We start from the raw sequence: 71,095 nt of genomic DNA, 5'->3' as shown, positions 1-71,095 counted from the left end.
ACTAACACAACAAAATTAGACTAATGAATTTGCAAGTGTTTGTTTTGTAGTCCAATAGGGTGCAAGATGTGACTTGGACGAAGGTGACGTGATGATCTGATGATCAACACCTCAAGCAAGACCTCAGAAGCACAAGTATAGACCCAAGATATCAAGCAAAGTCCAAGCATGAAGATTGGAACCAAGCCATACGCAAGATCGCGAAGAAACGAGCTCGCAGAGGCGACCGGACGCTGGACCGGACGCTGGAAGCGCGACCGGACGCTGGACCGGTAGCTCGGCAGACAGGCGACCGGACGCAAGGACCGGACGCCGGCGGCAACCGACCGGACGCAGGGCATCAGTGTCCGATCGAGTACAGAGAGGTTCCAGGCGCGCGAAACTGCGACCGGACGCGTCCGGTGGCAGGCGACCGGACGCGTCCGGTGGCAGGCGACCGGACGCTGGCAGCGTCCGATCGGCAGTTCGCGGCTGTAACGGTCGGGACGACCGGACGCGTCCGGTCAGGACGATTCAGCGTCCGGTCAGTAGCAGATTTGCGGGAGTTCGACCCCAACGGCTACTTTCTCAGTGGGGCTTATAAATACAACCCCCAACCGGCCATTTGAGGGGTGTGGAGCTGAGAAAACATACCAAGGGTGTTGATACACCATTTTAGTGATCTCCACATGCATAGTGCTTAGTGTTTTATTAGGTGATTAGCATAAGTGCTTTGCGAAGTGCTTAGGTTGATTAGACCACCGCTTATGCGCTTGCTCTAGGTGTTTGCTTAGTGTTTAGTGAGGTTTGCATACCTCTTGCGACCCCGTGCTTGCGAGCACAAGTGTTGTACATCGGAGGGGCTTGAAGTCTTGCGAGATCACACCAACCGCGTTTGTGGTGTGGCCGCCACCGTGTACCGGAGGGAACAAGGCCCACGGCGTTTCGGCCGAAAACTTGATAGTGAAGACGGCGGGGAGCATCCGGGAGAGGCTTGCCGAGAGGCACATCGGAGACCCACTTGCGCGTTGGGGAAGGCCCGAGGCTATCCATGGAGTTACCCGACTGGGAGCTTGGCCCTTGCGAGGGATTCCTTGCGAGGGGCTCCAACGAGGACTAGGGGGAAGCTTGCGCGCTTCTCGATACCTCGATAAAAATATCGGAGTCGTCGACGGGAGTTTGCATATCTCTACCTTGCTCTTTAGCTTCCGCATTTACATTGATTACTTTACTACATTTGCGGTATAGATAGCAACACACTAGCAAAACCGTAGTTGCACATTTAGATAGTTTATCTTTTGCATAGGTTTTGCTAAGGTTAGAAAAAGAAGCCATAGTTTAGAGTTAGAATTTTTAAGTTGCCTAATTCACCCCCCCCCCTCTTAGGCGTCACGGTCCCTTCAATTGGTATCAGAGCCGGTTGGCTCATATTTGGACCTTTGGCTTAACCGTCGTTGAGTCGACGCCATTGTAGAGTGGTTGGGATGGATACCGCTAGGCCTCCACAATTTGACGGCACTAACTTCCCATACTATAAAGCTAGAATGGCTTGCCACCTTGAGGCGGTTGATTTAGGTGTATGGAGAGTCACTCGTGACGGGATGAAACCCATCAAGAATCCCGAAAAACCCACAAAGAGTGACGAAAAAGAAATGCATTTCAATGCTAGAGCTAAGAATTGTTTGTTTGAATCTTTTAGCATGGATGTGTTTAACCAAGTGTTCACCTTAAATACGGCACATGAAATTTGGTTAAAACTCCAAGAGCTCCATGACGGCACAAGTAATGTCCGTGAGCAAAAACATTGTCTAGCCAAGCAAAATTATGATTCCTTTGCTATGAATGATGACGAGCTTGTTCGTGATATGTATTCTCGATTGAATCTAATCATCAATGAGCTCCATTCAATAGGATTATTAAAGCTAGATGATGCGGACATAGTGAGGAAGATCATCTCCATTTTACCACAAAAGAAATATACAAGCATCATCACCATCCTTCACAACATGGAGAACTTGAGCACCATGACCCCGGGCATTGTCATTGGAAAGCTAGTGGCATTTGAAATGTCACGTAAGATGGGTCAAGGAGAAGCATCTTCATCAAGCAAAGGCAAAGCTCTCGCTTGTAGCGAGAAGAAGAAGATGAAGGGCAAGAAAGTTGAGTCAAGCTCAAGCTCAAGCTCCTCAAGTGAAGAAGAAGATGAGGATGATGATGATGATGATGATGATGATGAAGATTCAAGTGATGATGATCAATCTTCCTCCTCCACCTCCGACCTTGATGAAGAATCAATCAAATTAATCAACAAGGTGGAGAAGATGATCCAAAGGCTCAATGTCAAGGGTGTGCCCATCCAAATTCAAGACCTCGTTTTCACTAATCAAAGAAACGAGCAAAGAAAGAGGGGATGCTATGGATGCGGCGAGTTGGGGCACTTTGTGGAAGTTTGTCCAAACAAGCCCACACCCAAGACAAAGAAGAAGGCATGCAAGAACAAAGCCCTCACAACAATAAGGTCATGGGATGATTCTTCAAGTGAAGAAGAAAACCATCACAAGAGGCGAGGTCACAAGCACTCATCATCAAGCTCTTCTCGTGTGTGCCTTATGGCACGAGGTAACGAAAGCTCATCCTCTAGTGAGAGTGATAGTGATGATGATTTGCCTTCTTACAATACAATTGTGCAACAAAATCTTAAATATGCTAAAGTTTGCACTAGTCAACAAAAGAAGCTCAAAAAATTGAAAGAAGAGCTAGGTGGTTCACAAGAAGCATACAAGAATTTGCTTGAACAATATGAAAACTTTGCAAATCTCAATGTTGAACTATCTACTAAAATTGAGCAACTTGAGGCTAGTGCAACAACAAGTGCATGCACAATTAATGATAAGCAACTTGAAAAGAAAAATGAAAAATTAAAAGAAAAGTTAGCTAGCTCACAAAATGATTATCAAAGTTTGCTTGCTAAAATGGAAATCATGTGCAAACATTGTGATGAGCTAACAAATAAAGTTGCTAATCTTGAGGCCGTCAAAAATACCCCCACCAAGGCATCTAAAAGAAATGACATAATTAAAAAGGATGCATCTACCTCTTGCAATGATTTATGTTTAGACTCACATTTGTGCAACCAAGCTTGTGTTGAGAAAGTGATTGTAGATACATGCACACAAGAGGTTGCAAAAGAGAATGAGCAACTCAAGCAAGAAGTAGCTCGCCTCACCAAGGACTTGACTCAAGTAAAAGGCAAGGCAAAGCAAACCCAACCTCATCAAGATAACACCGTCAAGGGAGTGAAGAAGCTTGATGAAGGACAAACCATGGTTTGCTACGTGTGCCACAAAGAAGGCCACAAGTCCTATGAGTGCAAGGTGAAGAATGGGGGAGGAGCAAAGAAGAAGGAGAAAAAGCAAACAAGCAAGCTCTCCAACACCTACACCAACAAGGTGGACAAGAAGGCCTCCACACCTTATCTCTTGAAGAAGAAGAAAAATGACAAGGTGGTGGCCATCAAGGTGAACAAGCAAGCAAACAATGGGGTCAAACGCTTTTGGGTGCCAAAAAAATCATTTCCAACATGAAGAGCACCAAGAAGGTTTGGATCCCGAAAGGGAAGTAAGAAATCCGTCAGACCTCGGTGAATTTAGAGACTTGGCAAAGTTTGGGTGCATTACATGGGGTGCATCATGATGGAGAAAGTCATTGCCAAGTAGGTTAGTGAATACTATGGACCCAAATTCCTCTTCCCATGTTAGGTAACTAGATGTCATTACTTCCAATTAGCATTTGTTTCAATTGGTATTGTCTTTCAATTGGTATACTCTTAAAGCATCTAGTTATCTTTTATGCCTAATGTTTGCATTTACATGCTTAAATATTTTGTCATGCATTCAATAGGCATATCATATGGTAGGCTTGCTCGGTTTCATTATCAACCCTTGGAGCAAACCTACATGGTTTAAAATTGTTTAGGAGCATGGCACATAGCTTATTTTACAATTAATTATCTAATATGTGCCATAGTCCAAATTGTAGATAATCTCTCCCAAATATCATCTTTCAAGTGGTATTTTGATACTTAAATCAATGTGCACAAATTTTACAAGTATTCAACACTTGTGTGCACAAATTTAGGGGGAGCTTAATCTACAACTTGAATGCTTTGAGACTAACACTTTTTCAAATGATATCAATTTTTCAAACCTATGTGTAGTAGTCTCATTTTGGAGTCCCCGGAGTTAAGCATCATTCTTCAATTGGCATCATCATGTTGATTTCATTTCATATTTATATGCTTTCTCCATGCATTATATAGATTAAACTCTCTTGTGCAATAAATTGCTAATTTTGCATATGCTTTGCTTTCTACCATATGTATGCATACATTTAGGGGGAGCTTAGTCTATATAATGTGAGAGTCAAATTTTGTGATCCATTTCATTCTATACACAAAGGATCATGAAATTTGACCCTCCCTTGTGCTACTAATGTCTTCCTTTCCGGTGTTTGATGCCAAAGGGGGAGAATTTGAAGGACCAAAGGCAAACATTAAGTTGATGTCTACAAGTGGTAATGGTCCAAGAAAGGGAGAAAAGTGGATTATGGATTAGACTAAGTAATGGTAAAATTTGTAGGAATCCATAATGCCACATGGGGACATTTGCAAGGGCAAGTTAGGTCTTCAATTGGTATCATAGTCTTTCAAGTAGTATCTCTTAGCATCATATAACCTTGCTCCTTGCATTGCATCCTAGCAAGTAGATAGTTTTTAAATTCAAAATTTTTATTATTTGCTTGCTTTGGTCGTGTTGTCATCAATCACCAAAAAGGAGGAGATTGTAAGGAAAATGGACCCTTGGCCCATTTACTTTGGATTTTGATGTTTGATGACTAACACAACCAAATTGGACTAATGAATTTGCAAGTGTTTGTTTTGTAATCCAATAGGGTGCAAGATGTGACTTGGACGAAGGCGACGTGATGATCTGATGATCAACACCTCAAGCAAGACCTCAGAAGCACAAGTATAGACCCAAGATATCAAGCAAAGTCCAAGCATGAAGATTGGAACCAAGCCATACGCAAGATCGCGAAGAAACGAGCTCGCAGAGGCGACCGGACGCTGGACCGGTGGCTCGGCAGACAGGCGACCGGACGCTGGCGGCAACCGACCGGACGCAGGGCATCAGTGTCCGATCGAGTACAGAGAGGTTCCAGGCGCGCGAAACTGTGACCGGACGCGTCCGGTGGCAGGCGACCGGACGCTGGCAGCGTCCGATCGGCAGTTCGCGGCTGTAACGGTCGAGACGACCGGACGCGTCCGGTCAGGACGATTCAGCGTCCGGTCAGTAGCAGATTTGCGGGAGTTCGACCCCAACGGCTACTTTCTCAGTGGGGCTTATAAATACAACCCCCAACCGGCCATTTGAGGGGTGTGGAGCTGAGGAAACATACCAAGGGTGTTGATACACCATTTTAGTGATCTCCATATGCATAGTGCTTAGTGTTTTATTAGGTGATTAGCATAAGTGCTTTGCGAAGTGCTTAGGTTGATTAGACCACCGCTTATGCGCTTGCTCTAGGTGTTTGCTTAGTGTTTAGTGAGGTTTGCATACCTCTTGCCACCCCGTGCTTGCGAGCACAAGTGTTGTACATCGGAGGGGCTTGAAGTCTTGCGAGATTACACCAACCGCGTTTGTGGTGTGGCCACCAGCGTGTACCGGAGGGAACAAGGCCCGCGACGTTTCGGCCGGAAGCTTGATAGTGAAGACGGCGGGGAGCATCCGGGAGAGGCTTGCCGAGAGGCACATCGGAGACCCACTTGCGCGTGGGGAAGGCCCGAGGCTATCCACGGAGTTACCTGATCGGGAGCTTGGCCCTTGCGAGGGATTCCTTGCGAGGGGCTCCAACGAGGACTAGGGGGAAGCTTGCGCGCTTCTCGATACCTCGATAAAAATACCGGAGTCGTCGACGGGAGTTTGCATATCTCTACCTTGCTCTTTAGCTTCCGCATTTACATTGATTACTTTACTATATTTGCGGTATAGATAGCAACACACTAGCAAAACCGTAGTTACACATTTAGATAGTTTATCTTTTGTATAGGTTTTGCTAAGGTTAGAAAAAGAAGCCATAGTTTAGAGTTAGAATTTTTAAGTTGCCTAATTCACCCCCCCCCCCCCCTTCCCCCCCTCTTAGGCGTCACAGTCCCTTCATCCCTTCATAGAGATAGTAGGAGGAAGGATTTGTGATGTAACTGAAGACATGGAGACAGGAGGAAGATGAACAGTAACCGTTTGGAAAAAAAATCAGGTGCTAAAACACCCGGTTGATAGACGTTCCCAATATCTTTCTATCAATCGTGTCATGATCGATTTTTTCATGAAACGTAGTTCAGTGGGCACAAGAAGCCATATGCTGTACTGACAATGTTTATAAATATCGAAAAGAATTGTCTATCCTCTAATGTTAGGGCAGGATGGGCGTACTGTACACAGGATCAAAAAAAGAAAATCTTTTCAAACAACTTCAAGCGCAGAATCCTGTATCCATGAAATGTGCTGTACCAAACTGGCAAGTAAAAACTGATGAAAGAATGATACAGATACGTGCAGACCTCATGCCATACGGCCATGCAACACATGAAGGCCTCGGTTCTCTAAAACAAAATGACTCAAGATTTCTTTTCCTAGGTCAAACAATTATCCCTCTATACTAATACTACCACAAAAAGTTTTGAAAAAGAAAAGAACGAAGAAAAAAACAAATGAGTGGAGGGATAGGTTGAAATAATATACTATTGATTATTATACAATGATCTGCCTACAAAAAATACTAGCTTGCAAACTAGGAGCTGCCATGGGATTTGAACGATGACATGGAGTGCGCTGAAACTGAGGCCGTTGGGCTGTTTACTTCCCTGTCACCATTGGCAGCTCTACCCCTTCCACTGATCATGCTGACAACTTCTTGGGAGACATCCATGAACCAATCGTCACCCGGAAGGACACTGCAAAAAAGCAAGAATGTTGGTCTGTTGATAGTAGAAGCAAAAATCTGTGAGAAACTCCCTCATGGCCTCATGGGCGAGAGAAACCCAGCTGTAGATCTATTAGAAACTACCCCAGAGGCACAGCCTCATGTATCAAGAAACATGAGAGGGAATCCTTGCAAGACTTTTCAGAAGTATGACTGGACTAGGGGTAGGTAGGATGCCTTGTTAGTGTTCAAGTACAGCAGCTTAGTGTTTCTAAGGCATCGGATGTGTTTAGTCCCACATCGGTAATCGATGTTGGGGAGCACAACATATAAGGCGGGGGCAGTCCTCACCTATCAGGCTAGTCTTTTGGGTTGAGTTAGGCCTAAGGCCTGGGTATGTTGTGGGCTCCGATGAACCTGGGCCCGAGAGGCACCGGCTCGTGGATATAGCGAGTCGGGCCAGATTCCACTGTGCACTCTAACAGGACGCCTAGGCGATGACGCACTAGCAGGGAGTAAGGCGTCCCATCGCCTAGCCAAAAGTAGTGAGAGATCCAAAGAGACTGGAGGTGAAACAGAGGAAAACGATACATAACCAGCCAGAATGACCATTGAGCCACCTCCCCTCTCACCCCCACCAAATTGGGCGCCGACGGCCAGAGCGCAGCACCGCCTGCATCATCTGCAGCGGCAGCGGCTGATCCAGAAGGGGGACACGACAGAAATCGATCTGAGGGAGCAGCAGCAAGAGAGAGGGAAGGAGCAGAGCCACAAATCAGCAGAGGGCAGACTGCCTCCGCGTGAGTGAGAGCAGCGTGAGGGAGGGAGATGCGGCGGTGCTGCACCTACATGAGAGAGAAGCAGAGAGCCAGGCCCAGGCGGCATGCCGTGGACATGGGAGCGTGCATCCCTGTCTCTGTGACCTGAGAAGGGATATGAATGGAAGGGACCTCGTGGGCAAGCTCAGCCAAACACTTCTCTTTTCATTCGCCCTTTTCCGGTTTTTCTATTTCCTTTTTCTTTCCTCCCTGCTGTTATTTTCCTATTTCCTAGGATGGTAAGGCATCGCCTCACCTCACCTTTATGAAGGCCCCTAGGCGTTATGAGGGGGTATGTCGCCATGCCTCGCCTTACCACCTTAAAAACCATGCAGCAGCTAACAATGAATTCGAAAGGTAGATGACATACTGTGTTTGGTATCAGTTAGCTGAAGCTTAAGAGAAAATGCTTCGTACATTCTTTTTCATTTTCTGAAAACTATTTGAATAATTCAAAGTCTTCTCTAATTGCCATTTTTCTCAAAAGTCAAAACCATCCCAGTAGGGCAATTTGTTAAAGTTACTATTGGCTGCCAGTTGCAATTACTGTAGGTTGCAGGGGGCAGCAGGCTACAGGGACATATAATCCAAGTTATAACTTATTCTTCATCCTCTTACTTGTTTTCTAGAGGGAGGAACATTGGTGTAATCCAAATTATACAAGGCAAAATACAACAAAGTTACATAATGAAAATTAGCAAAAAAAAAAATTGAAGTATGCAAATAAAAGAATCAGCATTTAATTCTGAACCAAAAGAAGTGCAGAATGAGAAGCATTGTACCTATCAGGGTTCATTCCAGTAGCAGAAAATGCAGCCATTGCTCTATCGATGACATCCAAAATGACTTGATGTACATGTCTAGAGAGAAAACGACCTTGCCCAAATATGATGACAAATTGCATGTCCAGATAGAACTGCAAAGAATGGAAAATTTGAAAAATAACAGTTGGCGATGTAAAGAAAATAAAAAAGGAGCAAAGGAGCTTACCTGTTGCAGACCTAGGGGGCCTAAAGGCTTTGCTCCCTGTTCAATCTCTTCCCAAAAGGCCTGGTCCTCTGAGAGCCACAGTATGACCGTCTCAGTGAGGCGCATCATTAGTAAAGTAGCAAATCTTTCTCTACCAACAAACATTTCTGCAGCAATGCTTGCCATCCTGTTTAACTTTGCATACAGTTCCTGCAATAAACAGCAGATGATATTCATCCAAAGACTATAGTATTATCTATGATGCGCTTGCCCCATGGAAAGAAAAACAACTCAATTTGACAAGAATCTTCACCATGAAACCTGCTATCTTGACAAATTACATGCAATATGAAGGATATCAGCAATAGAGAAGGCCTATTTATCAAAGTGGTAAGTTCATATGACCCTTTTTTACCTTCCTTTTTGTGTGTATGTGTGTGATTATGCCAGTCAAATTTTGATAGTGCAACCTTGGGCTATTAAAATTGTGCTAATATGATTTTTATAATATATTCCAGGGCTCAACTAGAAGAATTGTCTAAATTAAGGTGGGTAATATAGGCTTCTCTTTCAGAATTCTACATGAAACCCATCCATTCTAGTGACTTACACACCATGGTTCCCAAAAGCATTAACTTTTGTCCATATGCTCAATTAATTTAGTCCCTAATGTCCTCTTTTAGGTATATGATCATGATAAAATGACTGGTTATAATACATAAAGGATTTGATCCAAGCAATAGAATGAAAAGATGTACAATGGTCTCAAAGTTGGTATCTTATAGACTGAGACATTAGTTTGGAAAGGGAATTAGAAGTACAATAGCATATGTTAATAATCTGAAAATTATCTAAAATCTCAGGTATTTACATGAGGAAGACCCAAACGAGCCATTCCAATAAGTACCTGGAAAATTGGAGATGGAACCCACTCTGGTTCTTCAACAGTATTATCCATGCCGATATACATTTCTGCGCTGAGATGAGTATCACCTTCATCTGTAAATATAAGTTCAAGAGCATGCTGCCTGCAAAAACTATCTCTCAACCTGTCCACCATTCGTTGTAGTTTTCTTTTCCATTCACGTTGCTCAGGCACACGGTTTTGTTTATCTGTTCCTTTTTTACGCAAATCATCCATAGACTGGTTTATTGACGATAACTTCATAGCTGCTCTAGGTAGCAACTCCTCAGCTAGTAAAGATGCATTAGCTAATAAAGCTAACTGCTGCTCTTCAGTCTCTGCCATTCTAACAATCTTATGACCTAAACCATCTAAGTTAGCTTCATCATCCATGGAACCAGGTAAAGCACTTATAAGCAAGTTTACATATGAATTGAAAATTTGTGTGATCCCATCCATTGTTGAACCACCTAATTGCAAGCTAAGTAGTGGTGCAACGTCCTCAAAGAAATCCTGAAATTCAACAAATCAGGCTTAATATAGAGCCAAGATACAAGCTAACCGTCACTTCCAAAGAAGCAGAGCGCAATGGAAGTAGTGTATAGCCAAATATTTCTTGAATGCAAAAGTAAGGACAAGGAAAAATCTGTTTCGAGTTTAAGCAAATTTTTTTGTGGTTCAACTAGCGATTCAAGACAGCTCTGCTGGCATCATCAATCATTCTAGTGATTGCACACCTACTATATCAGTTCAACACACTACAACTAGTCTGAAATACATAAAAAGGACAGAAGACAAAGGCTATCTGAGGATTTTCTGAGAAATTAATGCAACATTTGCTGTAACTGGCATCTTTGATGAGAACATAAGTTCAACAGACAATGCAAGTAAGAACAGGAAACAAAGATGGAGTTGAAAAAAACGCCTGAGGTAGTGGCAAAAGAAATATTACGTCATAGACATGTCGCTATGCCATGCGATTAATATACTACAGCTTTGATGGTACAAGATTTTAAAAGAGATTATTATCATCTGTCTGGAAACAACAAAAAGATAGATTCATTCTTCTAATTTAACCATAAGAGGTAACCATTACCTGGACCATTGAATTGAAACGGTGTGCGCTGCTAGAGAGCTTTGGCTGAAGTGCCAAGTTAGCAGCAGACGATCTAGTTAATGGACGAATACCAGTTGGGGGATATGTGAGTATCCAGTTATCAGCTGCTGCTAGTGCAGCAGTACTCTCCTCTATTCTCCTCAAGTTAGCATCTAACGCTTGCTCAAGACTGGGCTTGAATTGTTTGAGGAGAACAGATGAAACAGACAGACCGCGAGCTTCCAGCAAAGAACAATGGCCAAGTGATATCTGAACACATTCTGCAGCTGCCCTCAAGCCTCCAGCAGCTGCACAAGAGGACAACACATGCCTCATCACCAGGAGCGCAAAGGACATAACCTGCTTGGTAGCCCATGTTACCAGTTCAGATGCATAACATGACTCGTCACCAAACACATCCACAGAGTCACTGAGTGCCTGAGCTATGACTGAAAAAACTTGTTGAGCAAGTGCTGCAGTGTATGCCCCACCGTATGAAGTGCTAGATGGATGTATAGTTTGCATATTGCATTGAAGCCTTTGATTATGTGCACTGAGTAAGAGGCTGTGAGCTCGGGGGCCATCACCAAGTCTTTTGAGGGCAGAAGCCGCAGCTCGAAGCTCAATACCACGAGTGGAAGACTGACAAGCAGCTTCAGCAAGCTGATCTGCCAGCCTCTGACGATTATCAGAGATAGATCTTTTCAAAGCCAAAACTTCAGCTGCAGTGAGAGTCTGTTTTCGTTTTGCATCAACAGCAACCCGTTCTGCTTCATCCAGTGCATCCAGTGCTTCATCCACTCTTCGCTCAGCTAGCAAAACGTCAAGCATGTCAGGGAAATCTGCAGACCATTTCTGTATTTCTGAAGGCTCCTGATCTTCAACATTGGATATGTCGTCTTCTGCAGAACCTTCAGGGCCTGAAGTCAGTGAATCTATCTGAACTCCTTCAGATAGACCGTGAATTAAAGCTGCCTGTGTATTAAGCAGATTTCTAATTGACAGTAGTTCCCCTTCAAGGTCTGATATCTCCTTAGATGTTCTGATGACAAGAAAATCCATACGAAGTAATTATTTGAGCAAAAGATGCCCCACAATGGTACAGTGCAAACTTTGATTTCACATGTCACAAACTAGACACTAAAGAAGAGAAGTTCAGGCCGAATATAAAAAGATAAGATTGTTACAACCCTCAATCAATAAAAACAGGTATGCTAATACTAGATAAGGAAATAATCTTTGGAATTGTCAAAGCATTTGAGAGAAACAAAACCAGATATACATATAAATAAGAGGACAAAGATATTACCAACACAATAATAAAAGTAGGCAAATACCTCTGCATAAGCATTGGTTTAATGGATTAAATGGTTCAACTCATAAAGAAAAAGATTTGCTATAGCACTGAATTACTAAAAAATTAATAGCTGTTTCTGTAGGCAGCATTCAGCATGATGACAGTTAAGAGCACTTATGAGAAAGAAAAATAAGGATTTGATGAAAGTGATAAATGATAATAAAAAGATACTGCACAAATGATAAGGTGACAACCTCACATTAATACACAACATGGGCCACTATGGGCCAAATTCAAACTGGACTGGATGTCACAGATGACAGTTGGATGCGGGTGTGGGTACGCTCATGTTTTGTACTGAATAGTTGTGAGTGTGGGTGCAAAATCCCACCGATGGGTATGGCAGGTCGGCTACATGAAATGAAGCAGGTTGGGGGTGGGTCTGCCACTTGACCCATGGGTGCCCAACATGTAACTGAATACAAGGACAGACTATACACAGCCAGGCCACGAGTACCACATATATGGCCTAGCCCTAGCCCAATTCAAACACTATGGCCCTCAGGCAAGCCCTCCTCTGCCACCTTATCCACTCACCCCCTTCCCTCATGTACCCAGCCGCAACACCAAAATCACCGTGGACAGTCACTGTTTGCCAGCAATGTCGCTACTTGCCTCCCTTCAGCGAAATGGTTGAGGTCCACTCCCAACCTCACCAGTCCACTGCAGGTGATGCCCCCCCCTACCGACCTCACCACCCACTACGGACTGCGCCCCCTCCTGACCTCCCTATTCTGGCCACTGCATAGCCACCATGGCCACAGGCCCATCGCAACCATGGCTGTGGCATTGATGGCGACCACATGAGATGCTGAGGACAGCGAGAGCAGTAATGGCAACCAGTCAGATCCATTATTAGCCAACTCTTTCTGCTTGATGGATGCCCTGTATTTGTTGCTTCGCTGAATGGATTGCTTGAATTTATTGCGTTTGGAGTTTCTCTTGCTGTGGTGAGAGCCATCGGATGACAACTGGGTCTAGGGTGCCTATTAGCTATGGCTGTGGGTGTTGCAGGTGTGCGCTTGGTTTTATGTCCAAAGATTTGTGGCGGAGGGCTGCTTAATGCACCCATACCTAACCCAGCTCGTTGTCATCCCTAAACAGCACAGCACATTTAAGGAAATTTTGCAAAAGAGGTGAATGCCAGACCTGATAAATGCAGCATAATTTGCGTAAACACTTCTACGCATCTCTTCAGCTGAAGCCTTCTTTAGGTCTTGGAGATAAGAACACAAATGTCTTATTTCCTGAAATGAATTTGGTTTTCCTTGTCAGTTATGTCTGGTGCACACTCTAACAATGTACTGATCGCTCAGGTGGAATTCAACACTTCAACAATATCAGCACTCAGCAGCATAGGAAACAACAAATAAGCAGATGACTAGGAGAGTACAAGGGCAGATGTCTTAAGAAACATAACTGTGAAATGCCAAGAGAGTAGAAAGGCCAATGCCAATGTAATCATGCCTCAGAAAATAGCATTAGCTAGTGCATTATAAAGAATCCATAAAAATTCCATGGAAATGCATTACTACATACCTGCATCCCAGATATTGAAAAATGATAGATTTAAAGATATGGAATGTGAGCAATAAACTCAGTCCAAATTATTCTCATGAACCAAATCCACTGTCCAAACATGAATGTCAAACGGAGAGATTTTATTTTGGGGTTAGTGAGAACACATTAGGCATATTACACTGTGGTTATATTAAACCAGTAAAAACTAGGAATTTTGCTGAATGCCAAAACCAAAAAAGATCAGCAGCCTTTCATACAATTCAAACAAGAGGTGTACAATACTCGGACTCCTATGAAGGGATGGCCGTAGATCCAAAAGTTAAAATATTTCTAAACTCACATGGATCTTATTAGGCTGGAGGGAAGTTATCCCAGTTGCCACAAAAAGAAAATATTGAAGTAACACCCTTAGTGAGGAATAGAGAAAACACGTGATACAAAATATGTTGCATTCTCAATGGTTTACTCAAAAGCTACCACAAAACTAAAAACCCTAACTCAATATAGCATGCAAGGGCAAATTCTTTAAATTGAGTAGTTTTTCAAGCTGCAGATGATGCCAAAAGAACAAACACCATTTTTCTATCACCAAACAAGCAATGTATTATTTAGAACACAGAGATGTATTAGCATGGTCGCGGTCCCTTTAATTGTTCTGATCATCATAATTAGGTCTGGACTCAAACCTTCTGTAGCAATAGCCATACCAAACTCAAAATGCACTATTTTCAAAAAGCAATGGCATGAATTCCCCATGTCCACAAGAAAATTGAATATAACAACATTTCATTTCTAAATGGCAGCATAAACATAACCACATTTCATTTCTAAGTAAAACCCGACACATAACCATAATATGACGCAACCTGAAGAGTGGCAGCATATCCAAGTGCAAAAGTGTTTCAAAATCCCTGGCTTGTACTCAATGTCCAGATAAAATCATAAGACAATACTCCTCTTGTTTAGGACATACTCAGTTTTCTAATTTGAACAAACAACGCAATAAACAAAAAATATATATATTTGCCCCCCAGTATAAAAATTCTTCGGTTAGATGAGTGAAGCATCCAAATTCTGATATCATCCCCACAAGTTATGCCAGATTATTTTTTCGCTGCAAAGTACCCATTGCGCTAGGAAGTAAGAACACACAAATTGAGATGTCCATCAAGCACCCTCCTGCAATTTGTCAAAGTGCATTCCCTGAATCACCAATCGTCCAGAGAACAGAATCACCCCTGTGTGCGCAATTCGCCTGGATTCCAACACCACCCACTGCCCCACAGATCACATTCGCCTAGTCCAACAGACACCCCACCACGCAACAACGAAATGAGACCTCTCTACCACCCCCGCGGTCCAACACACCCTGACCTGACAACAGGCGCAGCAGGAGGACAGAAGCCGGCGAGCTGGACCTCGCAACGCGGCCGGATCAGATATGGCAGGCCGGCAGGCAGACAGGGAGGCAGGGCTCACCTTCTCGTTCATGGTCTGGCACTTGGACTGCACGTAGGCGTCGGGATCGAAGTTGTCGGTCTTGAAGATCTTGAGCTTGTCGGCGAGCTGCACCCCGCCATCGCTGCCGCCGCCGCCCCCGCTCCCCACCGCGGCGGCGCTGCCCACGGGGAACACCCCCGAGTGGCCCGCGGGCCGCGACCGCGACGACTTGGCCGAAGCCATCCGAGATCCAGAACGCCTCCTCGCGCGACGACCGCGCCTCCTCCTCCTCCTCGGCAATGGCGAATGGTGGGTTCCTCGAGACGGAGTTGGCGAGGGGGAGATTGCTGCGGTTGCGGGTGGTGGGAGTTGTTGCTCGCCAATCAATCAATCGATCGATCAATCAAACGAGCAAATGCAAGGGAGGAAGGAGGCGAATGATTTGGGGCGACTCGGCTTGCCTTGGCTGGCGTAGGCTGGGTTGGGTTTGGTACTTGGTTTGGTACGCAGAAGAATGCGATTATTTTTTGTATTTTTGCGTCGAAAATAGGCGATGCTGATTTGTGCGTGGGATTACGCGTGCGCCTGAAGTTTAAGGGGGTGTTCGGTACCAACACTAAATTTTAGTCCAGACTAAATATAAGTTAATTATAAAATAAATTACACAGACGGAGACTAATTTACGACATGAATCTATTAAGCCTAATCAATTCATCATTAGCACATGTTTACTGTAGCACCACATTATCAAATTATGGACTAATTAGGCTTAATAGATTCGTCTCGCAAATTAGTCTCAATCTGTGCAGTTGATTTTATAATTAGTCTATATTTAATATTTCAAATTAGTGTTAAACATCTAATGTGACAATGACTAAAATTTAGTCCGTGAAACCAAACACCCCCTAAGTTTCCGCCCAGACCTTTAGTCGTTACTAGATAGCGTGTCGGTGCGTCGCTACCGGACAACTAAACTTTTATACTAAAACACATACATCGCATGATAAGATAATAATATTGTAAGACATTAAACTGACATTTAATCAAAAAAATAAAGTTTATAAAATTAACAGTCACTGAGAGCACGGCACCACACGCTCACAAACTGTACTATATAGACATTTTCTACTATATAGATATTTTCGTGATACAACTAAAATAATATTTTATACCGGCAAGAAGTCTTCGATATCCATTTTTTTATGCGGCTAAGATAATATTTTACCTAGTTAAGTGCCCATGCATTGCTACGAGTATACATAGAATCTCATGACATAGAATTTAACAAAAAAATTATTCTAAAAACATATCATTTAAAATATTTGATCAAAAGTCACAACACCTTAAGAGTAAGTCATCGTAGACCCTAGCCATGCTAAACCCATGCTCATCAAAAACACTATACAACTTGCACAAGATTTACTTATGGTGATAATTGTCACCGTGCCTTGAACTGATCCGTAGTTGTCTATGACATTTGTATTAAACAGCCAAAACCCAAAACTTCTAATTAAAGCATCATCTCAAGTTCTAACACATATAGTCCTGTCAATACATGGGTGTAAACAAACACGAACTCAGAAATATAATCCATTCAGAGAGCATGGTAATAATTTGCTCAGACCCATAAGGCGACACACTTTACTTGATAGTCAACAGTTCATACATGAGTTATGACTTACAATACGCAAATTGAGAAATGTCATCCATCAACCAGGAACAGTACATTTTGCTCTTCATAATCCTAGTGAATCTCAACATTTGGACGAAGACAACACAAATGCACATTACGTCATTTAACCCTTCTGCGTTTAGCGACTAACTGCAATAGACTTTGTGACAGGGACTGGTCGCTGCACATTTCTCAGTTAACACACAGTCTCGGCCTATGCTACAATTATATTGAGGAATCAAGAAATTATGCTCAAATCATAATTAGAAAATAAGAAATAGAGAAAAGGTAGAGACGATCAACATGAGGAATATTAAGTAAAAGATATATAAGAAAAAAATAAATAGGTAAGTATTGTAGCAGGCAAGTCAAAGAAACAATAAAATCAGCTAAGTAGTCCACATAAAAATCAAGCATATGCAGATGAAACCAAAACGCAGCAGTGCTCTACCAATAAAGTCTTAGTGAGACCAAAAAAAACAGTACACTGTAGCTGAATTGAGCCTAACAAAATTCACTGTACAGATGCCAACAAATTTTAAGTTAAGTGTGTAAATCACAATACTTCTTTTCACAAATGTTCTCACTTATAGCATTTGTTATGCGATTTGATAATGCATGGCTTTTTTATGATACTTCTTTTCGCAAATGCTCCCACTTCCAGCATGTCTATTACAACTCAGTGATGCATGTCTTTTTTTTCAAGAATACACAGGATAGATGCTCATGAATGATTATACAACCAGAGATACAACTTAAAACAAGAGAGCTAAAGCTAAGTTCTAACTTAACCAAGTGCTCCATCCTACTGTAATTGCTCTCTATTTATATTTAGTCAGCTTTCAGCTTGGATTTGTGTTAACATTCAATGTGTTTTCCCTGGACTTCCATGTTCTACTGATTACAGGGAATACTAACTTAAGTATTCACCTCTTTGACTAACAAGAGTAAGGACTAATTGTATGTTCGGTATTTGCAAATGATTGAATACGGGTCCGTCAGAGTTTGGCAATGACACGTTTCCACCTCTCAACAATTAAGAAATTAAGAGGATCCAAAAATAGCAAAGATATTATATCATTTCACTACTATACGAAGTACTGACATGTTTCATCCTCACACACACACACACACTTAAGAAGCAGAGATGTTCACGATACTTGCAGGTATTATGGATTCAGCAGGTAGCACTGGCACAGATAATTATATGAAAAATGAGATAGAAAGGTGTACCATTCAGGTCTGGCATCGATGAATTTTGTTGTTCCATCAACAGTGAGAACCTGCAAAAGTGATAGGCACCACTGCATCAGATAAAAACAACTCATGACCTACTGTGACTAAAGCCAGGCAAATATCTATGTTCTTTTTTCTAAAGTTTCCGCAAACCTACCACCAGGCAATATTCAAAATATAATTGAGTTACTTTTGACAAATTTAATGAACATAGAAAAAAGTCTACTGGACTGAGAAAATAAAGTCCAGATACTGAGAACTAAATTATAGTATTTGTGTTCATGTTTATGTGGCTAGATGATTTGTGACTGTCACATCAGATTGTTCAAAAAATAGATAAAGGTCATTCCCACGTGTATTTTGTGGTGCAGAGATAACTTTGTGACCATCTCTTGGTGTTGCATTGCTAATGAGACACATAGGACATGAATTTTTTTAGAAACAAACAAATTTAAGCAAATGAAATTTTGGTCCTGTAGGAACAATATTTACATATATGCTTTGGTGGTAATCTATCTACACAATGGTCATAGGTTCTGCACATGCAGTAATATTTCATAGCAACAAATTGATGGGAGTTGTTCAAGGGAAAAAAGTGAGGAACTCGCCTTCTATTCTTTGTTGAAGCATAACCAAAGTTCTTCGATTGAACCCCTCTGGCAAATAACTTGTGGTGACCCCCCAAAAGCATGTTTAATAGTATCAATGCCATCGCTCAGTGCATATTCTTTACCATTTGAAACCTGAATTCCTCCACTTGACAACATTTTCCACAACCCATTCAATCCAAATTTACGACAGAGAAAGGACAAAGTTCCATGATGGTATTATGATTGTAGACACTACTTTCTCAAAACCATGCTGGTAGAGCGAATGTGATTTAGGCTAGCCAAGACACAATGATTATGGTATAACTATTTGACTAATCTATCAAAGATCCAGGTACTAACTGTAATGTTATACTTGAAGTAGTGGTCAAGGGTAATGGTGAAATAATGTAATTCATCCTGAACCATAGGTTCAGAGCAAGTTCCAGGCTTCTCTAAAAAAATGAAACTCCCTATTAAGGTTATGCAGTCATGCAATTCTCAGAAATGTCTACAGAATCGAAGCACAAGTCTGTATCATAAGGGAAAGAATATTACCCCACTGAAGACTGAAGATGAGCAACAGGCGAATTAAGCAGAAAATGACATCACGAAAGATGACATGCAAAGGTAACAATAAAAATCCCTTGTACAAGATCCATATGTGTTAACCTATTAAAACTAAAGACAACATTATTCACGGCCTAGCAGCAAAAGACAATACGACTTATTAGTCCACTGTGAAAAGAGAAAACAGAATGGTTGCAATCACCGACACAGGATAACTGTGGATTCAAATTTTAAGCCAAAAGCTATGTAGTAGTAACACTTACTCAACTGAAGTTAAGAGCCAAGCCTTCAAATAACTTTCAAAAATCAATTTTATCGTAAGTAAATGCTGGAGGATACACATGTTGGTTTCAATTATATAAAGTTAACCATGACCACTAGATGCATGAACAACTATGGTTCATGTGAGTGCATGGCAAATAAAGCTAGTATAATACCCTCAGACTGAAATAAAAAATGGCTGGTTAACTAACCTTAAGAACACCCTTGCCAAGATAATCAAGTCATCCATCCCTCAACTCCAAGGCCTCGTATATTCCTAAGAGGTCAATTGTTTAATGAAAAAATGTTAAAATTCTGCACATAGATGTCAAACATATGGAATTTGAGGCAACTACAGAAAATCCATTCCAAACAAAATAGTAGATACTGACATCCCAGAGTATACCATATATAATATGAAAAATATTTTTCTTTTCTGTGTTGCTAACATGTCAAAATGATTAAACATGGCATGGTATCACATATAAATATGTTTCATGATTCAATAGATAAGAATACTTCTGGAGAGGTCTAATGGCTTCACTGCATTCTTTCTGTATTATTCAAAAACAAAATCATGCTTATACTCAATGATTGAAGCAAGGTTTAGAGAAGTCTAACTAAAATTAAATAGATAAATAAATCACATTATCTAAAAAAACATTCTAATTAATAGTAGACAGTATAATAGAAGTTGAAAAGTCGACAAAGGCTCTCTTCTGCTTCATTAACATATCCACATGGTAAGCAATTTTTAGATCAGCTAACCTTGTCGTGCTGGTGATGATTCTGCTGACATGTTTCTAAACACCTTTGAGACGAAGTTGATTCTAGAGATCCCGAGCGTAAAAATTTCACATAAAAGTACTTCGATTCGCACAACAAAAAAAAGAGTAGAAATTTTCACATGAAGTACTTCAATTCGTGCAGTAAAAAATAGAAGGGCGCCGTCCATTGAGGTGGAGAATAGACTCAACAATATACGCATCAATCAAATCTAGCAAAAAAAAAATCAACCACGCACACATCCAGTCCTAGAAATTTCAACATCACGTGGGTGACTATTAATATCCACAACCAACAAACCTACAGTATATATGTCCCTGAGCCACACAGCATGGGCTAATCTCACCGCTGAAATTCTTCGACACGCCCAGATCAAGCAAGCCAAGCAGTGGCTGAGGAACAGAGCAACACAAAAGCACTTGAAAATCACAGGGCAAATGGAGAGGAGATAGGCACACGTACCTCGCCTCTCCCTCGGCGATGGGTTGCGATGGCCTCTCGTCAGTGGCCGTGAAGAGGATGGCATGCGCTGGGCGAGGATAAGATCCTCGTCGTCTCTCCCTCAGCGGCGGCAGGTACGGGTCGTTCTCCTTCTCGGTGGACCAGTAGAGATGGCGATGATCGTCGATCTGTTCCGCAGACTGCTGGGCGAGGGCGAGGGATGGTGGCACGCGACGTCCTATACGAGGACGCCATATGGTGGCGGCGGTCGCAGGCAATTCACGATGGTGGTGACAGGGCTGAGGGATCCGGAAGGAAGGCCAAATCACTGCGTGAGTACAAGGGGGAAGGCAGACCGTCGGAGATTGCGGTGACTGCGGTGATTGCGGGGCGAGCATCAGGGGATCGCGATCGCAGGGGATGTCGCACTGTGAGGCAGAGGGACGATCGCATGGGGGAGGGCAGGAAGGTGAGGCAAAGTTTTTGTCGCACCAAAACGGTGTCTCCTCTTTAGTCTTTTTAGCTGTGAGAGATTATTCTAGAGTGGAGTACATGACAATGAACTTGGAAATGGTCCATCAGGTTTGTTTCTGTTCGCCCGAACACCGAGTCAAACTGTTTTAATTTAATAAAGTAAATTTATTTTTTATATAAAAATGCCAATACTTTTTATATTAAAAAAATGTCATTAGATTCACTGTTTTTTATATTTTTATGTATACCTATTTAGTGTCATGAATATTGATGACATTTTCTATAAATTTGATCGATTTTATTGAATGAAGGTACAACTAGGATATTATTTTTTTCAAACAGAGAAAATACGTGCTACATGTTATTCCCAACATTTTAATAGTTTTTTGTGTTTCATTTGTTGGTCTTCTAGGGTTTCTTCGTCTCTTCCATGCTCCGATAGCTAGGACTTCGGGGGTGTTTGATCTAGGGTTAGTCCTTGTCATATCAGATGATCAGATGCTAATTAGGGAGACTAAACATGAGCTAATTATAAAACCAATTGCAAAAGTCATGGCTAATTAGCGAGACAAATCTATTAAGCCTAATTAATCTGTACACATGTTTATTGTAGCACCACATTGTCAAATCATGGACTAATTAGGCTTAATAGATTCGTCTCACAAATTAGTCTTAATCTGTGCAATTAGTTTTGTAACTAGTCTATATTAATTTAACACTCTAAATTAATATCAAACATCCGATGAGACAGAGACTAAAGTTTAGTCCGTGAATATTACTCCCTCCATTTCAATATAAATTTGTGCAGAACGACTTAAAATTTAGAATGGACATAGTGATAATCATTTGGAGTACTAAAAATGAAGTGAGCTCAGTGGTGCCATACAGGTCAAATTCACCCCTAGTTTCTTCGAACAACAAAACTATATCTCATGTTACCATAGGCAGCAATTATGGGATGTATTGCGCTTAGAAGATCTAGAGTACGCCCAGAGGCACAGATTTACAGTAGTTTATAGGCAGAAGGTGTCCTACGTCCTGTGTATGACGGTGTTTGTATTGGGCCTGTTCGTTGGTTGGGGTTGGTGCTGGTTTAGGCTGGCTGATGCTGGTTTTTTATGAGAGGAAAACACTGTTGGCTGGTTGGTTTGGGCAGGCTGAAACCAACAAGCGAACATGCTGATTGCTTGTGCTCGTATACTGAGGAGCACTAGAGATGTTTATTAGGTAAGACCAGGGGTCTGTACCCTTCTTTATATATAATCTAGAGGTGTATGGTTAATATAGAGCTCCGATCTAATCGGTTTATACATATTAGTTTCCTAGTCGATCATAACAAGTTAAAAAACCCAGACATCAAGGTATGCCTAATACAACACATTGGTGAGATACCACGTGTAGGTATAGGAGTCTAAATTGGCGGCCCTGACCCACCATGTTATTTCACATTCTTGAACTCAACACATGTGACAGTTTAAAGGATTACCTAGACTTAAAAGACTTATCTTTATAATACACCTTATTGCATTTTCCATATGCAGAACTTACAGGATTACAAAGTATCCAGAAAAAAAATATAGTAGAGGGGGCTATACCGACTACCACCATATGTATTTAAAGCAGTTTCCATGGAGAAACAAAGTGTTTTCCCAAAAAAAAAGAAAAAAAGGGAAAATGAAGTGGAATGATACAAAATACATCACGAGGAACTAATGAAAGACAAATACATTGAGTATACCAAATCAATAGATAATGCACTTTAGGTCTTGTTTTGATATAGTCGGATTCACATAAATCCACATGTATTGGGATGGAGTGGAGTGGAACTTGAATTAAATTCCACCTCAATCCACCCAAACACATGTGGATTGATGTGAATCCAACAACATCCAAACAAAAGACCTTATGGGAGCAATCTATACACACAATACAATAGTTTAGCGTCAACCGGTAATAATGCATGACTTCGTCTGTACCCTTGTAGACTCTGTTAAAATTTTAATACAAAGTCACGCTGTGGGGATCTCCCTCACAGTTTTAGCGTAAAAAATAATAATGCATGACTTCAACATAATTCCCAGCATTAGAGAAGAATTTGGCTTAATAAAGGTAGCATATAGTACATTGCTAAGAGGATGAAATATTGATTCAGACAACTATTCAAAATTACAAACATTGCGCCTTATTATTATTTGCTTTCTGGCTTGCCGCAATACTGCTAGCAGTTTCGACCACTTCATCATCCAGGCTTACGTGATGTGCACCATGGCAGATTTCAGATTAGAAAATAGATTGACTAGGGAATAAGGGAAGGAAATTAGGAAAGAGCCAAAGTTGTTCGGCTTGTGTTGTGTGAAGCCGAATTTGTTTGTTTTTTTAGAAAAAAAAATCCATTTTACCTCCCTCAACTATTATCGAAGTTTAGTTTTCCTCCCTGAACTCGAAAACTGGGTAAACCACCTCCCTCAACTTTTAAAACGATTCATTTTACCTCCCTGATCCGGTTATAGGTGGTTTCAAAGCCGGTTTTGTCTTTTTCTTTTTATTTATTTTGGCTGAATATTTAAAAAATCATAGTAAATCACAGAAAAATCATAAAATGAAAAGGTCAATTTTGTTGGACTTCACATGAGTAGATCTATACAGTAAACATATAATATGGTATGCTTTAATACAAAGTTTTTGCTGTATCTTTAGATCTATGCTTTTCTGTAATTAATTCATAGCTACAGTTTCTATGGTCCAATTGTGGTAAAATTTTTATGATGGTCTAATTATTGTATGTTTTAACTGTAGTAAAAATTTCATACTTGTTCCTATTTTTATACACTTTTAACTATTTTAAAACTATTTAACAAGCATAAAACTAAATAAATGTATAACTCGGTTCAATCATACAATAATTAACTCGCTATAAAAATTTCACCACAATTGAACCATAAAAACTATAGCTTTGAATTAATTACAAAAAATCATAGATCTAAAGCTACAACAAAAAAATTTATATACTGTGTAGTTCTACTCATGTGGAGTCCAACAAAATTGGTTTTTCTATTTTATAATTTTTCTGTGATTTACTATGATTTTTCAAAGATTCAACCAAAATAAATAAAAAAGAAAATGACAAAACGGTCTTCGAAAACCACCCATAACCGGGTCAGGAAGGTAAAATGAACGGTTTTAAAAGTTGAGGGGGTGGTTTACCCAGTTTTCAAGTTCAGAGAGGAAAAATAGACTTTCGCAAAAGTTGATGAGGTAATGTGGACTTTTTTCTCTCTTTTTTTCACACTCTCGCGGTTGAAGCCCAATAGCTATCTGCACTTTCCTGCTAGCCCAAATGCTCATTCCCTTTTAGCCTTCTAGTCCATGTCGCCGCTTATCCCCTTCCTGCAGCCAACTTCCCTTCCACGGTGGTGCTACATGGGCTCTCTAAATAACAAACGGCAGTTTTCTCATAGATTTTTGCACATAAGCAAAATTATAATAAGCTACCAGAGTATAGGGAATAAAGATTAGAGTGTCCATTGAAAATATAAGAGAGAGATGTATGAAGAGAATATTCATTGAATGACTCTAACTAGCGCTACTGGAGTTGCTCTCGAAGGATACGCGACAAAAGAAAATTGTACAAAGGCATAGTCTTTTCTCATTCGAATTCGAAGTTAATATCTTCTTTTCCCATAGTATGAAAAGTACAACACCATGCACGCACCCGAGGACACCACAAGTCGGCAACGAACGGCGCCAACTAAACCGCCGGGATTCCCGATCCCGGCCGGCCGGCCGTCTGTCTCTATCCGAGCAGAATCAGGAAAGCCACGGCGAGCGGGGCGAAGAGTGGGAGCGCCACCGCGCGTGCGCCGCCATCACCGACCCTTCTTCCCACTCCCAACCACCGCTTGCCGGGACCCGCCGCCGCTCCGTTCTTCTGCGCAGTCGCGGGCGCCGCGCTGCCGCCGCCACCTGGAAGGCACCACGGTTAGGCGTGCGTCAGACAGCGTGAAAGCAAACGAGGATTGCAATTGCAATCGAAAACAACTAAACAAGTGCAAAGTGAGCTCCAAAAGATGCTCGCCACGAGTCGACGACCATATGTATGTATGCATATATTATATATAAAGTTTCATTTTCTTCTTCTCTCTCTCTTTTTTTTCGGAAACATATATGCGTTTGCACTTGTCTGTTCTACCGGTGCACTCTGTTCAGAGCTAGCACGTATGCAGTTCAGCAGTTGAGCTCCTGCAGCTGCAGGACAATCAGGTGTCCCGCAATCAGGGCGTAAACGCCGTCAGATGAGGCACTGTAAACCATCTAAAATCATGCAAGGAGACGAAGAAAACGGAGTGGAGAACACAGTACTGAAACTTACTGGGTGCGCTGCCCTGCGCCGCCGCCTGCTTCGCGAACTGCTCGAACACCTGCGCGTCCTTGGAGTCCGGTGGCAGGTTCAGCAGCCCTGCGCGTCGTCGCCACAACAGAAAAACACATCACATGTCAGTTGCAGGTCGCAGCACAGCATCCCAGGAGAAACACAGTGCTATGAACTAGTATGGAGTATGGACCCAGTGTGTTCACGTCTTTTTCATCGAACAAGAACTGGAATGGCGTGCCTAACGAGCTAGCTAAGGCCACTGCTAGGTCTAGGTGCATTTGTTGCCGACTTGTTGCTTGGATGTGTGCCGTCAGGCAGGAGTCCACACTTGTCCCTGTCAGAGTGTCGGGCCGGGGTCTTCTCTGGTAGCCCAAAGTGGCCAGAATGATTACTGATCAGGCGCCGAACCGAACCGGCATCGATCACGGGGTGGCCGGTTGCCGTGCAGCCGCAAGGAAGCCCGCGCGTTTGGAGCCTTCCCTTCTCCCACCTTGGGCTCCGGCAGACTGCACGAGACAACAAAGCCCGGTCGGTCCCGAGATATCTGTTTCCGATCCGTTTCCTATGGGACACGGAATTCTTGTGACATGTTGCTGTCCTAGCAAGGTGACGCTCGAAAGGAGGATCTGTCGGGCTTTGCCCTGATCTATATGCAGAGCCACAGAGGGTGGTCAATTTACAGCAATTCGTTTCTACTCCTATTTTCCTAGAAAATAATGGTGATTTTTCTAGGTTGAGGCATGGACGGACCGCACGTGTATGTTTTAACCGTATGTCCTAGTATTCGGCTTAGCAAAATTAACAAGTTCAGGTGAAGCTGCTTTCTATCTATCTATCTATCTATCTATCTATCTATCTATCTATCTATCCCTTATGAAAACATATCTTTCTATCTTTCGGTCTTCACGTATGAGCTATTCATGTATCATACTGCACTAAGTGTCACGTCGTCTCCTCCAATAAAGTGTCTTAACATCTTCAACTAAATGCAGTTATTACCCTATCTTTCAATTATGCAAGCTATCTACGCGTCATACTCCACTAAGTGTCGTATCATCCCCACCTCCTAACCTCCTAATAATAAATGTTACAATATCTTCTACTAAATGTAATTATTATTTCCAGTCATCAACATACATAGCATCAATGTTATATTATTTCTTCAACCATCACATTCTCCTATAACTCAATCTAATATTCTATAACCGTTTTATTAAACTTTTCCATTTGCTTATCCAATTTTGACAGCATATATATACCTCTCTCATAGATGCAGTGATACAACCATTTTATTTCTAAAAAAAAATTCATGCAACAACGCGAAGTATTCTTTTGTTATGATTAAGATAGAATAATAACTGAGACTTGTCAAGTATTGTCTAGTTCTATTAATAAAAAGAAAAGAAACTGTACTTAGCACTTTCTCGGAAAGTCTTAACCAAGTGGACAATTAGAGTACGTAAAGCAGCAATTAAGATCACAAGCTCTCAACCAGTAGCAGGTGGATCGATATGTCAGCAATCTGGCAATTAATGATTGATAGATCACATGCATACGTATGTTTCGCCTCTGTTATTACTATTATAGCTAGCTAGTCAGTGAGACACTACGTACTGGGGCAGTCGGAGATGTTGGCGGGGGCGTTGCAGACGGCGGGGAGGCCGAGCGCCTTGGTGACGTTGAGCTTGAGCCCCAGGTTGGGGTTGTCCCGGTCCTTGATCAGCACGCACAGGCACTTGCGGCTGCTCTGCAGCACCGTCTTGAGCCCTGCGCAGCAGTCGGGCGTCGGCGCCGTCGCCGTCGCCTGCTCCTGCACGTACGTCAGGCACGTCGCCAGCCCCACCAGCGTGTCCGAGCACTCCGCACGGTCCGCCGCGAAGTCGCCGACCACCCCCGTCGGCGCCCACGACGCCACCAGCGCCACCGCGGCCACAGCCAGCAACAAGGCCCTCCTCCTCGAATCCATGGCGCCCCGCCCGGCCGGAGCTGCTGGCAGAGGATCGCAACGAAGTTGCACGGGTTGGGGCGTTGGGCAATTGCTTGGGCTGCTGCGGCTGCCCGGGATGGCTATTGGCTATAGCGAGAGGCGGGCGGGGTGCGGACTATATAGAGGGGGGTGCGGCGGTGTGAGCGCGCCGGTGCCGGGTGCGGCAGAGCCTGCGCGGCGTCATGACGGCAGGTGAGGTGGTGGAGATAGATAGAGAGCTAGCGCGCGCGCGGGACCCGGGAGTTGGTTGCGGGAGGACCTGGCTGTCGCCTATGGGCCACGCGCCCACGCGGGCACGGCCTGGACGGGTGCCGCGCGTGGAGGCACCGGTGTCTCGGCCGGGTGCAGTGTGATGTAAGTGATGGAGTGGAGCGGTAGTGACGTGCGTAGCTAGATCGATGAATGGCAGCCGTTGAGTGCTGATTCGCTGCTTATTTGCCTCTGTCATACGCCGAGTGACAAGCCGGCTGATGGATGGATCCGTGCACGGATATGATGCTGCTGATAGTAATTAAAGCCCCTTTCGACACGGCTCATCCAAAACGGTTTCACCGGTGAAGCCAAAGCCGGTGAAGCCAGAAAAACTGGTTTTTCTCGGCTTCTAATTCATTTTAACTCCGGCTTATAAAACGGCTTCACGCATTGCGCAAAATAGATGAAGCCTAAGCCGGCATAAGCCGTGCCAAAGAGGCCCTAAGAAGCGTCGCTTTGCGAACATTCGCACACACAAAAAGATGGCTGTTCATCAAACTAATAAGGTGTGATATACACATATAACTTTTTTTTTGGACCGGAAAGCCGAAATAGACTTGGCGATTCAATCACTTCTTTATTTCAAGTAAAAATAAGATGCGATTTTCGTGGCCATGCATGTGTTAATCAAAACCGAACAGGAGATCGCAGAGCCTGATGCGGCAACAGTGCGAGGTTTGGGCGTTTGGGAGGGTAGTGCCGGATCTCCCAGGATCCACTGCAGTTTTTCCATTTGTCCACCACTGATTTCAGGGGCTCCAATCCAAGACTCGAAGGCCATCGCTCCAGCTATCCAACAGAGCCCAACTGTGGCAGTTTGGTAACCGATCGTCTGATGGGTTGTTCTGTGTTCGTCTTCTAGCCTTCGTTCGTTTCGCTGAAAAAACAAACAGAAACATTATTTCGGCTAATTTGTTGTGAGAGAAAAATACTATTTTGACTGAAAAAATAAACTGAAAAAAATGAATTATAAGAAAAGCGAACAAGGCCCTAGCCGGCAAGGTGACAGGGAGGTGCTGCTGCTGGAGGTGCCATAAACCACTCTGCTTGGGCGGATTGGGATCAAAATATCCCGTGACGAACTACGAAAGGGACGTACGATCATTTCCCCCGCCTTGCATTGCATGCGACCCGACAACTGTAGCGCAGGACTCAACTAGATGTCCTCCTGTGACGTTTGACTTAGGAGAGTCTGTTAGGCAGGGCTTTGGCTTCGGTTGCTTAGCAGTGGGAAAAGGGCTCCAGCTCTTCATGTGTTTTGCCTACCAAGAGCAGAGGAGGATCACTGGATTTAAAGCCTCTTTGGATCTCATGGTCTAAAGTTTAACCACTTTAGCTCTTGCGGCTTCAAACAGAACGTCTAAAGTGTTGTCTAAAATTTAGACCACCTCATTAAAAACTTTAGACCATACAAGTACGTTAAAGGGGTCTAAAGTTTTAGTCCTCAACTTTAGCCACTAAACTTTAGACCAGAGAATCAAACGGACCCTTATTCTCGTGTTAGGGACATTCAAATGTGTTACAGTGTATCAGGTTCTCATGACATCTGCAAGATATTTTCTGACAGTGAACCTTCACGAAAAAATCGTGGCTATCGACTTCTAAGGGCCTCTTTGGCACGGCTTATGCCGGCTTCGGCTTTATCTATTTTACGCAAATCGAGGCAATGTAGCGTGAAGCCGTTTTGTAAGCCGAGGTTAAAATGAACTAGAAGCCGAAAAAAGCCAGTTTTTCTGACTTCACCGGCTTTGGCTTCACCGGTGAAGCCGTTTTGGATGAGCCGTGCCAAAGAGGGCTTAAGGATGACTGCTTGATTGATGGGTCAAAGACTTAGATATTGACTATTTTTCCTAATTTCTTGATGTATTTGGCATTTTTCAAAAATAAGTAGACAGAAGAGCTGTCTATTATATTAATTTTTTGATGCATTTGTTCATCACGAAGCAAATGATGTTTAGTAGTGGACTAGGACGGTTCCTCCACTTTATGAAACCAAGATATTTGGTTTAAGGGCAATCACTGAAATCCCATTTTGCATCAATAAAGGAAAACAACAAAAAGCAATAGACTTGAGTGCAGATTATTTAATTATAATTATTTTTTATTTTTAAGTCTTATTAGGTAGTTCATTATGGCCCGTTCGGCTTGCTGAATCTTGGCTGAAACTGACTGAAAACACTGTTCTGGCTGAATTATTGTGAGAGAAAAATACTGTTCTGGCTGAAAAAACAAATCGAATATGGGGTAAGCCGAACGGAGCCATATTTATGTTTGTTGTTTGTATCTATCTACCTATTATTGGGATGCTCAACATAATAATAAAAAATAACTGCGAACTGCTCCAATACTTATCTTTCAAGATAAAAATTACACAAATCGTAAATAGCCCATCTAATCAACTAAATATTTTCTTAATTATATTTTTCACTTGAGTCACTGCCTGACCCGTCCAATCACGCGCAGGCAGCCACGCAGACCGCCGTGCTCTCCACGGACGTCGTCGTCGCCGCAGGCCGCAGCGGAGCATTAATCTTATCCACGGGGAGAAGGTCCGGCAGCACATGGTGCTCAGCAATGGAAACATAGCCAGTGGCGAAGCCAGGAATTATCCTTAGGGGGGCCAGCCGTCAAGAATTATACTTAGGGGGGGCCGACCAAAAGAGCCAACATGTAAAAACTAAGTGTAACTCAACTTGTCAGGTTCCTTGTGATGACTATCGAAATTAATTCACTGGCTTGAACGGGTGCTCACAATTTCTTATATGTATTCTAGGATCTAAGACGTTATTTTTTCAGTGGTAAGTGATATGCCCGTTAACAGCAATACGTATAGGATGACTTTGTAAATCTTGAGTACCGACTCGGTCTTTTTCATTGCGATAATTTTATTATCTAGTTGTGTTTTGTATGATTATATTATCTAGAAGATATTAATAGGTATATATGACAAGAATTTTATATAATCTCTCTCTTAATATGAATAAAAAATATTAAGTCATACTACTAATTTTTTTTGTTGTGAAATATTGGGGGGGGGGGGGGGTGCCATGGCCCCTGCCAGTCCCCCCCTGGCTCCGCCAGTGACATAGCACATTGTTGCAGCAGCAGCCGCCGTCACCACCCACCAACAGAAACAAACAAGGAGGGATCGAAAGAAAGGCATGGACATGGTGCCTGTTTTTGGCTCCTCGAGGTGGTGAACTGGTGGAAGAGCGAGCGAGCGCAAGAATACCAGTGAGCACCGGAGACTGGACGACGACATGCGGCGAGGATGACGCTGCCCGCGTGTGCCGGTTTCTCAACGACTTATGGGCTACGGCACATCGTCATTCGTCAGCAAGAGACTCAGCTCGGACCTACTCGATCACATGCATGAGCTCTGTTTGGTGGCGGCGTGCAGCGACGCCACGACGGCGAGCTCACAGCACAGGCACAGTGTTGTCGCCTTGCCGGACCTCAGGGCGTCCCCAACAAGGGGCTCGGAGCTAGCCCTAGCCGGAAGGATCACGTGGAGGAGAGGGAGGGAATGAAAACTCGCCGCTAGCGCTTGGCATCTCGCTAGTCTCGCACAGTTCCCGGTAACTGTACTGTCTCTGGCTACTTGACCCACCTCCATGGCTGATATATTTTGTACCTTTTTATTTCCACACTAGGCCAGGTAAGCTGACGATTTCTCCTCTCCCGTTGAGGACGCCCTCATGGAAACCAAAGGAACGGGCACCGGATGACTGGCTAATTCGTAGAGAATGTTTAATTAATCAGATGGCTGCTTTGAGATATGTGTAGAGTTAATAATTTGCCTATGTCATACCCGACGATGCAACTGTCAATATACTTTCAGCGATTTAGATGCGTTTTGGACTAGTTTCGAACCGTTGGATCTTACGATATGCCTAATCTTTTGGGGTTGGTCGTTGGATTCGGCATAAGGATTACACTTTGACCACGTCATTTGAGGGAAGCCATTGAAGGAGAAGATGATGAAAGATCTAGATAGTATTATGTATTTTTTGTTTCTGATTTTTTATATGTAATTTAGAAATGTACTGTGCTAAGATTTAATATAAGTCCTGCTTCCATTCGAGAAAATAATAATTTGCTGATGGGGCTCGCCGGAATATGTATGGACCAATATGCGGACCGTGAAAGTCATCTGCCTGATATTCTTTTTTTTGTTGTACTAGGAGTACGGCAAATTACACCGAAGACGATTCATTCCGATCGGCAGTTTTTGCTCTGTCCCAAAAAGATGGACATGTTGACTGCCTCCGTCCATAACCATTAACAATGATAATTTATTAGAAGCGGTTGGTTTATCCGCCTCCGAAAATTAAAAACATCTGCCTCGGCTGTTGTACTAATAGTAAGTGCAGATAAAGACATCTTATTAAGAGCATCTCCAGCAATTTTTCAATACTTTATCTTCGATAGGATGGTATTAGTGATCACCAATACTATTTTTGGGGTTACTGAAGAAGATGCTGCAACAGATCACCAATAAACCCCCAATATATGGGACCCACATATCAGAGATTATTTTATTTATTTTTTGTTTTCTTCTCACCTTTTTTCTCCCTTGGATATCGGATCGATAGCCATGCCCGCGGTCCTTTTCTCCCTCGGATCGGATCAACAGCCATGGCCGACTACACGAGTTCTTCTCCCGCAACCACACGAATCGACCATGGTGCCTACTACTTGGTCTCCATCACCATCGCCGGCAGCATCTCTGCTCGACTCCCGCAACCCCGCAAGTTCTGTCTCTCTCGTTCCGACGAGATTTGCGGCGTTGTGGAGCTCGCCATGGAGGAGCTAGCACGGGCTCACCGTGGAGGAGCTCGCGTGGGCTTGCTGTGGAGGTCATGCGCGGCACGGCATGGAGGAGGCTGGCGTGTGTGCAGCATAGCGACAACAACGACAACAGCACAACAACAAAAAAATGCATACTTTACAAGAAGGGGGAGCAACTTTGCAAAGTTCATGCAAAATGATTAATTCCAAACTATTAGTACGCAAGCTCTTAATAAGAAAATATTATTATATAAATAAATTAAGCATCTGTATAAAAATTAGTCCCTACTCCCTCCGTCCTCTAAAATTTATACTGGCTACATGGTGTTAATGTCTAGATTTGACAAAAAATGTTAAGAAGAAAACCATAATTGGGTTTAATCTATGGTACATACGTTATTTGAGGATTTCCTTTTAAGTTGTCTAAATTTTTTTGGAATACATTATATTACACTGCAAATTATTGGTGCTTAAGTAGGCTCTGTTATCATGTTAGCAAACAATAAGTAGGAACGCACTTAATTAAGCATCGTATCCACGTTAGCACCGTCGTAAATGTTTTACTCGAATCAAATAATAGGGACAAATAAACTGTCTTTTCAGCCAACCGTTCTGATGGAATGAAATGGATCAAACTGTGTGGGCCTGGACTCGAAACGGTCACAATTATGACATTAGTTCAATTGATGACACGCCAAGAAACGGCATCTTCTAGCGGTTGCATTCTGCAATCAAATCCAACGCTCACAAGCGGGCTAGTTGCAACAAGTTGTGATTATAGATGGTCAGGACCTGTTGCAATCCATGCAAATGCTTGGTTGGGTATTTATCAGACAGCTCAAAGTCGACTTTGAGACGGGCAACTGAGTAATGCTCTGAATGTTCACCAACAAACCTTGGACAGTGTGCCCGTATCACCACTCTACTGCGGCTGCCGCTACTAGTATTTATACTCGAAAACGCGTAGAAATAATATAGGAACTACATTCCACGTTGATCTATGCTCTATGATGTAGGGTATCAAGTTTTTGATGACTAGTTTTTTTTAAGGAAAACAACGCTACTACAGTTTAGGCCGTTTTTTTTACCAAAGTTGTTTTTGGGCCAATGCACGCAACATGGAGGCCTGTGACCCATCCTGCCAGATGATACGTGCTTGCGCCCATCCCGCTCCACATCCCGACCGATCCGCCACAGTATCACGTCCCCGCAGCTCTCGTGTTCGCGACCTCCATCTTCGCCACACCAGGGAGCCGAAGCAGCTGAACCACCTAGGGCTTAGGCTTTCTCCCCCCTACGATCTACTTTTGCAACACTCAGAAGAAACATGTCGGGTTGATAACCCCGGAGTCCCTAATGGGCCTGCTTCCCAGCAAAAAGCTCAGCCTAGAAGACGACGTTGCGGACGACGAGAAACTCCTGGGCCGGTCTAGATACCTAACGACAGGCCGTAAGAGTGATCCAGTCTCCGACCGGAAGGCCTGGCCAAGGAAGGGCGACGCTCGCTTCCGACTCCGACCCGCTCTCTGCGACCAGAAGGCCTGGCAAAGGAGGGGCGACGCTCGCTTCCGACTCTGACCCGCTCTCTCCGACCGGAAGGCCTGGCCAAGGAGAGGCGCCGCTCACTTCCGACTCTGACCCGCTCTCTCCGACCGGAAGTCCTGGCCAAGGAGAGGCGCCGCTCACTTCCGACTCCGACCCGCTCTCTCCGACCGGAAGGCCTGGCCAAGGAGGGGCGACGCTCGCTTCCGATTTCGACCCAAAGGCACCAAACCTCTGCCTGCGGCTCTTCTCCAACCGACGCGGTCGGAGCCGACTGGGAACGACCGAACAGGGACACTCACTCGGTGAGGACCCGAGAAATCAGGTGGAGCAGATAAGGTAAGGCGCACAAGTCAACCGCAATACTGAGGATGGTACCATGCACATCTGTAGGACAGTACTATCAGGCCATGTCAAAAAGGGTACTTTGCAAACTTCCAAACATGTCAGGACGCGAACAGTGTTGTGGGCGTCGATATTTGTCCTACAGTATGCACTACTACACAACGTGGCTTTTGTCCCGGTTTCCCAACCGGGACTATGAATCCGAGACTAATGGTGGGGACCTTTAGTCCCGGTTTGCTACAACCGGGACTAAAGATCCTCCCAGCTTAAAAAAAATAATGTCTCCCACCGCTTCGCCCCGTGAGATTCGAACCCAAGACCTCATGCACTGCCTCGCGCGGAGCTTACCACCCCACCTACACAACACATCTAACAATGGATGGAATGCTTTCCTTTTGAACTAACCCATCGGGGGACCTTTAGTCCCGGTTGGTGTTATTAACCGGGACTAAAGGGTCCTTTAGTTCGGGTTGGTGTTACCAACCGAGACTAAAGGGTGTACCTTTAGTCCGGGTTGGTATTACCAATTGGGACTAAAGGTTGAAGGACTTTTTAGTCCCGGTTGGTGGCTCCAACCGGGAGTAAAGGAACCTTTAGTCCCGGTTGGTATTACCAACCGGGACTAAAGGTCCTTTAGTCACGGGGACAAAAAAATGCCGAGGCTAATGCTAAATTAGGACATCGTTCTAAAGTCTGTTCTCTAGTAGTGATGGTAGACGTCGACATTTGCCAAAATAGAAGAAAAGGATGGAACCAACCACATGCATCAGGGCGTCAACAGTATTGTAGGCATCGACAAACCATCTCGTATCCAATAGCGTGGGCAACAAGACTAGGTAGCACACACTCCCTCTGTCTCACTTGTAAGGCCGTCCCCTTCATCTATAAAAGGAGATGCGCTCTCTCCTAAAAGAGGATCGATTCAACGAACAAAAGACAACACACAGATCATTCCGACTCACTCTCTGCTAGCTTTAGACATTCTAAAGCAACACAGAGCATACGTTCCAATACTTAGCGCACGTAGAAGCTCCCGTCACTCTCGGCCCTTCGGTCCAGAGTCCGACCGGACCTCTGGTACCCCCATCTTATTCTCACTCGTTTGTAACCCCACAGCAAACTTCAAGCACCTAGGCTCAGGAATAAAGTCACCGACCGACTCAAACTGGACGTAGGGCACGTTGCCTGAACCAGTATAAACCATGTGTCATTGAGTGCTAGGCCACATCCGATCACAACGTATGGCAAAACGACAAATATTTACTAGTTGGTCACTTTTCGCATCGACAAAACAATTACAACATACGCCTAAAACAGATGAAACATTTAGAACATACACTTGCAACATAGTCATTTGCAACATATGCAACATCCAGATAAAACACTTGCAATATACGTCCTGAAAATAGATAAACACTTGAAACATTCGTGTGCAGCCATAGCAACATATGCAACATCCAGATGAAACACTTGCAACATAAATCTGAAAAACATATGAAACATATGCTTGAAACATGCGTGTATAACCATAGCAACATATGCAACATCCAGATGAAACACTTAAAACATACGTCGGAAACAACTGAAACACTTGAAACATAGGCTTGCAACATGTCTGAAAACGCCTGAAATACTTGAAACACATTGTCGCCGGCGGTCACGACCAACCTGGTTGGGAACTGCGGTGGCGCAGGCCTCCCCTTCTTACTAACAGTGTGAGGTGGATGGGGGCACAAACGCAGGTGCAGGCGTAGGCCTCCCTAGCCTCCCCTTCCATGATAGACGAGGTGGATGAGGGCGCGAGCGGGAGCGAGCAACGGCGCGTAGGCCGGCAGCACGGGGCGTGCGAAGCAGCCCATCCCGATGGGACGGGCGTATGATTATCTTTTTTTAAGGGAAGCAACGCTTAGTACAGTTTAGGCGGTTTTTTTAATGTCGTTTAGACGATTTTTTTTGCCAAAGCTTTTTTTTTTTTTTTTTGCCAACGCCGGCCCAGCATGAGCCCGTGGCAGGCAAACTCAACAAACCAAAAATGCCACTGCGGCCTGCCAGCGCACTGCGCGCATATCAGGCTGGATTCCATCCACTGCAGGCCTTCGTGTCTGTGTGCGCTTGACCGTTTCTCCCGGCCCACAAGGTCCATTTTGTTTTCGTCGCTTCGACGGCACAAGATGCTGCTACATGAGAGACTTTCGGCGGCAGTTTCGTCCCAGATCCCCAGAATCAACTAGATAGCGGATCAACACCGAGCCACCGCCTTGCCACGACGCTCGACGTACGGAGTCCCAACTCCCCTGACAACGCCGCGCGCGGCGCGCTCCCTGCCGCCGTCGGTGGGATCGGCACCGACATCCATCACGATCCGCTGGTATGCCCTCTTCATTCGGCCCTCGCGACCGTGCCTTCCCGATCGGCCGAACTACAGCGAGCCTGCGCGATACGATCCGACCTCTCGTGTCACTGTATGCTGCAGGTACGTCTCGAGGCCTTCGATCGTATCCAGCATGTCGTCGCCGGAGCCGCGCCGCGCACAGCAACGTCGCAGGCTTCCCGCGCCCGCCACTCCCGCCGTCTGTGGCGGCGGCAACGCCGGCGCTCTGCCCTTGGACGCGCTGTGCGAGATCCTGCTGCGTCTCCCGGGCAAGCAGCTCTGCCGGCTGCGCACCGTGTGCCGGGCGTGGCGGTCCCTCCTCTCCGCCCCGTGGTTCGCCGCCGCGCACGCCGCGCGACGCCCGGAGCCCTACATCGTTGCGTCCTACGCCGACGACGTGGACCTGGACCGCGACAGCCTCGTCGACGTCCTGGACATGTCGTCGGGCCAGATCGTCAGGCACGTGGCGGCAGGGAACGCGAGCGACATGGTCGTGAGCGTGGCGGCCTCCGGTCTCGTCTGCGTCAAGACGATCAACAGCGGCAGCTTCCGGTTGCCCGACCCGGTCACCGGAGCCGTGCACAATTTATCAGACAGGCTCGCACCAGAGCACGCTGCGCGAGGGTTCAGCCTGCGCGACTATGGGGAGCCCGTGCACATGTTTGGGCAGGTCGCCGGAACATGCGAGCTCAAGGTGCTGCGGATGCTTCCATTTCGACAACGGCACGACGGCAGTGGCAGCGACCGTGACGACCTGTTTGAGGTCTGCACATTCAGCAGCAGTGCACGGTGGAGGGGAATGCAGGGACCTCCGAGGTCTTTCGTGTGGAATGAATGGACCAGGGTGGTCGTCGGTGGGGTGGTCTACTGCTTAAGCGTGGCGGCGTATTTCGCCGTCGTGAATCGCAGAGCCGATGAGCAAGGCTGGATAGTCCGGTTCGATCTCGAGGCGGAGGAATGGAGGCCAAGAATCAAGGGACCCAGCGACCTCGTTGGTGGTGGCGGCCGGCACAATTTGTATCTGAAGCAGGTTACATTGGCCAACCTGAATGGTTCCTTGGTCATTGTTCATGGTTCAAGCCGCGTCATGGACCTGTGGTTCCTGAAGGACTCCGAGGAAGGCCTTTGGGTCAAGCAGTATAGTGTGCAGATTGAACGTTCTGGACACCTTTCACCCATGCATCCTTTGTTGGTGTTAGAGGACGGCAGGATTGTCACGGTTATTAGATCCATGGGACTGCTGCAGATTTATGACCCAAGAACAAGTACATTCGCGAGTCTGATGATGTTAAGGCATTCCTCTCGAGTTAGTGTGCATGCTGGAAGCTTGTTGAGCCTACATAGTGAGAACTAACCTCTCTCTTAATGAAATACATGCTCAGACATGGTCAGCGGAAAAACCTAATGAGGTGACAGGTGAGCATTGCCATGCATATATTGTCCTTATTATTTTATTTTTTTACTGTGATGGCATCACTAAGGACAACTGGTGGATTCGTTTTGTGTTCTGTGTTCTGTTACGGATACATTTACTGGTGGGAAGGAGGTAATTGTATCAATAATAATCCGCAAATATAACTGATGCATGCCCAGTGTGAGTAGAGCAGAGGAGGCCGGGGACCTGATTCCCGGTCGGCATGGATGGAAGAAGTGGTGATCAACGGCCCTAACTTATCAGCCTGCCTTATTAACCACGGTATTATGTTTTTCTCTCATAAGAAATCAGCGAACAGTACTTTTTAGCCAGTCTTTTCAACGAAGTGAACAGGGCCTGAATTTAGAGGTGGTGAACGAGTGGGAGGGATGGAGGGTGTTCCTTACCTGCGGAATGAGAAAGAGATGGATGGGAATGGTAAACTAAAAAGTAGGGCCTACTTTCAAAAATAAAATAAAAATTAGGGCCCCCGTGGAGACCCCACAGGCGCAAGGATATAATAGAAAACATTAGTGGTGGTCTTCTACTTTTTAATTGTTCGAGTAAGGGCTCTATGTGAGTAGTTTTTCGTCCCATGGTAAAAAGGGCATATGGGCTAAAGTATTGAAATTGCTCTTACCTTACCGCGCCATGCATGAGGATAGAGATGCTGGTGCAGCAAACTAGCCTCTCTGTTTAAATATAGGATTGTAGGATTGTCACTACGAGAACGGTTTGATGATACTCTGTTGCTTGGTGTGCATTGAGTGCGTTTTCCTTCTCCGTTTTGTCGTTGTAATGGTGGGTGCACTACCTTAAATGTATAGATCGAGCCCAGAATCTTGAAATAAAGCTTCCTTCATCTATAAATATATGCGAATGTTCTCTACATGCTTTGTGTAAACTCAAGTTGGATTTCTGACGCTTCAAAGCAAATTTCAGATTCTCACCAGCTGAGTCTATTTTTCTTCACTCAATATATTTTGGACAGGGATACTTCGGTTTCTAGTAGTGATAGGATTTAGCTACACAAGTTGGGAAGAAGATAAATTTGTATCTAACCTGCTCATCACATCGAATATAAATAGGTCAATAATATTCATCCTCTGAAGAACAAAAATATAGTAATTCCATAAGCTTTGATCAACCAATGCGAACGGTAACATTATTCGTTACAAGCTACCAATCGAAAAATGTAGGTATTACAAACCAAGTTCTGTCAAATCTTTTGGAGACCAATCCATGTTGAATGCAGCATGCGTAATAGCTATCAGCAAATAGTTCGTTTCCCTAGTATTTATTCTTCTCCCTGACGACAGAGGGACTGAGCAGACTTTAATTCCCACCCAAGAGCAAATTACTTCTGCAGCTGGTTCACTTGTAATGAGATTACGTGGGCTCGATTATCTTGGTTGAGGCGAGTGCATATGTCCGCGGCTTCAGGCCTTTTTTTTGGTTCTTCATTGACACACTCGAAAGCTAAACCAACGCATTTTTCCACATCCTCAATGCTGTCATCATCCTGCAAGGATGCATCCTTCTTCAGCTGCTCGTGATCCTTAGCGCTGCATCTCTTGAGACTCGTAGTTGTTTCCAAGTCTACGATAAACTTCTCGCGGACCTTGTTGATGAACGATACACCACAGGGGTCACGACTAGTACTAGGAGGCCCAACTCTCATAACTATCCCCAGGATGAGGATACCAAGACTGTATATGTCGCAATGGCGGCTCGCCCTCCCGTTGTCAACAAACTCGGGCGCCATGTATCCGCTGCAAGGCAATCCAAATAGTTGCCATAGACATAATAAGTACTCCCCCTTTCTTAATTAAAACACATATAAGACGTGGTTTGATTTGGCAATCTTTATATTTACGCTTTAACCGCCTACATCTTGTAGCATCATTTGTTGTGGCAATAAAAGTTTGACTATTAGAAAGTATTCTAAATAAATACAGATTTATTGTAATAACTTTTTAGCAAAAGAAAATTTGTTAGACTAATTTGTAGTCAAAGAACACGTGTTTGTATCTTTAAGTGTGTTTGCGCCTTGTATTTGGGGATAGTGGGAGTATAGAACACAACTGATAATTCCACGAGCTAGCTAGAAATATATACTGAGGAAGAAAAAGAGAATCCTAGCTTTTTGTCCATTAGGTCGACCTGAGTTTAATTTTCTTCTCTACTTGTACGTGTACTGAATCAATCAACTCTTGATTAGTCATGTAAAAGGGTTTGTTTGAGATGTACTCACTCCGTTCTAAATTATAATAATTTTGGTTTCAGCTGATGTAGAGCTGCCCGGCAAAGGCATGGGCTACGAGGTGTCTATATAGCTCTTCTAGTTTGGTCCCGTTCGCTTCGCTGAAAAAATAAGCCGAAACACTGTTCCGGCTGATTTGTTGTGAGAGAAAAACACTGCTCCGCGGCTGAAAAAACAAGGTGAAAAGTACGGATTATAAGAGAAGCGAACAAGGCTTGTTCTAAGTTTATTCTTTCTTTAACCTTATCCAAGTTTATATAAAAATATGCACCCACACCTGCAACTCAAATTAATTAGTTTCATTAAGTTCTAAAGGAGAATATATCTTGATAGTGCATTTATTTGAACCTGTAGGTGTTAGTACATTATTCTAAAAATTAGATCAAATTAGAAAAAAAAATTGACCTAGAACAAAGGTGAAGTGAACTATAATTTGAAACATATGAAATAGTTTTCATTTCCTTTTTTCCTCTCTTGCCGAGAGGGCATATATTGGATTTGTTTGTTATTTACTTTCATCTCGTCAATGCAAGCCTCTATACTTCACCGAACATATAATAATAAATAAACACTACTGGAAACGCGTGCTTTGCCGAGGGCCTGAGGCTTTGCCGAGGGCCAAATCTCGGGCACTCGGCAAAGACACTCTTTGCCGAGGGCCAGCCACAGGAGCCCTCGGCAAAGAGGCCTTTGCCGAGGGTATGGCCCTCGGCAAAGACAGGCCCACGGCAAATCAAATCTTTGCCGAGGGCCGCGGCCCTCGGCAAAGATGCCCTCGGCAAATTAGGCCCGTTGGGTCACGGCGGCCATTTCCCGTCAAGCTTTGCCGAGGGCCACCCGTTAGGCCCTCGGCAAAGGTTTTTTTTTTTCTGTGAAACCAGCTTTTTCGGCAATTTTTTTTAAGTCTTTGCCGAGGGTCCTAGACCAGGCCCTCGGCAAAGATTTTTTTAAAACCAGTTTTTCGGCCAAATTTTTTTTATAAATCGCCTTTGCCGAGGGACCGAGGCTAAGCCCTCGACAAAGAAACCCTTTGCCGAGGGCCAGGATAGGCCCTCGGCAAAGATTTTTTATTTTTTTTTAAATTCTTTGCCGAGGGCCACGGGCCACGCCCTCGGCAAAGAGCCCTCGGCAATTTTTTTTGGTTTTTTAGCCCAGTTTTTTTGTGGTGCTACAATACATTGTTTTGAACTCAATTTTTAAATTTAGGCTAATTTTGATTTTGTTTTGTATATTTTATTAATTTATTTTGATTCTTTGATTTTTTTCGAATATGTCAAATTTGAACTGCAGGTGCATGGAATATTGCAATGTAGTGTTTTGAAAAATGTTATTCATGTTGAGTCCCTATCCACGAACTCGCATCAAATTTCACGCATCTTGTTCGCGTAACATGACGACCGACTTGCCGGAAAAGTGTTTTAAAATTATATAAAATCCATACGAAGTCCAAAAATCACGAAACTTGGCGAGATGTCATGTTATCGCATGTGTAGGCTGTGGTAAAAAAATGAGAAGGTTTCGAGCAGGTTTCAGGCATCCGACGTCGCAACTCGCTCGACCTCGCCGGAGAAGAAAGTGACCCCCGCACCGCGACGCCCGACTCCACCGCAACCCTAGGTAAAACTCTCGTTGTCGGCCTTCGTGCCGTATGTGGTTGTGTGGGCCTTCGTGCCGTAAGTTGATATGAGGGCCTTCGTGCCGTTGTGGTTGTCGGCCTTCGTGCCGTTGTGAATGTCGACCATCGTGTCGTTTTTTTGCAGGTTTTGGAAACCTCCCCGTGCAGAGGAGGTGCTGCCGAAATTTTGAACAAAAAATAACCTATTGTCTTTTTATGCAGGAGAAGAGTACGTCAGAGGGGACCCGGAGGACCCCGATCGTCTTCGTCGACGTCGCGGTTCTGCCTGCACTGCGTCACCTCGCCACTGCGTCGATTCGCCACTGCCCCGCTAGCCTTACTTCACCGACACCCTAGGTATAAATAACCTCTTTTTGCGCATGTCTGTCGTAGCCCGCGCGTAACCCAGTTAGGCGTCTCCCGTCCGAAAGAGATACGGTCGTAGGTATGCGGATCTTGTGCTAGGTGATGTGGTTGGACTTTAGCGTGATTTGTGATTTATGGTTGTGACTTGTGCTTGGATTTCATTAACTTGTCGTAATAAACATGTGAATGATGATGAACATGTGACTTGTCGTTGTAATATATTGTGATTTGTGGTTCACAATTATGGTTGTGATATATTGTGAGAAAATGGGTTCTGTGTGATATATATATATGTATATATATGAAATGCTTGTGTCGATGGAATGCAAAAAACAAAAAAAAAATTTAAATTTCTGTCTCTTTGCCGAGGGCAATGACCAAGGCCCTCGGCAAAGAAGGGTCCTTTGCCAAGGGCCCTAGCAATAGCCCTCGGCAAAGAGTTTTTTTTTAAAAAATCCTGAAAATTTCTCTGCCGAGGGCCAGGGACCAGGCCCTCGGCAAAGGTTTTAAAAAAAATTTCAAAAAAAAACTATTTCTTTGCCAAGGGCCGGCCCTCAGTAAACAATTTTTTTTAAAAAAAAACCTTTGCCGAGGGCCCTTGCAATAGCCCTCGGCAAAGGTTTTTTTTGGGGAAAATCCTGAAAATTTCTTTGCCGAGGACCAGGGAGGAGGCCCTCGGCAAAAAAAATTAAAAAAACCATTTCTTTGCCGAGGGTCGGCCCTCGGCAAAGAAACCGCCAACGGCACCGGCGCGTGACGGCTTCTTTTCTTTGCCGAGGGCCGTCCTGGCCCTCGGCAAAGACCCCTTCGCCGTCTAAAAATTCCCCGAGGAGTCTTTGCCGAGGGCCAGAGGCCCTCGGCAAAGCATGCGAGTCCAGTAGTGAAACTAATAAACGCATGCACATCAGTACACTGGACAGATACTTACAGTGAACCTTTCACGATCCGTGTGTAAGTATGAGTTTTCGGGTTCAGAAAAGCTCTTGATAGACCAAAATCTGCAATTTTTGGCTTCATTTCCTCATCGAGCAAGATATTGCTGGGCTTTAAGTCCATGTGCAAAATCTTATTGTTATGATCCTGATGTAGGTACTGCAATCCAGCGCAAATTCCACGTATAATCTCGTAACGAATTGGCCATTCAATAACAGATTGCCCCAATGAAGCTGATCAATAAACATATACACAATTCAATAAGCAAACAAGCGTATAAAAAATGCAACACATATATAAAGGTTTGATTGTATTGTGTAGTTGCCAAAGTGTGCGTGCAATATATATGAAGAGCATGACCAGCAGAGAGAGGGAAGCCAACGTACCAAATATTTTTTTATCAAGAGGGCCATTACTGATAAGTTCACTGCAAATGTACAGTCCCCTGCCACGCCGAAACCACCCGTCATTGTTACAAAACCCTACCAGTCGAACCACATTCTTATGCTGTAGTTTTGCGAGTATCTTTAGTTCATCCTTGAGCTCTTTTGCCATTGAAGGATTTGTAACGCACTTGACAGCAAGTTCCTTCGTATTGTGGTCAATATTGAAGGTACCCTAGATTATAATAATCATTTTGAGTCACAAGTATTGTCTAAATGAAAAAATTGAAAAAAACATAATGCAGCATACTTAAATCAAATAAAATATAAGTTCAGAAGCATTTTAAGTCCCATTTGTTTTGTTTATAATATTATTGCCAATCAGATTATATATTATATCTAGAACAATCAGCCTCCCAGCCCCTCCCAATGATGGAGTACGAGTTTCAAAAAAAAAAAAATGATGGAGTACGTGTAGGGATGGATAATAAGCCAACTATTTTTTTTTAGTTTTCTTCAAAATATAGATATGTTCTTATCTATTATAGCGTCCTGTGTTGTTTGGATCCAACTTCAAACCGAACATCACGAGCCAACACTACAACAAAAACCCTTATACATGACGGTTTACCCATGACCTTCCAGCAAATCATCATAGAATGAAGTCATCTGTGACGGTTCAACCTAAGGTGATAGATATATGACGATTGGTTAAATTATCGTCATGGTTGGACGTCACCAATCATTTTGGCACTCTATAGTAAATCTATGACGGACTAATGGGGGAGGTCACAGATCATACATCGAACATGGCGTTGATGTGAGCGTCCATGTCGTTCCTACATGTCATGCTGATGAGAGGCAGGGGCTGGCGCTGATGTAAACAGGGAAGGTGGGACATACCTGTCGGTGAGGGAGCTAAATTCGTTCCTACGTGTCATGCTGATGAGAGGCAGGGGCTGGCGCTGATGTAAACAGGGAAGGTGGGACCTACCTGTCGGTGAGAGAGCTAAATTTGCAAAAATTTTGCGGCTACTAGGAATCAAACCGTGGACCTCTTGGATACATGACGTTTTTCTGGATCATCATCGTTAGTTAACCGTGACGTATTTTCGCTTATCTATGACCAAAGTAAATCATCATGTATAGGGGTTTTTTTAGTGACAATCTAAAGTTGGAAGTCATCAATCTATAACTATTTTTTGTTTTTAAAAGGAAAAAGAGTTCAATCGGAGCAATTTTCAAATGAGCCACCGATCTAAGGGCCTGTTTGGTTTCTACAGGAGCTCCTAAAATTTCTGTCACATCGAATGTTTGGACACATGCATGGAGTATTAAATATAGACTAATTACGAAATTAATTACACAACTTGCGACTAATTTACGAGACGAATCTTTTAAGCCTAACTAGTCCATGATTTGACAACATGGTGCTACAGTAACATGTGCTAATGATAAATTAATTAGGCTTAAAAAATCGTCTCGCAAATTAGCCTCCATCTATGTAATTGGTTTTGTAATTAATCTATATTTAATGCTCCTTATTAGTATCTAAATATTCGGTGTGACATTAATTTTAGGAGCAACTAAATAACCAAACACCCCCTAACTCAATGAGCTTTTTGTCCAGCCCTGTACAGTGTGTATCCTAAACCCGACTAGAAATAATAGGACCAACGTTGTCTATTAATTTGGGGACTGACTATGTCATCTTTCTAGTTTTATATTTTTTTCCTCCATTGTTGTGTTACCACTGTGTGTTTGATAGTTCCCTCCATGGTTGGTATTTCACTGCTCTAGAAACAGATTTTATCAATAGGATTTGATTTACATATTGTTAAGAGAATGCTTTCTCTACATCAACATGTATACTAATTGTGTGCAGGTATCTAAAATTCAAAAATGCTACTCATACACATACCTTGTAGACCTTCCCGAATCCACCTTCTCCAAGTAATTCATCTTTATCAAAGTTCTTGGTGGCACTCTTTATATGGCCAAAAGGAAAATCCTTTAGACCGGCTACATTTTGGAAATGTCTCCGTTTCTTTTCATAATGTCTCATAACTAGGAATGCCACAAGAAAAATTATTATTGAAAAGGAAACAGGGATAACTATCTCCACTCGCTGGACCAATCCACCTGTAAAAGGTTTCACCATTAGTAGAAATATAAGCACCCTCTTTTTAGTCAGGGACCCACATATTCTTCAAATTTACCTTTTAACAATATGATTATGCAAACTTTTTCAAGAAAATGTGTTAATTCTAAAAGAAGGCGGATCAGGTATGTAATGAAAAACATACACAAATAACACACAATATCGAGAACATCAATATTCTCTAGCAGTAGCCCCAGCGCAACTCAGCCACTATTTTTAGACTAAAAAGTGGGACCTCTCACTAGTGGTTATCCTCTCATTTTAATCCAACTTCTCTCTCTTAGCTCCAATGCTCCCATGTTCGCACTCCTACCCCCTTGATGTCCGTGCCACCGCCTCTCTGTGGTGCTAGGGAATTTGAGGCTCGTCTCTATAGACTCGAGTGGCTATGGCTCAAGCACAGGTGATAGCAGGCCTCCTACAGGAAAGGTAAAGGGCATCTAAACCACGATAGAGAAGCATCCGACCTACAGAGATTCTGTAGCAGAGGATCTCGACTTGGCCCTATTGTGTTTTGGCGAGGCGGATAGGCTCTAGAGAGCCATGGGTTGGGCTTGGCCACAGGGGATAGCAAGCCTCCATATAGCAGAGGGACTGAGGGAGCAGGAGCACGAGGAGGGCGCGCACCGGCGCCGATGCAAAGCAGTGGCTTGGCAACTCTCTCGTGCGAGGGGAAAGGGGAGTGGGGGTGTGGTGAGGGTAAGGAGGAGGGGATGGGAGATGGCGTAAACAACAAAGTTGGGGTGGGATGCGTCGCTTGTGGGGATAGGGAATCAGAGAGCATTTCTATTTCGCATGTTAGGATGGACCCGTGCTAAACCTTTCTTTATTTTCTTGGACCTCAAAAGTGAACAGAAACCCCACTGAAGATGCTTTACTAGAAATTACATTTGGTACATAATATATTGAAGCAATAAGCATTATGAAACTTGTGTAGTTTTTATCTATGGCATCAATTATATATAGTGAAATCCAGTATGTAAGAATAAATTAATCAAGTGCATGCATAAAGTTGATTTACTAGAATAATATTGGTGCAGAATTGACTAATAACAAGGAAAGAACAAAAAAAAAAAGGAAAAGCGAAGGTTACATTTGAGTACCTTTTACTGTTTCCTGTTGCCAAGGGCCGGTACCGGTGGGGGGCACGTCTTTTGCTGCTTCCGGTCGCAAACAGCAGGTACCGGTGGGGGGCACGTAGACTTCAAAGGGCGTCAGGTCGTACCTGATGTAGAAGCTAAACCCAGTGATGGACACCCCCTCCGACCACTGTACCTCGGCCGCTAATTTCTGCGCGACCGATTTAATGTAGCTGGAGCATAATTCCCTCGGCAAGTCCCTGTTGCACTGCGCCAGACCGTAGAGCTTGTGCGTGCTGTTGAACGTGCGGTTGCCCCACCCAATCATCATGGGCGAGCTCACAGCTGCGCCGGCCAGATCCGTCAGCAGATCCTGGCGGGTTTGCTGAAAGGCAATGGTATCAGGCACGCTGGCCGCGTGGTTCTGCGTGTAGAAGGCAATGCTATTGGAAGCTTCGTCGTCGTCTGCGGCGGCGAGAATGGGTATGTCCGAGTACCGGAGCACGCAGCCCTGGTACGCGACGCTTGCGCTGTTGCTCTCCGGGCAGGCCTTGGGCGCCCCGGCGGATGCCGCCTGGAGGCAGTTCTTGCACTGGTCCGACAATGGTATGTCGGCGTGGCACATGGCCGTCACAAACACCTTGTTCGCCGACCCCGTCGTGCCGTTGAAGAACCCGCTGTTGTTGATGGCATTCGAGGGGAGTGCGTCGAGAAACTGGTGGAGGTTCAACTGGTAGGGGTCGCTGCTGGTGCTGACGTTTCCGGAGCAATCCTTGTATTGTACCACATCTGTTCCAAATTTTAGGGAGTACGTGTCAACATTAGATTCACATTGGAAAGCATGCATTTTCATATGATGTTCATGTTCATTTCGTAGTCGGCTGGTGATGACATATCACGAAATAAACTAATGCCGATGATGACATATCACGAAATAAATAAACTGATGACCTATTTGGGATGTAGGGATTACCTTTTTCGATTTATGCCTAGCTACCCAAGTACCAAATGATTTTTTGCGTGATAAAACATGGAGTATATTTAATAATTGTTGGTGCAAAAAGTGACCAACAAGTAAATATTTATAGTTTTGCCGTGCGTTGTAATCGGATGTGGCCTAGCACTCAATGACACAGGGTTTATACTGGTTCAGGCAACGTGCCCTACGTCCAGTTCTAGTCGGTCGGTGACTTTATTCCTGAACCCAGGTGCTCGAAGTTTGCTTTGGGTTACAAACGAGTGAGAGTAAGAAGGGGGTGTTAGAGGTCCGGTCAGACTCTGAACCGAAGGGCCAAGAGTGACGGGAGCTCAAACGTGCGCTAAGTATTGAAACATATGCTCCGTGTAGCTTTGGAGTTCTAGAGCTGTGGAGCTGTTCGAGTGCTCAGAATGTCTAAAGCTTAGCGGAGAGAGAGAGAGAGAGAGTCAGAATGACCGTCCTCCGTTGGAAGAGAGCGCATCCCCTTTTATAGATAAAGGGGATGGCCTTACAAGTGAAAGAGAGGGAGAGAGAGTGTGCACGTAGTCTTGTTGCCCACGCCGCCGGGTACAAGACGGTCATTGGCGCCCATAATACTGTTTATGTCAGACGCATGTGGCAGCTTTACCGTGTTCGCTTGGTATGGCAAATGACGGCACCCACAACACTGTAAGGCAAATATCGACGCCCACAACACTGTTTGGGTTCTGATATGCCTGAAAGGTTGAAAACACCCTTCTGGTATGCCCTGGCGGTACTGTCCTGCAGGTATGCATGGTATGGTCTTCGGAATTACGGTTGACTTGAGCGCCTTGCCTTATCTGCTCTGCCTGATTCTTGGGTCCTCACCGAGCGGGCGTCCCCGGTCGGTCGTTTCCAGTCGGCTCCGACCACGTCGGTCGGAGGAGAGCTGTAAGCAGAGGTTCGGCGTATTCCCGGTCGGAAAAGTGGGTCGGAGTCGGAAGCGAGCGTCGTTCCCTCCTTGGCCAGGCCTTCCGGTCGAAGACTAGATCGCTCTTCCGGCCTGTCGTTAGGTATCTGGGCCGGTCCAGGAGTCGCGCGTTGTTGTAACGCCGTCTGCTGGGCCGAGCTTTTGCTCGGAACCGGGCCCATCGGGGACCCTGGGTTTATGAACCCGATAATAATTGTTTCACTGTGAACCATGGCTACCTCTGTTTGTTAATTAGGTTTCTTTTGGTGGTTCTATCCATGCAGTTCCATGTTTTATACTCCCTCCATACCGGTAATTAAGGTCGTTTTGGACAACATTTAGAATACCCAAGGAGTGATTAATTAGGGTGAATTTTCCCCCGTTTGCCCTTATAAAATAGGTCTTTGGGTATGTCCTGTGCAGCAAACGTTTCATAGCTTTAGTGGCTAGCGCGCCCGGGCCAGATGCAGGAGGGCACGGTTCGATCCATTGCTGGAGCTGTATTTTTGCATGACGTGTGATTTTTTTTTGACAGGGCTTGCCGCATGATTTTGCATGGCTCTGTACGTGCCGAGTTGCTACGTGTGATTTTGTTTTTACAGGGCTTGATGCGTGATCTTTGCATCTTCTTTCTTTTTCATATGTGCGTTTCATAGATCGAAGAAATAGTACCAATGTGTTCCTAGTGCCGGAGTATATGCAGCGATTGCATGGACGCGACAGAGTTCGGCTCGACGGACTCGGGCACGACGGCCTCCGCCGAGACTTCGTTCGACGCGACGGCCTCCGCCGAGACTTCATTCGACGGACGTGCGATTTATTGGCTTATTGCCTGGCGTCCATGCGTGCAGCGAGTGGAGGCAACGAAGGAAGCGGAGGCGAGCGAGCGAGCGTAGGCAAGGAAGGAAGCAGCGCGGCTAGTCCGACGATGGCGGGCGCGGAGCTGATGGCAGCCGTTGAGCGCGTCCGTCCACTCCCGGACCCCGTGCGTGCGAGCGAGCAAGGAAGGAAGGGGACGCGGAAGGGACCGCGGCGTAATTTACTCCCGTGAATGAATGAGCGCATTAGGAAACGAAGAGTCAGGGGCGTCCAAAACTAGCTTAGCGCAACTAAAGCGACTTCATTTGCGCAAACGATGTCGCACCCTTAACTACAAGAAATGTGCCGGTTTATGACGTTTGTGGCATGACATTAGGTTAATTAAAATATCACTGCATCAGCTACTTTATGACGTTTTTTCTAGAGGCCTCTCAATTTAGTGACATAAATGAATGTATGTCACAAAAAATGTCTTAAAGCTAGTCCAAATATATATTGTGACAATATTTGCCATGTCATAAAGAGAAATTCGCAATGATGGTGTGTCAAATTATTTTATTGATTTTGTTAGCATTTGTTACCATGGTGGCATGTAGGTCCATCTACCAAGACGGGTCTAGTAACACTCCTTGGTGTTGATCAAGGTCGTTAATCCTATCCATGAGTATATATCATTATTTACTGATACGGAGGGAGTACTCTACTCAACATGGATGCTAGCATCTTCATTCATTTAAGCTAGGAATTGGTGGCACTATATATTATTTTTGTAGTAGTAGAGGATGTGCCCGTCAACAATGAGACCCCCTCTCCATCAATATTGAGATCCATGAGTCCAATCTATAAGAGGTGCTCATAGGGTTTGGATGTTCTTGCTTGTGTTCATAGAAGGTGACTGTGCAAGGGTATTTGTGAGTGTCCTTCATTGTATCAGTTTTGGCAAAAAAAAAAAAAAAGAAAAAAGAAAAAAAAGGGTTTCACTAATCTATCCGTAGTTTTTGCGGAAGTTACTCATCAATTAATAATGACATTTCTATTTGTGAACCTGTCTATACTCCTATTTGCATATACTGATAATATATAAGGAGGTCAAAGATATAGGGAAACGTACCAAAACTAAATAATAATCTTTCAGACATGCAAAGATGGCAGCTGATGGTAAGAGCCCTAGCTTACTTGGGAGATAGAAAAAACAAATCCAAACTATAATTTGAAACTTCTGGATTTCGGTGTTTATATATCACAGGATCTATAAATGTCTCTTGCTATGGTTTACGCTAGACATTGTATGTACTATTTATTCCTCCTAAAACTTTTTTAGGAGCTGAAAAACACTGTTTTTAGGAGGAAAATATTAGGTACTCTTGGAGATGAGGACTAGAGGAGTAGTTGCCAATGAAGTGATCGAGTGATATTAATAGTATAGCAATGAACACTGAATGTTTACCTTTTGCTGTTTCCGTAGGCTCACTGCTGTTGTCTGGCACGTAAACTTGGAAGGGCGTCAAGTCGTACCTGACGTAGAAGGCAGGCCCTATCATAGTCAGCCCCGACGACGATTGTGCATCAGGTGCTAACTTCGGAATATAATCGGGGACGACCCCCCAAATGTACGAGGAACATAATTCCTTTGGCAAGTCCCTGTAGCACTGCGCCAGACCATAGAGGTTGTGCGTGCTGTTGAACTTGCGGTTGTCCGATGCAATCATCAAGGGCGAGGTAGCAACTTCGCTGCTCAGATCTTTCAACAGATCCGTCCGCGTCTGATTAAGGGCAGTGGAATCAGGAACCCGGACGGCGTTGAGATGGCATAGCCCAATGGTGTTGCCGAAGATGTTGTCAATGGCATCGGCGTGAACGGGCGTGTCCCAGTACCGGAGCACGCAGCCCCGGTACGCGACAATTGCGTTGTAGCTCGATGGACAGGCCTTGGGCGCCTGGGCGGTGGCCGCTTGGAGACAGCCCTCGCAGCGGTCTGGCCACCGCAAGTCGGCTTGGCACATGGCCATCCCGAACACGGCGTTCGTGGATCCCACCGAGCCGTTGAAGAATCCACCGTTGTTGATGACATTTGACGGGAGCGTGGCGAGGAACCGGCGGAGGTTCATCACGTAGTCGATGAAGCCTCCGCCGCTGCTGAAGTTTACGGAGTTGGAGCATTGCGTGTAGTTTTGATGATAGTCCGAGATGCTGTCGGCAGCGCCACACCTCTGGAGAAGTGTTAGCGGGATGAGAAGGAAGATGAGAGAGGCTACAATGGAACCCGGCATGGCTACAGTGGGTTTTAGTTTACCAAACTGGAGGGGAAGGCAGCTGGGAGCTAGCTAGCTGTGTTGAGTTGCTTGCATGAAGCATTCGGCGCGCGGTACTTTGGGATGAGAAGGCAAGCATAAGTGAGCCCCTATTTTAAGAGTAGACCATGGCATATCTGCTGTGTGATGACTATAACGAGTTGACCTGGGATTGGCTTTGAACAATTCGACTATATATATATATATATATATATATATATATATATATATATAGGGAGAGGCTATTCAGCAGCCGGCTATAAAATAAGTTATTCTGTAGCCACCTCTATTTACCATAATTTTATATACTAATTTACCATAATGTCAATACATATTTACGATAGTTGGGTTACTATAACACATGGGAATATTTACCATAACGTTATAGTAAACCACTTAGTAAGGAGTTACTGTAAATCTCGTAAATTAACATAGTAATTATCGTAACTCAAAGTGGCTACAGAATAAGTTATTCTGCAGCCAGCTATAGGATAGTAGTTCTATATATATATATATATATTGCACATGGGCTCAGTTTGGTTTGTACTCAATATTGGTTCATCCTGTTTTTGTAGTTTTCCTTTCTTCATAGATGCTGTTCAAAGCCTAATACTCTCTGTATACACTTGAGGATAACGAGTAATCAGTGATTGGCAGTAATAAGAAAGCGTGCTAGCAATGAGATGTACTAGTAGTTTTTTTCTATTGTGTACTAGCTAAAACGCAAGTGCGTTTCAAAGGATCTTAAATAAAAGAACGTACCGTGCACTAGATGTTGGTTCGTTTACATACTCGTATTTAATTGTGGCTATTTCACATCACGAGCCATATGTATATATTATATATGATCGGGTCCCCAATCATATATAATTAATTTAACATACTTCCGCAAAAACCAACCATATAACATAAAATACAAATGCATAAAATGTCCTACTCGTAGGAGTAACTGACAGCGTCAACTACTGGAAAGTTTGTCGAAAAAAAAACTACCTGAAAGTTAAATATTTATTACAAAGTACTAGTGAAGAAGCAGTATAATAAAATATTTATTTTTTTATCATAGAAACCATGCATTGGAGAGTGTTTTCTATGAGTGTTTGATATTGACATGTGTTCTTTGGACACGATGTTTAGTGTCTTCCATTTGCGATTTCCCTTAGCAAGCTAGTTATTAGGACTAATCGACCCAAATATGCCTTTAGCAATATTGTGCTTTGCCTAATAGGCAAGTTCTTGGCTATTTCGATCGCCGCGGCTGCCGGGCAAGCTGGGCATAATTCATGCGCATATGCACCCCCGGGAGTCGTGAGTTCACATGAGCTCCGTAATTGTCTCGTAGTACCACATAATAATACGTCTACTGGTATGGGAAACTAGTACTATTAATTAATTAATTAATTAATTAAGCCCATCGCGTGGAAAAAAGATTGACGCGTTGAAGTTGTGTTCCCACCTCCAGTAGTAGTAGTACACTACTCCTGTCAAGCGAAAGCTGGTCACTACCTCCGGACAGCTTTGCAGGGCGCTTTTCTATTTTTCATTTTGGCAGTTTTATGGGACGTGACACGTGAAATAGGACGAAGCGCGCCGCTGAGTAGTGGGCTAAAGTTAAGGCTGCATGGCGGCATGCATGAAAACTGAGCTCAAATCTGTCCGGAGGGAGTATTCGTCCAGTTCGTTGCTTATAATCCATATTTTTTAAACGAATAAATAATATATTTTTTTTCATAACAAATCAGTCAACAATCAGCCTGTTCGGGAGGCCGTAAACGATCGTGGATTATTTACTGCTGGCTGGTTTGGTGTGAAAGAAAAACACTGTTTCTGGCTGGAAATTTACGATCGTTTACGAGCAAGCGAACAGGCTGAATACTTTTAGTTATGACTTATCAGCCGCCAAACAAACAGGACGATTAATTTAATTAAACCCATCGCATGGGACAAGATTGACGCGTTGAAGTCATGTTCCCACCTCCAGGTATACTCAGATTCCCTCGCATGTGAAGGCTTGGCGTATCCTTTGTCACAGTACAAGGGCATGTGAATGCGTTGTAGTCATGTCCCCTCCTCCAGCAGTCTACTAGTCAAGGGCTTCCTCAACGCAATACGGTGGCTTACTGCCCAGTATCTATGTAGGCGTCCAGACTGAGACTAAGGCTGTGTTTAGTTCGCGAATTTTGAGAATTTGGCTACTATAGCACTTTTATTTTTATTTGACAATTAGTGTTTAATCATAGACTAATTAGGGCAGTCCAAATGAAAGAAACTAGTAGTTTCTATAACATAGGATACCACACCAAAAAATACTGCTTTCCAACCCATGGTTTCTATGAGTAATAATTATTTTCTCTTTCTCTCTCCCAACTCTATCTTCTTTCTCCAATGCGAGTGCGACACGAGCTCCCTAGAAACTGGTGGTTTCTCCCTAATGGCGATTTCATGGTTTCTTGGTGCATTGGGTCAAGAGTAGACCTGATTTCTTCATGAAGAAACCATTTCTATGATTTTTGATCTCTTTCTTCATTAATTACGTTGCCATGTCAGCGTTTTGCCTACGTGGTAAGTCATTTAATGAGGATAGAAACCATCATCAATGCACCATTGGGACTGCCCTTAGGCTCAAAACGTTCGTCTCGTAATTTCCAACCAAACTGTGCAATTAGTTTTTTTTCGTCTACATTTAATGCTCCATGCACGTATCGCAAGATTCGATGTGATGGCTACTGTAGCACTTTTTGGGAAACTTTTTGGGAACTAAACAAACACTAACCGCACCGCGCACCTGAAAGCCGGCCTGCAGCACGCGGTACCGTTCCGCGCGCCCGCACCGTAGGCCTGTAAAGCAGCCGGTACCGTACCGGCCGAACAGAGAAACGCTACTTCCGGCGGCCGTGCGGGGGCACGCTAAAACACTGTAGCGAGAGAGAGAGAGTTGGAGAGAGAGAGAAAGGGGGAGGAAGGAGAATAAAATATGGAATACTGGTATAGAGTATAAGATAGAGATAACACGGGTGCGGGAGAAATGAGTATAGAGTAGAGAATCTTGATGACTAGAATATAATATTTTTTTTAAGAGATGGAAATAGAGGTCGATGAGTGCAGACAGCCTAAGTCATCTAGAGTGGTGGTCTCATAATTGTTTATAGTCTCCCGCAGAATAAGCGGTAGTCTCGCGTGACACAGAGCCGAAGCCAACGGCTTGGGGAGCAGAGAAAGGGAGAAAGGCTGTTGCATGTACCGTCAAATGCTTCTGACGAAAAGCATGCGTCTGCACAGTCCGCGTTTTCTTGCTTGCGTGGATAGATGAATTTAGGGTGTGTTTAGTTCGCGAAACGAAAATTTTTGAATGTCACATCGGATGTTTCGGAGATGTCGGAAGAGGTTTTTGGCCACTAATAAAAAGAACTAATTACATAGCTCGCCCAGAAACTGCGAGACGAATTTAGTAAGCCTAATTAATCCGTCATTAGCGCATGCTAGTACTGTAGCACTTATGGCTAATCATGGACTAATTAGTCTTAAATACATTCGTCTCGCGATTTTCAACCAAACTGTGCAATTAGTTTTTTTCCGTCTATATTTAATACTCCATGCATGTGCCGTAAGATTCGATGTGATAGTTTGGGGTGAAAATTTTTGAAAACTAATCCAGGCCTTTGTGTGAAAACTGAGCTCATAATTGTTTATATGATTGGGGTGAAGATTCGATGTGATAGCTGGGGAGCATTTGACGCGGGAAACAGCATTTGTCAGAAGCATTTGACATGTACTGTCCCAAGGTTTCCTCGCTTGCGTGGATCGATGAATTTAGCTGGGGCATATGATGGTGTTAGCTCGCGTTGGGCGTGCCCTTAATTCTCCAGTGAAACAAAAGCTGGTGAGGATTACAGTACTAGTACCTCCGGGTAGCTTTGGAGGGCGCTCTCCTATTTTTCATTTTGGCAGTTTTGTAGGGCGTGACAGCTGAAATGAGACACAGGACCACCACTTGGTATCCTGCAAACGCGCCGCTGAGCAGTGGGCCAAAGTTAACACGGCATGCATGAAAACTGAGCTCACTTTACTTACTCCGGCCATGCACACTCTCCTTCCTTGGTATCCGAGATTTCCTTGTCACACGAACGAACCTGCTCGCTGGGAGTATTAATTAATTAAGCCCGTCGCCTGGGACAAGATTGACGCGTTGAGGTCGTTTTCCCACCTCTAGGTATATTCAGATTCCGACAAATATGTTTAGATTCCCTCGCTTGTGAAGGCATGTGAACGCGTTGTGAAGGCATGTGAAGCAGGTGACATTGGCCAACCTGAATGGTTCCTTGGTCATTGTTCATGGTTCAAGCCGCATCATGGACCTGTGGTTCCTTAAGGACTCTGAGGAAGGCCTTTGGGTCAAGCAGAATAGTGTGCAGATTGAACGTTCTGGACACCTTTCAGCCATGCATCCTTTGTTGGTGTTAGAGGACGGCAGGATCGTCACGGTTATTAGATCTATGGGACTGCAGCAGATTTATGACCCAAGAACAAGTACATTCGTGAGTCTGATGATGTTAAGGCATTCCTCTCGAGTTAGTGTGCATACTGGAAGCTTCTTGAGCCTACATGGTGAGAACTAATGAGGTTAGTGTTGCCATGCTTGCATTGTCCTCTTTTTTTTTGTTTTTTTACTTAGATGGCATCAATAAAGGATTGTTGGCTTCTTTTTTTTTTGTTGTGTTACTACCATTTACTTTCTGGTGTGAAGGAAGTTATGTACTAATAATTCTATAGATACATAATTACTGGAGTAGAGTCCACTACCGGTTTCTAAATTTATGCCACTGTGTCATCCCAGTCCTCTAACTTGCAAAACACTCATCTAGGTACTTAAATAATGTTTTGGTCTAGCTCACTGTAGTCCTATCAGGTCTCTACTTTACTACCAAATTTTAAACCGGCACTGCATTATTGGCAGTGAAATCAAAACCTAGAATGCCATGCTCCAAATTACTTTTTGAAAGTGCATCTAACTCTTTAGTGGGTTTTGGATAATTGAATGACAACGTGATTAAAGGTCTAACCCGTTTGCTAAGTGTGAACAGAAAATAGGTTATCTCACATATATTTAATGAAAGCCAAAATGATGTATTGTTGGAAACAATCTAGTTCAAATACAAGACAACAATGCAAATATAATTCATGTAAGGCTTATTCAATGTGGGATTTCGACAACTCATATGAAAGCAGGCACATTAAAAAATAATTAATGAGACAAGAAGGATTGCATATGGAATGGTCTCAAGCTTGCTACATGAAAGACAAGTATACAAATGAACTTAATGAATGATTCGACATCAAGTGTGACTAGATGTCTTGAGATGGTGAAGATAGCAAGGAAAGGCTTGGAGCTACTAAGCAAGGGTGAAGGGCAAGCGATGGCTTGGCGACCAAGGAACCTAGCTAGGGTGAAGAAGGAAGTACTTGCATTTAGTCAAGGCACCAATCAAATCATGTTGGTCATATTGAAGTGAAGAATCAAATTCTAGATGACTTTATAAAGGGATGACTTGATGTCTTTGAAGCCAACTCTCATATGTTGAATAGAATCAAGTCAAATGCTCAAGATGGCAATGCTCAAGGATAAAATCAAAATCAACATGTTAATACCCTCACTTGATGAAGATTGAACGTTATGGCATTTCGGTTCGAGGAAATTCAACTCAAGCGCTTCAAACTCCATTTTCATTTGATCTTGAATTAATAGGTATGCCGTACTATTAAGAGGGATGCATCATGTCGGTACAGAAAGTGACCAACTAGTGAATATTTGTAGTTTTGCTGTACGTTGTGATCGGAGGTGGCCTAGCACTCAATGACACAAGATTTATACTGGTTCAGGCAACGTGCCCTACGTCCAGTGTGGGTCGGTCGGTGACTTTATTCCTGAGCCCAGGTGCTCGAAGTCTGTAGTGGGGTTACAAACGAGAAGGAGAAAGATGGGGTGTACGAGAGACCTGGTCGGGTCCGACCGGAAGGGCCGAGGGCGACCGGAACTCCGCTACGAACTAGGTGTTCAAGCGTGTTCTTGAGGGGTTGCGAACTATCGATCTAGTGAATCTCAACTTGAAGGAAGTCGACCTTGGGGGCAAATCCATCTTCTTCGTTGGAGGGAGCGCATCCCCTTTTATAGATGAAGGGGATGGCTTTACAGGTGAGAGGGGGAGAGTGCGAATGTTCCTAAGCCTTGTTGCCCACGCTGATGAGGACAATGATGATGGTAGGCGCCCACAAAACTGTTGATGTCACTGTAGAATGTCAGGTGCACATGGGAGGTTGTGTTGGCTTCTTTAGGGAGGATGGATGTCGGTACCTGTAAAATACTGTTAGTATGTGAGGAGCCCTACCATGTGTACCAGGTATGGTGAATCCTGGTGCCTATAGTGCCATCGATGCCTAGGGGCATGTGGGGGGCTTTATGTCGTACGGGAGTCCAACGGCGCCTACAATACTGTAGACACAAATGTCGGCGCCTACAATAATGTGTGTCAGGGCAGTTGTGGAGCACTGTTCGCGTAGGCGTACAGGGTATGGTCCCTGGTATCATGGTTTGACTTGTGCGCTGCCTTCTCCGTTCGCCCCTGGTCCCTTCCGAGCGGGTATCCCCGATCGGATGGCTCAGGTCGGTCCTGGCCGCGCCAGTCGGAGAGGAGCGGTAAGCAGACTTCCTATGGCGTCTCCGGTCGGAGACGCGGGGTCGGAGTGGGAAGCAGCGTTTTGGGCCAGGCCTCCCGACCGGAGGGACCCGCTCGGAGGCGGCTGGTGCCCTAGGCGAGTGCTCCGGTCGGAGAGGTGGGCCGAAGAATTTTGACGAGCGGGCGTTCGTTCTTTCGGGTAGACCTTCTGGTCGGCGACTGGACTGTCCTTCCGGCCTGTCGTTTTTTAGACTTTTGGGCCGGCCCATGAACTACATGCTGTTCTCCTAGGCCGAGCCCGGGCGTCGAATCCGGTCCTCGAGGGACCCCGGGTTTATGAACCCGACACATCATGTTGATAGATAATCATTCATGAGTGCTCAAGCCAACCCATGTGAGTTCTGAGTGTTTGAGAGACAAAAGAGCTAACTTATTTTCTTCTGGTCTAGCAATATCGGACGTGTCCGGTATTTGCCCAGCCACAACAATTCCTTCATTATCTCAGCTTGGCTTGTCGAGAGTTCCGATGTGAGTCGGGAGTTCCGAGGATCTGGAGTTTCGGCGATCGTCGGGAGTTCCTATACAGTCAAGTGTCCGGTATTGCCCAACAGTCACATAATGGCTAGTTTTTCAAAGGGGCTATAAATACCACTTAGCCTTCACCTTTGGAGGCTGCTGATTCTGCTGACTCTCTCACACGTTTTTGAGCCTTGAGAACACTCTCCAACCCTCTCTTAGTGAGTGATTAATTCAATCTTGCAAATCCATCTTGTGGGGTTAAGAGAGATTCAAATTTGAGAGCAAGCCACCCTTGAGCACTTGTGCATATTGTCGATATCGTGATTTGCATTTGTTACTCTTGGACTTTTCGGTCCTAGACAGCTAGGCGTCGCCGGAGAGCACCCAAGACATTGTGGTATGCCTCGAAAAGTTTGTAACGGTTCGATTCCACCGCCGCAAGTGAAGGAATCAAGCTAGTGGAAGGAGGAAAAAGGAGTTGGAAAAGACTCCGGCTAGAGTGGCCTTTGTGGTCCTCTAGAGCTGACCTTTGCTGGGTCGCTTGCAGCCCCTTCAACGGAGAGTAGGTCTCGACGGAGGCCGAATTTCGGTAAAACACATCGTGTGTCTCGATCTCTCTTTTCATTGAGTATTTGTGATCCACTTGTGTTGCTTGAGCTTGTGAACAGATTACTACTAAGTGCCAACAACTTGGTGTGAAAGGAGAAATCAAAAGGATCAAGTTGAGAGTTGATCGGGCAGAACCCGTGTATACCGGACACGTCCGGTATTTGTGGACTCTGTTGTTTTTATTCAATCTCATTTCTAACCTTTGTGGTGCAGAGTTTTAGCTCCTAGATACCTTACACATACCTTGTTTACTCTGTTAGCTAACTCGTGAGGGGTTTATTTCTCTGACTTGGAGTTTCCAATCGTTTCCGCATTTTGAAGGGTTGAATTTTTAGAAACGCCTATTCACCCCCTCTAGGCGACATCCTCGGTTCTTTCACTTTTCTATTTTGACTATCACATATTGATATTTATTAATTGGCTTAGTTTGACTCATCCTATATATTTATGCTTTGCTTTATCTATGCCACTTTTTTTTCTTCTTTTTTTTCGAGTTTCATATGCTGCTTTTTCATATACTCATTCTATATATTTAGCAAAATTATCAATGATCATGAGTTGTGGGGAAGGTTCTATAATGTCGCTATGTTGTCTCCTCAACAATGGCATACTAATCAAGGCATCAATGATATAAATAGCAATTTTTTGGTGTACTAAATCTACGGAGCCCAATCGTTTGGAGTACTAGTAATCCAAATGCTCCTTTTTCCAATAACAATAGGGAATCTAATAAATAGAAACATACCACATCAACTCAAAAGCTAAGCAATTTCCATATTCTTGTACGGTAGGAGTTCGAGTCCAGGTCATCATCTTCTTCCCGTGCTACTTCTCTATCTCGGATGGAGCGAGTTCGTATGGTAGTAGTTCATGTCGGTTTCTTTCCCACCACGTGGTTCTCTACCTCATGAGTTCCGGGTCAAGTTCTTGGCCGCCATCTACTACTCTTCCTCGCGAGTTGGGTCAGATTCTTCTCTTACTCACGAGTTCTGGTCATGTTCCTAGCCGTCGCCTTGTCAACTTAGTCATGGAGAGGGGCAATGATATTATAAACCAAAGAAGACAAAGCAAAACACAAAGGTGAAGGGTTAGTTGACAACCCACTTGGGCTCGACTTCGTCAACAGGTCATGGTTCGGGTGGAAGGGCTCTAAAGTTTGGCTCTCTATTGTTTGTCGATCTCGGTGGACTTAGCGTGCTGAATAGATCGTCAATTGTAAGGTATCATAGTTGGGTGACTCGGTGATTCTATATAGCTGCTACCTTGAGTTCCCACACCCTACAATCTAAGGCATGAAGCAGTTTGAGGGCTCATGATCATCATAGGGTAATCTAAGGCATGTAGCAGTTTGTGGGCTCTCTCATGATCATTAGAGGTACTGTAGCTTGTTGGCTCTCATCTTGTTCACAATGGATTGAAAGCGACTGAATATCAAATTAATACCCTCACTAGGCAAGGTCTAAAAGTTCTCGTACTCACGGGTCTCAAACAGTCATGTTAGTTCACTTTGAAAAAGAGATAAAAACAGCTCTTTGTACTTGGCCACATTATCTCCTCGCGGATCCATCGAGCAACTTGCTAGAGCAGCTTGTAGGTTAGCAACATTTTCCCCCTCCTCCACCTTGTAGAGTTAAATCCTCTGAGAGTTGATCGATCATTTTAGGATGGATGATGTTAGTAGGATTGAATGGATTCGTGGGATCACCCTCCGTCTTGTTGTCTTCAGGCATCTTGATAGTAGATTGATCATCTTTTTCCCTAGAGAAGTTGCCAAAAAATATGTTCACGCTGAATCGGATCACACACCAGCGACAACGAGGGCTAGCACAGCCGAGGTCGCACACGACTTATCATGTAGGAATAAACTCCAAGATCAGCAAGACCATCCAGTCGGTCGGTAGAGCCGATTTAAAGCCCGTTCTTCGCCTCAAAAACTCGAGAGCACCTCCCAGTAAGACCTGTCGGGGAGATACACATGGAGGTTGTCATAGAGTTGGCAGGGCCTCCTAGAACACCGCCGAATCTCGTCGAGAGACACACCAACCTAGAATGCCGCTGAATCTCATCGAGAGCGCCAACCTAGAACGCCGCCAAATCTCATTAACAGACGCGCTGAATAGCAAATGGTTGGAAAATCTAGGGAAAAAGATAATAACTTTAAGTTGTGTACCCCAAATTTATATCCCTACCCCCTCTATAATACACCAAAAATTTCTTTACTAAATAAATCCACCCCCTCAACCACCCCACGGTCATGCCTACTCTAAGTCCACCCAAATTTGTGTATCAAAGTAATCCAACTTCATACAAATGAGTGGTCTGGATCTCTTCTCAAGCCTTTTTCTCTTACTCACTGAAGAACCTAAGGCCAAAATCATCCAGATCATGCACATCATTGACAGGCTTCCAACTTTTTGCAAAAAGTACCCACCTGCCACTGGTTATTGCATACTGGTTCGTTCTTTCCCTTCCTTTTCCCATCCCGCATGAACAGTTCGGCCGTTGTCCTCATCGGTAGTAGCAGATGCACGGAGGACATGGGGAGAGCACGGCGCGGAGGACGCTAGAGGATGCGAGCGAGCATGCTCTCCACTCCGCCGTCGCGGTTCGGTTTCCACAACTCTAGGAGCTCTGTCGCAGCCTCACGGGCACGCGCGGGCTCCGCCACCGTCGTGTGGACACGAGCTCCGCCACGGCCTCTCCTCTCCTCGGCCACCGGCGAGCCCCAGGCAAGAGGAAGAGCTGCTATGAGAGGAAGAAGAAGCAGGCCATGAGACTGACAAGCGGGTCCACTCATAAGTGAGAGACTCATGGTCGTTATGTGCATTCATTATGTGACAAAAATATTTAGTTACACAATACAATGTATAAAACGTGAAACTTAATGAATATGATTATTATTCATTTTATTTTTCATAAACTTACTAGATATATGCCCGTGCGTTGCACCGTGGACATGAATTTTGTTGACATCTATAGCAACATGGCTTAGAGATCTCCATGATCCGCCATGCATGTAAACATATAACATTCTCCGAAAATTTTGTTGGGCCTTCTTAGGCTTCTCAGGCCTCGCATACTTGGGCATGGGCTGGCCACTATTGTCTATGACTGGACAAGGAATTTCACATGCTGCTTTCATCGGAAAAGGAAAATATATGGCGACATAATTACCGGGTGGAGGGGCCGAGGGGAGGGGGCCGGTCGTCCTTGACGCTACTTGTCGTGCCGAATGGGAAACCTCCCACAATGGCTGTCGTCGTTCACATTCGTGGCCGCGTCGGGCGCTGACCTCGCCGACGTTCTCCGCTTCCACGTCCTACTCGAGTTCCTTGCCCCCGCCGACATCCGCCGCTTGCCTGCCTCCGTGAAGATTGTGACCACGCTGTTCCAGACCACCAGCCCCCGTGGACCTCGGCCCCGTGAATATCACCACAGTGGGCGCCTCCCTTGCCGTTGTCCGTTTGCTGGCACCGTCCCCGGATTCGAATGCCACCGTCCTCAACGCCATTACCGCGGTGCCGTACAACCTTAGCGTGCTGGCGGTGAACGGCCTCATCGTCCACTCTAGGTTCGTTCTCACGGCATCCGACGGTCCGAGTTCCAACTGCCCGCGGCCGTCAACATCACCCGTGTCCTCACCGACGCACGCGCCTTCAGCGTGGCGGCGTCCATGCTCGAGGTGAATGCTGGTGTAGAATTGTAGATGGGAGATGGCCACAATCCTCTTCATCTTGGGCCTTGGGGCCACCGGTGGTAGGGAAGCCATGTGTACGGTACGTGCCGGATCTCGGCGTTCCGGCGCTGCAGTTCGCGCGGCAGCGACGGTGGCACGGACTCCCTCTCAGCAACCCGCTTGGCCCGCTCGGCGACCTCGTCCACCAACCGATGGGCTTCCTGGAGCCGCTTCATCCACTGATCCACAGGGGAAGACGACGGCGCTCACCTTCACGCGGGGTTGTCATTGTGATCTGAAGAACTGGACACGCCGTGCTGACGCCTATGCAGATGCAGCTACGCTGCAACATCCCAACGAGTTCCAGCAAGGAATTTGCGCCTTGATTTACTCTGGCGCGAGATAAGGCACGATCTTTTTCATGGAGAAAGGAGGTTCAGATTTAATCTAAAAAGGACCTCCTCTCCCTTTTTAGGTGGTAATAGATTTTGTATTTTACCGTTACGTTAGCACAGACACACTACTATGGAGTATAGATGGTCTTATCCAATCGAAAGTAACCTGGTTCAACGTAAGAAAAAAAGTAATGGTCATATTTTTATATCGTTTACTATATTTTTTCTTATAATTGTACTAAAACTAGCATGGACCCATTGTATATAGTCACTACCGGAAACACCTAAGTTGCCGAGTGTCCCCACCTTTGCCGTGGGCAAGATTTCGGGCACTCGGCAAACATGGTGTTTACCGAGTGTCCCAAAGACGACACTCGGCAAAAACAAAACTCACGGCATAACAATTTACGCCGAGTGCTGACACTCGGCAAACAACAGACACATGGCAACTTCATGTCCGGGGTAACACCGTCGACCTCCGTTATCATTTTGCCGAGTGCCACCCGTTAACACACGGCAAACCAACCTATATGCCGAGTGTCAAAATACAACACTCGGCAAATCCTACTATATGCCGAGTGTCAGCATATGACACTCGGCAAACAAATTTTTTTTTTATTTTGCCTCCCAAACTTTTTGTACTGTTGTCTTACAATACCTGTTGCTCTATGTTGAAGTTTTGTACATTTCTGAGTTATTTTACTATATTTCGTCAATTTATTTTAGTCAAATGAATTTTCGGTAATTTTTTTATTTGAACTACAAGTGCTTCGAATATCCGAAAAAGGTGAATAAAAAATGATATTCTTGTCACTGAGTCTGTTTTGAGACCGTATCCAGGGCCAGACTAGAAATTTCGAACATTGTGTTCGCGAAACATGAGCAGAAACGCGTGGCGGAAAAGTCTGAAAATTCTATAAAAAGCAAACGAAGTCTGAAAATCACGAAATTCGTCGAGTTGTCATGATATCATACGTGGAGGCTATGATAAAAAATTGAGAGTGTTTTGGGAAAGTTGACACGTACGCTGCTTACAAACCGGATCATCTCCGGAGAAGTTTATGAGATTTGAGAAAGATCCGGTAAGATGAGGAGACAATTTGAATGTCGATTTGGAGTTTCACTTCAAAATTTTTTGTATATACAATAGAGAACAAATATCGCTTCTTGTGAATTTTTGGCAATTTTTCGAAGCCATTTCGTAATTTTAATTCTTTCGTCGCAATTATTGAATTTTAGATGCGTGATATACAAACACATGAAATAATAGTCCAATTTTTGTACAAGCTTGAAATATACATTTGTGAGTGCACCTAACAAAGTGTAATGCAAGTTCATTTCATGAAATTAGTGAAACATGAAATAGAGGAAAGTAATTAAGTAGAGGAAAGAAAAGGGCAGCATGAAATATAGAAATAAGTTTGCCGAGTGCTGCATAGGTGGCACTCAGCAAAAATGTAATAAACTTTTTTTAAAATTTCTTGTTAAGGGAGAACAGGGATTTTTTAAAATAGGGAAAATAGGAGGGCACTTTTTTAAAAAAAAATGTTTGCCGAGTGCCCAATCGTCACGGCACTCGGCAACTAGGCGTTTAGGTTTTTTAAGTAGTTTACCGAGTGCGCATCGGCCGACACTCGCAAACTGATGGGATTTTTTTAAAAAAAACGTTGCCGAGTGTCGTATCGGGCCGACACTCGGCAAACAGGCCGCAAAATAGCTAGGCCGCTGGCCGGCTCTGGCCATTTCTCCATTCTATCCCCGCGCACGCGCCGCCGTCGACCTCCCTCCCCTCGCGCCGCCGTCGAGCTTTCCCCCCCACGCGCCCTCCTCCCTGCCCACTCCATCGTGCTCCCCATGCCCGCCGCCGTCGAGCTCCCTCCCCACGCGCCGCCGACCGCACACCCTCCACCGTAACCCCTCCGCCACCCCCCTCCCTCCCCACTCCGCGGCCCCCTCCCTCCCCACCCCGCCCGCCTCCGCCGTCGACCTCCACCCCGCCCGGCCGGTCTGCCACAGCCACCGGCTGGCCCACGCCCCTGTCCCCGCCGCGAAACCGAGCACGAGCACGACCCCGCCCGCCTGCCCCCAGCGAGTCCCTGCGCCACCTCGGTGCCCGCCCGCAGGGAGCCCCTTGCTCGACGCCACTCCGACGACCTCCTGGGCGGCTTCTACAGCGCGGCCGCCTCTCCGACGACAGCTGTTCTACGGCGACCTAGGTAACTCAAAGTCGCCCTGCTCGGTTGCTTCCGATTTGGGACTCGTTTCAGTTTTGATTTCGGTTTCAGAAGTGGCTTCCATGTCTTGATAAGCATGACAGTCTTGTGAAGTACCAGCATAGTCCATAGGAGACGCCATAATTTTGTTGTTGATTTGAAGAACACATTGTTCCTAGTCTTAAAATGTTTATGTGCTGGAGTATTTGGATGCCAAATTCATTTTCCAACAAATCCCACAAAGTAGCTGCAAAGGAAAATTACTGTCGTTGGGTGGAGCATTAGTCCAGATTAGTTCAGCCTTATTTAGCCTACCCATGTTCATGATTTCTTTCTTTGACATCCCAAGAGGTGTTCTAATATAAAGAAAATAGAGTATTTTAGATTTTGATTTTATTGGTACTATGATCAACTGAAAAAATATACTTGCTAAGTGGTCTGTTATCTGCCAACCAATGGAACATGGAGGTTTGAGTATACAGAACCTGAACTTATAGAATAAATGCTTGTTGAACAGATGGCTTTTTAAATTGTGCAATGAAGCCGGTATTTCGCAGGAGCTGCTAAGAAATAAATAAGTACATTAAAGATAAGACATTGTCCTGATGATTCTGATTTTTGGATGGATCTTTTGGGAGTGAAGGATTAATTCATGAGCTTAGAGAAATTCAAATTAGGATATGGTACTGAAATAAGTTTTTGGAAAGATATCTGGTTGGTTGCATATCCTCTCAAAGCACAGTATCCAAATTTCTATAATATAGTTTGACATGAACATGCTACTGTAGCAAATACTCTAGACGTAGTTCCTCTATAGTTTCCTTCAGAAGCACTTTATTAGAAAAACCTGCACCGAGCGAGGAAAAGTGAGGGACAGACACACCGCGAGGGACTGGAGACGATCAGACGACGCCGAGCGGACGGGCGGGCATCCGATCTTTTCGGATGCTGTTCCTTTCCGGCTTGCGTTGACCACTTGAGCGACCCCCCTACTAGCCTGTTGCATTCGTATCGCTACCGTATTCGTATATGCCTGCCTCGTGTACTTCAGAGCTGATGAAACGAGGCGGGACGATCATCATCATCTCGAGATGTGCAAATTGTAGTGGGCGCGGGACAGACACGTTGCCCCTGCTGCTGATATTTTTTACACCCAACATATCAGAGCCCTTCCGTGTCCACGAGAATGTCGATGCAGCAACGCATTTTTAAGACCGGGAGCGGCAGCCGAACGGATTAAGTACTCCGTAGAGCTGAAGCTGCACTGTTTTGTTCTGTCATGTAGGAGTAGACAGCACATTTGTTTTGTTATTAATTAATCCGATCGTGATCTCAGTCAGTGCCGGGCCATGTGGCAGGAACTGGAGCAATCCAGATTTATCTCTCAAGAGAAAATGTGTATTCCAGCTACCCTACTTGTTCCAAATCCTAATGCTCCATTTCATCTTCATCAGTGTGATAGTGAAGATGAGTGAGAACTGACTGGGATTCCGTTCTCAGGCAGATGGTTCAGGTCCACATGTCGGCCTCCACTTCTCCTAGTTGAGTGCAGGACTGCAGGAGCAGTAGGGTAGTCTGTACTTGGTTTAACCCCGGCGGTTCCATGGCACGTGCGTGCCCCCCGCATACAGCTAATCTGATCTGTGAATCCTTCATTATATTTAGTAGTACTACTTATCTTCCTGTGATTAAATCATTGTACTGGCTTTGGCTGCAGAAGACCAAATAATGACACCAGCATTACCTTGAAATAGAAAAACCTGGTCTGAATCGCCACCTGCAGCACCGCCGCCGCCGACTGACACGGAAGCCATCGGCCTTTCCTTGGACGAGACGATGAGCAGGCAAGCGGCTCAAGGCCGGCGCCAGTAGCACATTAGCACTCTGAAACACACCACACGTACAGGGATGAGGATCGAGCCAATTCTTGCTTGTGCTCAACTACTGGCTGCGTTTGGTCAAGATGACAGGATTTCATTCTTATTTATAGCAGAAGCAAAGCACTATGGACAGTACGGCCCTCCTATGCACGCACATAGCTCTAATGTTACTATGCAATATATAGATACTAACTATAAAAGGCCTAACCAGCAGTATTCTCTGCATTTGCTTGCCAACCCTGGTTCTAAATTGCATGGTGATTACTATGCAATATATAGATACTGCCATCTGGACTGGATGTGGTAGCAAATAAGAACTGGTTTTAGTTTTTTTTTGTATGATTTACACACCAACTGACTACGTGTAGCCCTGATTCTGTTCCCCTGGTTGCAATCTCGTGAGAATGAACAAATGAAATTGAGACATGAGACCGATTCAGTTTGCTTGCTTCCGGTAGCAGATTATTTTCTGAAGCCTGCCCTTGTACACCTCACCCTACCACATCCAGTCTGTCACATCAGCTTAGATTGGGGTAGCAGATTATATTGGTACATAGCCCCTCTGTCAAACAATTTGCTAAAATCTATTGCTCACAGGTCACATCAGCTTAGTCTCACAGAAACAATATTTTTCAGAGTTCAGAAACCGATCTGCCAGTAGTTTAGTAGAAATTTAGACTCCCTATGTATAGGCCTAGGCGAGAACTAAAAAAAACTCACATCACACCAGGAGGCTAAAAAGTCCAAATCATGGTTTTTGGAGTAGGCCTTGAAACGTAGAGATGCTTTTAGGTCCTGTTTTTGGGAACCTAGCTAGCTAGCTTCTATTCGATGAAAAGTCCAGATCTGGTTTCTTTTTACTTTGTTTATGGTGATATAAAGGTAATTACTTACTCGTGTGAAATGACTTATTCTTTTAGGGAGGACTGATGCTTCTGGCTGTTTGTTGGTGTTCCGTGGACCTTGTAGCGGTTGAGGCTTCTCCTGTTTGCAGGACAGCGAGTTGAGGCATAAAACACCCCTCTTTTCCGTATCATGCATGTTTGTAGAGCACGTAACCCGGTTAGGCGTCTCCCGTTCGAAAGAGATACGGTTGGAAATATGCAGCTCTTTGCATATTGATAACCGTATCTGTTTCGAATTGTCCACGTTTTTTGGACAGCCCTAGGATGCGTAGATGGGGTTAGTCTCCGTGGTCTACTCCGTTCCGAGGCAGAGTTTCGACAGCATCTCCCTGTTGTTCTCCGGATACACAATCTTCCTACCGGGACGTGTATTTGGAGAACAGTGGGAGGTGCTATCGAAATTCTATCTCGGATCGGAGTAGACCATAGAGACTAACCCCAGTTACGCATCCTCGGGTGGGATTAGGACCTATCCTGACCTATTAGATGGTAGGAACATCGTGTACATGCAATTGATTGTTAATGTCTCGCTGGTATATATATATATATATATATATATATATATATATATATATATATATATATATATATATATATATATATATATATATATATATATACCTACTAGAGAACAGACTTTAGAACGATGTCCCAATTTGGCATTAGCCTCGGCATTTTTTGCCCCCGGGACTAAAGGACCCTTTAGTCCCGGTTGGTAATACGAACCGGGACTAAAGGTCCCTGCCCAACGGTCGTCCGCGGGGCAGGGGCCTTTAGTCCCGGCTGGTACTACCAACCGGGACTAAAGGTAAACCTTTAGTCCCGGCTGGTAATACCAGCCGGGACTAAAGATTTTAGTCCCGGTTTGGGTGATGCTCCGGGAATAAAGATTAATCTTTAGTCCCGGTTTGGACCCCTAACCGGGACTAATAATCCCGGCCTATAATTCAGCTCGTTTCTTCCTCCCCGAGCCCGAGCCATTCCATTCAAACTCACTGCCTCTGTTTTTCAGCTTGCTGTTGTTCTTGCTCTCTCCCCCTCCATTGGTGTTGCTCTTCGATTTTGGAGGTAACAAACTTAATCCTCTTATGTTTTATCAGTAGCTTATCTCATTTTGCGATGTAGATGCATGTGTAACTTTATATGTTGGACTTTATTATGATTTTATATGTAAACTTAGAAAATTGTAGAAAATCCGTACTAGTTGAACTTGCGGACCGTGTTCAAGTCGGCGAACATGTTCTCTGCCGAGCGGTAACGGACGTCAAGGAGGAGCTTTGATTCTACGAGGGAGAGCGGCAACGGTCGTGGAAGACCGTGTTCCCTTTCTCGTAGAATCGGAGCACTTCCTTGGCCTAGTACGGTGCCGTCCGGTGGAGAAATGCTCGCCGAGTTGATCACGTAAGCAAGGTCAACTAGTACGGATGGTTATTTATTGAAACATGTTTTTGAGCTATAATTTGATGGATATTTGATAACTTCAGACCTACAAATGTCATCTACAAATGTTACTATCCTCGGCAACCTAAACGTCCGCGAGCTCGCCGATATCGAGCAGGTCACTTAGAATTATTTTTTCCATGAAATGAACTACTTAGAAATCATGCTTTTTTTTAGAATTAAATTTTCCATGAAATGAAAAACTTAGTAAATAGTTAGAAAATTATAGAAAATCCGTACTAGTTGAACTTGCGGACCGTGTTCAGCTCGGCCAACATGTTCTCTGCCGAGCGGTAACGGACGTCAAGGAGGAACTTTGATGCTACGAGGGAGAGCTGCAACGGTCGTGGAAGACCGTGTTCCCTTTCTCGTAGAATCGGAGCTCTTCCTTGGCCAAGTACGGTGCCGTCCGGTGGAGAAATGCTGGCCGAGATGATCACGTAAGCAAGGTCAACTAGTCCGGGTGGTTATTTATTGAAACATGTGAAATCCATACTAGTTTTGTTTAAATATATCATTTTAGAAAATATGAAATTTACACTAGTTTGCAAAAATAAGTATAGAAAGTAGATGACAACTGGTACCGGATCATCGGCCTCTTGTTCGGTTGCGAAACGACTGAGGCCAGAACTCCCTCTCATTATCTGCGGCAAGTGTAAGCAGAAGATTGTGATGGAGTACCGAGTCAAGAGACAGGGACCCAACAAGGGCCGTGTTTTCTACAAGTGCCTGGATCGCGATGTGAGTTTCTTACGTATTTTATCTTTATGGCTAATTGACCTGCTTTTCTTGAATATTTTT

At 44.5% G+C, this 71,095-nt stretch overlaps 5 protein-coding genes across 6 annotated transcripts in view; 2 read left to right on the top strand and 3 right to left on the bottom strand.

The window, feature by feature from the left end:
• Positions 1 to 6,495: 6,495 nt before the first annotated feature.
• On the bottom strand, positions 6,496 to 15,569 carry LOC136549508 (exocyst complex component EXO84B-like). The gene is made up of 7 exons (XM_066540813.1): positions 15,105 to 15,569; positions 13,254 to 13,351; positions 10,748 to 11,789; positions 9,655 to 10,164; positions 8,769 to 8,957; positions 8,561 to 8,694; positions 6,496 to 6,991 (listed from the first exon to the last, which is right to left on the bottom strand). Exons 1-7 carry the CDS (start codon positions 15,306 to 15,308, stop codon positions 6,829 to 6,831), a joined length of 2,340 nt encoding a protein of 779 aa, XP_066396910.1. The 5' UTR covers positions 15,309 to 15,569; the 3' UTR covers positions 6,496 to 6,828.
• A 9,146-nt stretch (positions 15,570 to 24,715) lies between these two features.
• Positions 24,716 to 27,750, bottom strand: LOC136551110 (non-specific lipid transfer protein GPI-anchored 14-like). Of its 2 annotated transcripts, none has more exons than XM_066542696.1 (3): positions 27,079 to 27,739; positions 25,462 to 25,548; positions 24,716 to 25,055 (listed from the first exon to the last, which is right to left on the bottom strand). In XM_066542696.1, exons 1-3 carry the CDS (start codon positions 27,428 to 27,430, stop codon positions 24,886 to 24,888), a joined length of 609 nt encoding a protein of 202 aa, XP_066398793.1. In that variant the 5' UTR covers positions 27,431 to 27,739; the 3' UTR covers positions 24,716 to 24,885. The 2 variants fall into 2 exon arrangements, with proteins under 2 accessions (XP_066398793.1, XP_066398794.1); XM_066542697.1 differs by lacking the exon at positions 24,716 to 25,055 and adding an exon at positions 25,067 to 25,337 and having other exon boundaries at positions 27,079 to 27,750.
• An 8,883-nt stretch (positions 27,751 to 36,633) lies between these two features.
• Positions 36,634 to 38,942, top strand: LOC136551109 (F-box protein At3g07870-like). The gene is made up of 2 exons (XM_066542695.1): positions 36,634 to 36,749; positions 36,855 to 38,942. Exon 2 carries the CDS (start codon positions 36,886 to 36,888, stop codon positions 38,104 to 38,106), a length of 1,221 nt encoding a protein of 406 aa, XP_066398792.1. The 5' UTR covers positions 36,634 to 36,749; positions 36,855 to 36,885; the 3' UTR covers positions 38,107 to 38,942.
• A 405-nt stretch (positions 38,943 to 39,347) lies between these two features.
• LOC136551108 (cysteine-rich receptor-like protein kinase 5) lies at positions 39,348 to 52,066 on the bottom strand. The gene is made up of 6 exons (XM_066542694.1): positions 51,143 to 52,066; positions 46,991 to 47,755; positions 45,648 to 45,868; positions 43,730 to 43,961; positions 43,339 to 43,576; positions 39,348 to 39,938 (listed from the first exon to the last, which is right to left on the bottom strand). Exons 1-6 carry the CDS (start codon positions 51,963 to 51,965, stop codon positions 39,524 to 39,526), a joined length of 2,694 nt encoding a protein of 897 aa, XP_066398791.1. The 5' UTR covers positions 51,966 to 52,066; the 3' UTR covers positions 39,348 to 39,523.
• Positions 52,067 to 70,864: 18,798 nt separating this feature from the next.
• The window catches only part of LOC136551107 (uncharacterized), a 3,970-nt gene continuing 3,739 nt past the window's right edge, over positions 70,865 to 71,095 (top strand). Inside the window, exon 1 of the mRNA XM_066542691.1 lies at positions 70,865 to 71,035. Within this exon, the coding sequence (XP_066398788.1) occupies positions 70,865 to 71,035 (171 nt within the window). The remainder of the gene's footprint in view (positions 71,036 to 71,095) is intronic.

The sequence above is a fragment of the Miscanthus floridulus genome, chromosome 4 (genome assembly GCF_019320115.1).
Source record: "Miscanthus floridulus cultivar M001 chromosome 4, ASM1932011v1, whole genome shotgun sequence".
NCBI classification, from domain to species: Eukaryota; Viridiplantae; Streptophyta; class Magnoliopsida; order Poales; family Poaceae; genus Miscanthus; species Miscanthus floridulus.
The sequence above is the reverse complement of the archived record's forward strand: the minus strand, read 5'-3'. Positions and strand labels throughout refer to the sequence as shown.

What these genes read in the sequence shown, in the direction of transcription:
- LOC136549508 (XM_066540813.1), bottom strand. Translation starts at nt 15,308, where the DNA reads ATGGCTTCGGCCAAGTCGTCGCGGTCGCGGCCCGCGGGCCACTCGGGG. An exon ending in GCCAGACCATGAACGAGAAG is followed by an intron (nt 13,352 to 15,104) that starts GTGAGCCCTGCC and finishes AATTCATTTCAG; the next exon opens with GAAATAAGACATTTGTGTTC. An exon ending in GTTTCAATTCAATGGTCCAG is followed by an intron (nt 10,165 to 10,747) that starts GTAATGGTTACC and finishes GTTGAATTTCAG; the next exon opens with GATTTCTTTGAGGACGTTGC.
- LOC136551110 (XM_066542696.1), bottom strand. Translation starts at nt 27,430, where the DNA reads ATGGATTCGAGGAGGAGGGCCTTGTTGCTGGCTGTGGCCGCGGTGGCG. An exon ending in CAACATCTCCGACTGCCCCA is followed by an intron (nt 25,549 to 27,078) that starts GTACGTAGTGTC and finishes GACGACGCGCAG; the next exon opens with GGCTGCTGAACCTGCCACCG. An exon ending in GGCGCAGGGCAGCGCACCCA is followed by an intron (nt 25,056 to 25,461) that starts GTAAGTTTCAGT and finishes GGTGCCTTCCAG; the next exon opens with GTGGCGGCGGCAGCGCGGCG.
- LOC136551109 (XM_066542695.1), top strand. Translation starts at nt 36,886, where the DNA reads ATGTCGTCGCCGGAGCCGCGCCGCGCACAGCAACGTCGCAGGCTTCCC.
- LOC136551108 (XM_066542694.1), bottom strand. Translation starts at nt 51,965, where the DNA reads ATGCCGGGTTCCATTGTAGCCTCTCTCATCTTCCTTCTCATCCCGCTA. An exon ending in GCAACAGGAAACAGTAAAAG is followed by an intron (nt 45,869 to 46,990) that starts GTACTCAAATGT and finishes AACCTTTTACAG; the next exon opens with GTGGATTGGTCCAGCGAGTG. An exon ending in CGGATCGTGAAAGGTTCACT is followed by an intron (nt 39,939 to 43,338) that starts GTAAGTATCTGT and finishes ATTGCCTTGCAG; the next exon opens with CGGATACATGGCGCCCGAGT.